Here is a 72,089-nt window from a genome sequence, read left to right on the forward strand (position 1 = left end):
GTTTCCTTTAATATAATGTTTTTGGAACAGCTTTGGCGATAACCTTTAGGGCTACTTAAGCTGCCATATTGCCTTTAAAGTAATAGAATAAGCATCATCTTAAAGGATGGTTTCATCTGATACTTTCCAAGTCCTGGCCTAAAGACTGAGCCAAGGTGATCAGTAGTCTCAGAGGAAATGCAGTAGGAATTGGTGGCCATTCAGATGACTATAAGATTATAATGAGGCCAATCTGGGATAGCGCCTGTGGCCGAGAGGAACGTCTGGAGAGGTGATTTTTTTTTTAACATAGTGGAGGAGAACATGATTCAGGTGGGGTTCAGGTTTGAGAGAGTATATGTAATTGTAATGAATTGGGAGTAGTAAAGAGTAGAGATGAGCGTTGTTCTACTCGAACTGTTCGCCAATCTCAAATTCGAGCTGTTTTGGGCGGTGTTCGAGCCGGTCGGCGAACACGAACAATTTGAGAAAAATTCGGCTGTTCGAGGTTATGTTCGATAACTGTTCGTGCACCAAAATCATAACTGGATTTTTTCTCAGTAATGATGAAAATTAATGTTAATACGCAGTTTGAGTGTACAGCGGGGCGGGGGGAGGGGCAGGGGATGGATCTCTGCAGGAACAATGAAGATCTCCATTTTTTTTTCTCTTTCCCGCATTTGCAGTGGGGAGGTGCAATCTGTCAGCCTATCAGCAGCGCACACACGGAGCGAAGTGCTTTTTTTCACACAAGCAAGGGCATGTGTGATTGGCAGTGTATGTCACATGTCCTTGCCCTATAAGACCAAGCCATTTTCCCCGTCGCCACCATTTTCTCACTGCTGCAGCTGCGTGTTAGACGGCACCGCTGTTGCTGTGTGCGCTATACCTTGTTAATTTCAAGCCAATTTTCGCACAAATATACAGATAGCTTGGGAGTAGGGAATAGTTGTGATTGCAGTCCTTTTAAGGACTAGGTTACAGCATTTCCTACGACTTTTATCAGGCAGGTCTGTGCTCTTAAATAGATAGATTGTGGGAGTAAAGACTAATTGTAATTGGAGTCCTTTTCAGGACTAGGTTACATCAGTTCCTATCAGTTTTTGCCAGGCAGGTCTGTGCCAGTGCTGTGCAAGTTTTTTTCACAGCATTTGGCTGAATCTAGCAAAGCTAATCCTTTTTGGCCTATTGCAGAGTGTGTTAGTCAGTGGAGTAGCCTATCTGTGTTGCAAGATATACCACCTGTGTATAGAATACCAATTTTTTTACTGCACCTAGTGAAGTAAAATCTTTTGGGCATAGTATCATTCTATTAGTCCATCTATACTGACCTCCATCAGGTTGCAAACTGAATATAATTTTTTTCTGCATCTAGCTCTGAAAAAATATTTGGGCTTCTAGCAGTGTGTGGGACTTGGTCTATTAGTCCATTTATACTGACCTCCATCAGGTTGCAAATTAAAAATAATTTTTTTCTTCATTTAGCTCTGAAAAAATATTTGGGCTTCTAGCAGTGTGTGGGACTTGTTCTATTAGTCCTTCTATACTGACCTCCAGCAGGTTGCAAATTGAATATAATTTTTTTCTGCATCTAGCTCTGAAAAAATATTTGGGCTTCTAGCGGTGTGTGGGACTTGGTCTATTAGTCCATCTATACTGACCTCCATCAGGTTGCAAATTAAAAATAATTTTTTTCTGCATCTAGCTCTGAAAAAATATTTGGGCTTCTAGCAGTGTGTGGGACTTGGTCTATTAGTCCATCTATACTGACCTCCATCAGGTTGCAAATTAAAAATAATTTTTTTCTTCATTTATCTCTGAAAAAATATTTGGGCTTCTAGCAGCGTGTTGGACTTGTTCTATTAGTCCATCTATACTGACCTCCATCAGGTTGCAAATTAAAAATAATTTTTTTCTGCATCTAGCTCTGAAAAAATATTTGGGCTTCTAGCAGTGTGTGGGACTTGGTCTATTAGTCCATCTATACTGACCTCCATCAGGTTGCAAATTAAAAATAATTTTTTTCTGCATCTAGCTCTGAAAAAATATTTGGGCTTCTAGCAGTGTGTGGGACTTGGTCTATTAGTCCATCTATACTGACCTCCATCAGGTTGCAAATTGAATAAAAATTTTTTCTGCATCTAGCTCTGAAAAAATATTTGGGCTTCTAGCAGCGTGTTGGACTTGTTCTATTAGTCCATCTATACTGACCTCCATCAGGTTGCAAATTAAAAATAATTTTTTTCTGCATCTAGCTCTGAAAAAATATTTGGGCTTCTAGCAGTGTGTGGGACTTGGTCTATTAGTCCATCTATACTGACCTCCATCAGGTTGCAAATTAAAAATAATTTTTTTCTTCATTTATCTCTGAAAAAATATTTGGGCTTCTAGCAGCGTGTTGGACTTGTTCTATTAGTCCATCTATACTGACCTCCATCAGGTTGCAAATTAAAAATAATTTTTTTCTGCATCTAGCTCTGAAAAAATATTTGGGCTTCTAGCAGTGTGTGGGACTTGGTCTATTAGTCCATCTATACTGACCTCCATCAGGTTGCAAATTAAAAATAATTTTTTTCTGCATCTAGCTCTGAAAAAATATTTGGGCTTCTAGCAGTGTGTGGGACTTGGTCTATTAGTCCATCTATACTGACCTCCATCAGGTTGCAAATTGAATAAAAATTTTTTCTGCATCTAGCTCTGAAAAAATATTTGGGCTTCTAGCGGTGTGTGGGACTTGGTCTATTAGTCCATCTATACTGACCTCCATCAGGTTGCAAATTAAAAATAATTTTTTTCTGCATCTAGCTCTGAAAAAATATTTGGGCTTCTAGCAGTGTGTGGGACTTGGTCTATTAGTCCATCTATACTGACCTCCATCAGGTTGCAAATTAAAAATAATTTTTTTCTTCATTTAGCTCTGAAAAAATATTTGGGCTTCTAGCAGTGTGTGGGACTTGTTCTATTAGTCCTTCTATACTGACGTCCAGCAGGTTGCAAATTGAATATAATTTTTTTCTGCATCTAGCTCTGAAAAAATATTTGGGCTTCTAGCGGTGTGTGGGACTTGGTCTATTAGTCCATCTATACTGACCTCCATCAGGTTGCAAATTAAAAATATTTTTTTTCTGCATCTAGCTCTGAAAAAATATTTGGGCTTCTAGCAGTGTGTGGGACTTGGTCTATTAGTCCATCTATACTGACCTCCATCAGGTTGCAAATTAAAAATAATTTTTTTCTGCATCTAGCTCTGAAAAAATATTTGGGCTTCTAGCAGTGTGTGGGACTTGGTCTATTAGTCCATCTATACTGACCTCCATCAGGTTGCAAATTAAAAATAATTTCTTTCTTCATTTAGTTCTGAAAAAATATTTGGGCTTCTAGCAGTGTGTGGGACTTGTTCTATTAGTCCTTCTATACTGACCTCCAGCAGGTTGCAAATTGAATATAATTTTTTTCTGCATCTAGCTCTGAAAAAATATTTGGGCTTCTAGCGGTGTGTGGGACTTGGTCTATTAGTCCATCTATACTGACCTCCATCAGGTTGCAAATTAAAAATAATTTTTTTCTGCATCTAGCTCTGAAAAAATATTTGGGCTTCTAGCGGTGTGTGGGACTTGGTCTATTAGTCCATCTATACTGACCTCCATCAGGTTGCAAATTAAAAATAATTTTTTTCTGCATCTAGCTCTGAAAAAATATTTGGGCTTCTAGCAGTGTGTGGGACTTGGTCTATTAGTCCATCTATACTGACCTCCATCAGGTTGCAAATTGAATAAAAAATTTTTCTGCATCTAGCTCTGAAAAAATATTTGGGCTTCTAGCGGTGTGTGGGACTTGGTCTATTAGTCCATCTATACTGACCTCCATCAGGTTGCAAATTAAAAATAATTTTTTTCTGCATCTAACCCAGCCAATAGTTTTGGCCTAATACCACAGTTTGGCCACTCAGCTCTGCTCGGTTACCATCCATTGTTTTTTTGTGCAAACAACTCCAGAGTTGTGAATTAGTTAACCACCAAAATGAGTGGAAAAAGGCCTGCTGCTGGTGGAAAGGGGAATAGGCGTGTTGGGAAGGGGAAAAAAGGTTGTGTCCGTGGGGTAGGTGCAGAAGAAAGACCATCTTCCAGCCAAACTAAAATGTCTACTTCTTTTAGCGGACAATGTGATAAGATCCCTTTCTTACGGCCACGCCAATCGCTACAAATTCCAGATGAGGCACAAAAACAGCAGGTGCTTCAAGGGATATCAAGTGCTCCTTTAAGTGGGCTCTCCTCCACATCAACTTCAACATCACAAATACTCCAGTCCTCAAAGGTGTCACCCAAATCGCACTTGCTTCCTCACAGCTCCCAAATCTCCAGCTGCCCGTCTGAGTATGAGGTAGAACAGATGGTTGAGTCTGCAGAGCTGTTTACTCATACTATAGCCTGGGAATCAGAGGTCGACTCCAGCGCTTCTGTGAATCCAGACGAGGAAATGATCTGCACTGATGCCCAGAATCTTTATGAGTCGGATCCAGGACCAGACGCAGAAGGTTCTGACCATAATGTAGACCCTCATTCCCAAACTGTAACTCCTGTTGGTGGAGACAATGAGGAAGACGATGATAAGACTCAAATACCTGATTGGAGCGACAACTTTAGTTTTTTGTCAGGGCAGGAACAGGTTGGCTCTGAGGACGACGGGTGTGATAACGCACAGGGTGATGATGATGAGGTCGGAGATCCCACTTACTGTCAACCCACAGTCAGCCAAGAGATGAGGTCAGCAGAGGAGGTGGAGGAAGATGCTAGTGACGACGAGGTCAGGTTGCGCCTTCCTGGACAGAGACGTAGTACTGGAAGCACGTCAACAACTGCATCCTCAAACACAACTCTGCCTCTCACCACAAGTCGTGGTGGCTCTTCAGGTCGCATGGGTGCTAAGCCTTGCATAGCCTGGGCATTTTTTCAGATCGATAAAGATGACCCAACTCGTGTTATCTGTAACATTTGTCAGCAAAAGCTAAGTAGAGGCCAAAAAATACATAGTTTGAGTACTTCATGCATGAACCGGCACATGGACATGAAGCATAAGTTGCAGTGGGAAGCTCAGTGTGCTACAATGCGGTCTAGCCGGCCGGGCCAACCACCGTCTGCCATATCTTGTGCATCCGCGGCCTCTTCATCCTCTGTGACTGGGGGGACAGCAGTCACACCTGTTTTGGGGCGCAGACCTGCCACCTCTTTACCCGCAACAGCCAGCGTGATTGGCAGGTCATCATTTTCTTTGGAGGTGGTAACACCAGCTGGTCTTGAGCGCTGTCCGACATCGATAGCACCACCTTTGGATCAAGGCAACCTAACATGTCCGCCTGCATCTTCCTCACAGACCGGCAGTTTGCCGGGGACACCCTTATCAACCCCGTCTAAGCACAATAGCCAGCCCTCGGTCCCTCAGATGTGGACAAGTAAAAGACCATTTCCTCCTAGCCATGAGAAAGCTAAGAGGTTGAATTTCACCATCTGCAAGCTCTTGGCTACAGAAATGCTGCCTTTCCGCCTGGTGGACACAGAGGATTTTCGAGACCTTATGTCCGTCGCAGTGCCCCAGTACCAGATGCCCAGTCGGCACTACTTCTCAAAGAAAGGTGTGCCTGCGCTCCACCAGCATGTCGCACACAACATCACCGCTTCTTTGAGAAACTCTGTGTGTGACAGGGTGCATTTCACCACAGACACTTGGACGAGTAGGCATGGACAGGGGCGTTACATGTCGCTGACTGGGCACTGGGTAACTATGGTGACAGCAGGACAAGGGGCTGCTGTCCAAGTCTTGCCGTCCCCACGAGTTGTGCGTCAATCCTCTTTATGTCATTTTTCCTCCACTGCTTCTGCCTCCTCAACCTCCTCTCGGTCTTCCACCTGCACCCAAAGCCTGTCTGGTCATGCCACAAGCTTTCTAACTGCGCAGAAGGGATCCTGCACACCTCCTTACTATGCTGGCAGTAGGGCTCAACGTCATCAGGCGGTTTTTACATTGAAATGTCTGGGAAATGTGAGTCACACAGCTGAGGAGTTGTGGTCAGCTCTGGAGAACCAATTTCATGAATGGTTGTCTCCACTGGACCTGAAACCAGGGAAGGCCGTGTGCGACAATGCTGCAAACCTGGGTGCGGCCCTTCGCCGGGGCAATGTCACACACGTGCCTTGTATGGCTCACGTGTTGAACCTGGTTGTCCAGCAATTTTTAGCCCACTATCCCAGACTAGATGGCCTTCTGCAGAGGGCACGGTCGCTGTGTGCTCACTTCCGCCGTTCGCATCCCGCAGCTCAGCGACTTACATCTCTACAGAAGTCGTTGGGCCTGCCACTTCACCGGCTAAAATGCGATGTGCCTACCCGGTGGAATTCAACTCTGCACATGTTGCAGCGACTGTGGCAGCACCGACAAGCCTTGGTGCAATACGTTCTGACGTATAGCCTGGGCCAACGAGATTCAGAGGTGGGGCAAATCACGCTGGAGGAGTGGTCTCAGATCAGGGACCTATGCACCCTTCTGCACAGTTTTGAAATGGCGACGAAGATGTTTAGTGCTGACGATGCCATTATCAGCATGACTATTCCGGTGATTTACATGCTGGAGCACATGTTAAACAGAATTCGGAGTCAGGTGGTGGCACAAGAGGAGGTGGAGGAAGTAGAGGAGGAGGAGCTAACATCTGCAAGGTCCAGACGGTCGGCAGCACCAGGGCGGCAGGCATGTGAGGGTGGGGGAGATGATTTTACCAGGGCGCATGGTAGCAGCCAAACTAGTGAGGAAGGTGCAGGAGCCCAGGAAGAAGTGGAGGACGAACTGATGGAAGACTCATCAGATGAGGGAGACCTTGATCACATTTCTGTTGTGCGAGGTTGGGGGGAGAGGACAGAGGAAGGAAGCATGATTGTTACCTCGCCACCAACACAACAGGGACTTGGTGCTCCTGGATGCGCAACACACATGAGTGCCTTCTTGCTGCACTACCTGCAACATGACCCTCGAATTGTGAGAATTAGAAATAATCCTGACTACTGGGTTGCCACACTGTTAGATCCCCGGTACAAAAGTAAATTTGCAGAAATTATTCCTGCCATCGAAAGGGATGCACGCATGCAGGAGTATCAGCAGAGACTGTTGCAGAATCTTACATGTGCTTTTCCACAAAATACCAGTGGTGCACGTAGTGAATCTCACAGTTCCAACTTGCCAACCGTGGGACCGTCAAGTGTTCAGCACTCAAACCGTAACAGAACCACAGTATCTGCTGGTAACATCAATTTTGCGGAATCATTTCACCACTTTTTTAGCCCATCCTTTGCAAGGCCACAGGAGACAAGAAGTCTGACACATAGTCAACGCCTAGAGACGATGGTACAGGAGTATCTCCAAGTAAACATTGAAGCCACGACTGTGTCACTGGACCCTTGCTCTTTTTGGGCTTCCAATCTGGATAAATGGCCGGAGCTAGCCACTTACGCCTTGGAGATCTTGTCATGCCCCGCAGCCAGCGTTCTGTCTGAACGTGTGTTCAGCGCTGCTGGTGGTGTGCTGACAGATAAGCGCACGCGGCTCTCCACTGATAATGTAGACAGACTCACGTTCATAAAGATGAACAAATCATGGATCCGAAACGACTTTTCTACCCCTGTGTCATCCTGGGGAGAGTAAAAGCTTGATGATTGGTTAAAATCACCCTACCAACCGTTTTAAGCTTTCAAATTACTAATCATGTTTATCTGTATCTTGACTGGAAAATAATTTGGGCTTTGTAGCAGTGTGCAGCACTGATCCTATTAGGCCATCTATAATAAGCTTCACCAGATTTAAAATTAAAAATAATTTTTAGCTGCATCTAGCCCGGAAAATAATTTTGGGGCTCCGAGATGCGCAAGACACATAAGTGCCTTCTTGCTGCACTACCTGCAGCATGACCCTCATATTGTCAGAATTCAAAGTAATCATGACTACTGGGTTGCCACACTCTTAGATCCCCCAAACTTTTCGATCAACCTTTTCATTTTAATAAAGACCAAAAAAATGGTCATTTTTGAAATTATAAGCATTAGCAGGTTGTTAGAAACTGAAATCAAACAGTTTTCAACTCAAAACTTTATTCTAGGTGATGTTACATTTTCACATAGGACCCCTTGTTCGAAAGGAGCTTCTGAACTCTCTCGTCCATTGAATTTGTCAGGTTTTGGACGGTTTCTGCTTCAATTGTTTTGCATGAGGACAGAATACCCTCCCAGAGCTGTTGCTTAGATGTGAACTGCCTCCCGCCATCATAGACACTCCTTTTAATGATGCTCCAAAGGTTCTGAATGGGGTAGAGGTCAGGGGAGCATGGGGGTCACACCATAAGTTTGTCCCCTTTTATGCCCATATCAGCCAGAGATGCAGATGTTTTATGTGCAGCATGAGATGGTGCATTATCATGCAGAAAAATGATCTTGCTGTGAAATACACGGTTCTTCTTCTTGAACCATGGCAGGAAGTGCTGTTTGAGAAAATCCACATACATTATGGAGTTCATCTTTAGCGCCTTCAGGGATCCTAAAGGGGCCGACAATCTCTCTCCCCATGATTCCAGCCCAAAACATTACTCCACCTCCTCCTTGTTGGCGCTGTAGCCGTGTTTGCGTGGGGTGTCCATCAACCAGCCATCCTCCACTCCATTCATCTGGACCATCGAGCGCTGCACGGCACTCATCCGTGAACAAAACAGTTTTGAAATCAGTCTTCATGTAATGTTTGGCCCACTGGAGCCGTTTCTGCTTGTGTGAAGTGGATAGAGGAGGTCGACAGGATGGCGTATGCACAGCTGCAAACCTCTGAAGGACCCTGCATCTTGTTGTTCGGGGGACGTTGGAGGCACAAGCAGCTTCAAAAACTTGTCTGCTGCTATGACAAGGCTTTTTTGCCGCTGCTCTTTCAACCTGACCTAATTGCCTGTAGGAAAGAGTCCTCAATTTGCCCTTATCAGCACGCACACGTGTGTACTGTGAATCAGCTACATACTTCTTGATTGCCAAGACACTTCATCCTGATCATCGCACAATGTTGATTGTAGTCATGCCTTGACCTAAACACTCCACAATTTGTTGCTTCTCAGCAGCCGACACATCCTTTTTCTTTCCCATTTTGGCAGAAAATGTAGGCTGCTTAATAATGTGAGAGAGCCTTCTTAAGTAGTCTTGCCTTTCATTGGACACACCTGCCAAACTAATTAGCACAGGTGTCTGCAATTGCTTACAGTGATATAAAGAGCCCTGACACACATCACCATCAATGAGTTTAACTGACAAACAAACAAATTCTTCCCTTATCACTCCTAAACACTTTTTGCATAATAATTTGGAACGCGGTGTACATGTGCTTTTCCACAAAACACCAGTGGTTCACGTAGTGAATCTTACAGTTCTAACTTGCCAACCGTGGTCTGTATGGAATTGTTCAATAAAGGGCCCAAAATTAAGATAACATAGATGGGAGAGGTCTCTATGAATAGGAATTCCTAAGTATTTGATACCCTGTGAGGGCCAGGCAAAGGGAAAGTTGGACTGGATGGAATCCTATATGGATTTAGGGAGGGAGACATCGAGGGCCTCAGACTTCGCTGCATTGATTTTAAAATTTTACCATGTAACAAAGTGATCTATTTCAGCCATAACAGCAGGGATGGATATATGTGATTGAGTGATATATACTAGGACATCATCAGCAAATAGAGAGCACTTGTACTCGGTGCCTCCCACCTCAATCCACCTAATATTGGGGTTATGGCGAATTGATGAGAGCAGGTGCTCCGTCACTAGGATGTATAAGAGAGGGGACAGAGGACATCCCTGCCTTGTCCCATTGGTGATTGTGAAAGGTGATGAAAATGTTCTGACGCACCCCCTGGGCCTTGGGACACCCGGAGCCGGACCCTTTTTGGTGGATGCTGGTGGTTGTAGTCTTCGTGGCGGCGATCCGGTTCCGTGGCTCAGGGCGGTCAAACCAGTGGCGGAACTATTTATGTGGTTTTGATGTTTAAATGTCCGACTACGCCACCCGTGGATTGCGGTCAGAGTGAACCGCCGCTACAGGGCAGACCGCTAAGGCTGGTGTTGTGGGTGCAGCAGAGCGTAGCATAACTCCCCACGGGAGGAGTATAGCCTCAGGGCAGTGTATGCGGAGGATGGGGGTGATGGTGCAGGGCAGCAGCAGTAACGACACGGAGTCAGTGATGCAGTTCAGGGCCTTTACTCACAGTTCTTATTATCCAGACCACGTCTGCAGGTAACGGCTGCCCACGTCGTACTGTGCTCACCAGGTGAGGGGCTCAGACAACTCCCAAATAACTTTGGAGCGCTTCACAGGACCCCCTTTGTGTGTCCTTTGTCTGGCCTTTCTTACCAACACTTCTGTCCGGCTGCCTCGGGCCTCCTCTTGGTAAACTTGGCGCCAGTTTCCCTGACCCTATGTGGTGCCTTCCTAGCGGGTGGAGCAAGGGGCTGCGCCACATAAAATGTCAGAGCCTCCGGTTTCTAGCTGAGGGTCGTTTCCTGCCTCCACTAGTTCGGGGACCGGTCTCCCCCTTTGGCCTGACCCCTCCACGCAGGTGGATTCGGGCGTGCGGTGGCGACTCGCCCGTCCGCACCCCTGGGATCCCTTCATTCCTCGTTCCTGGAGCCTTCTCCGCTCCTCTTCCTTCCTTCTCCCTCTTGCAGGCCTGGGCCTCTGTTACTAGGCCCGCCTCCGGAGCAGAGCTCATGCAGAGCCCCTGCTCCCTGCCACTTCTGCTCAGACTTCTCTGCACTGAACTAAGATGGTGCCCACCTTTTATACTCCCTTCTCAATGCACCCAGGAACTGCTTCCTCCCTGCTCCTGCACTGCAGGGTTCCCCTTCCTCAGTGTTCCCTCCCCCCACTCCAGCCAGGGACAGGGACTGTCGTGCCCATCTCAGGGGCATATTGGTCGCCCTGCCCCACGGCAATGTGGTGTAATGCATGCAGGTGTCGGGTCCTGATCCACACTCCATCCTTATCTGAGAGTGAGATATCACACCTCTGGGTGAGGTGCAATACGTCTGTAGCAACCGAGCCCTCGGTGCTACAGTTCCATTTATCTTCAGCCTAGGTGACGTATTGTGATACAGGGCCGTGATTTTGGCTATAAAAGGGTCCCCTAGACCCCTACCCCAAGCTTTTTAAGAGAATCATATATGGCGTGCCAGGAGACTCTATGGAATGCTTTCTCAGCATCCAACGAGAGTATCTACTTACAAATTTTTAACTGCATCTAGCCCAGGAAATACTTTGTGCCTAGTAGCAGTGTCTGCTAGTCAGCGGATTATCCCGGCTGTTAAGCAAGCTACACCACCTGTAGTTTGGACACTTAATTTTTTCAAAGGAAATGCTTCGGGACCACGGGATACTTAGTGAAGAGCATCAGGAGGCACCCCAAGGCATAGGGGCTGGGACTGGCACTAGGATGCCTTGCGGTGGACAGCCGAGCTCGATCCTTATAAAAGCTTTTTAACTGCAGCAGCTTTAGTGGACGCTACTGGAGCTGGAATTACGCGGCTGCTGGCATGAGACTTGCCCTCCAATAGATCCTTGTAAATGGATTTAAAGTGTATTCATTCAAATTAGAGGGACAATTTAAATTAAAAAGCTTAGAGCTGCCTCCACCACAGGGGGGCTCTCTCGACCCACCAGCGGACAGGCACCAGTATTGGGAGAGGGGGGCTGGCCGTCAGGGTTCACCGCGGCTCTGGCACAAACCCGGCGACACGGAGGTGGCACGGGCAGGAGCGGACTGGCCGTCTCGGCTTCTCACTTTTTGGAATTTAGAAGGGCATGACATGCCTATATCTGTGTCTCCCCCTCCTTTCACTCCTCCACCTCTTTTCTTTTCGCATGACTATATGTACTTGTCACTTTTCCATGTGTTAGTTGTGTCTTCTGAGCAGTTTGTCAGCTTTTGGACACCTTTGAAGGTGTTTTCTATGTGTTTCTATGTGTTTTTGTTTGCCTGCCATTGGTTTTAACGGTGTTCGAAGGTGTTCGACGAACAGTTCGACGAACAGTTCGGCGAACACACGGGTGTTCGACGAACCGAACCGAACTCGAACACTACGGGGGTGGCTCAACACTAGTAAAGAGGACATGTAATTTTAATGAATGGTGGGTGGATGACACAACATGTAATTGTAATGTATTTGGGGGTGGGGTGGCAGAAAGGAAATGTAATCGTATTCATCTAGGGTTTTGGAGAGGGGACAAGGAATAGTAATGAAGTGGGGAGGAGGAAATGTAATTGCAATGAATTAGGTGTATGGAAAGGAGAGAGGACATATAATTGTATTGAATTGGGTTTAAGAGAGAGGACATGGAGTAGTAATGAACTGGGGGACATTGCAATTAATCAGGTGTTTAAAGGTAGAGAGGACCTTGACTAGTAATGACTTTGGGGAGGAGGATATGTAATTGCAATTAATTGGGTGTTTGGACGGTAGAGAGGACATGTAATTGTAATGAATTGGGGGAGAGGCACATTGATTTAGGCTATGTGCCCACGTAGCAGATTTGATGCAGAGCGTTTTTGCCTCTCTCTGGCAGAAAAAAACACATGCAGGTTTACATGCGTTTTTTCTGCCAGAGAGAAGCGTTTTTTTTTCAGCATTTTTACATGCGTTTTCGCATGCGTTTTTTCAAGCACTTTTCCAAGCGATTTTGAGCATCACTTGGAAAAGTGCTTGACAAGTTGGCCACACAATATAAATCCATGCAACCGGCATGGATTTATAGTAGTGTGACCAACTTAGATGCTTTAAATGCTGCATCTATAGTAAAAAAAAAAAAGAATTTAAAAGTTAAAAATAAAAAAAACCTGTATACTCACCTGTCCAGTCTCCTCCCAGCGGCGATCCTCTCTCCTCGGCATCCCGCCATGTACTGGCAGGACCTGCGGTGATGTCATTTAGTCAGCTGATGGTCACGTGACCATCACCTGACCGCTGACGTCAGCGGTTGCGTGACCATCAGCTGACTAAATGACGTCACCGCAGGTCCTGCAAGTACACCGCAGGACGCGGAGGAGAGAGGACACGGCCGGGAGGAGACCGGAGAGGTGAGTATACAGGTTTTTTTTATTTTTAACTTTTTTATTTCTTTTTTTCACCGCGTGGTAGCCAGGATGAAGAGGAGTTATAGTCTCCTCTTCATCCCGGGTACCACACACACAGCGATTACGCTGCAAATTTGCGGCCATTGAATTTAATTGAAACGCAGCAAATCCACATATACCTGCGGGTTTGCTGCGTTTCAATGTTCCTCAATGGCCATGAATTTGCGGCGTAATCGCGGTAGAAATGGTCATGCTGCGTTTTGCAACGCAATGCGAATTCGGCGCGCTAATTAGCGCATCATGTGCACAGCACATCCGAATTCACATTGCTTTGCATGGCAGACGGTTTTGCAAGCGTTTTCGCGGCCGTAAAAATGCCGCAAAAACGAATGCTACGTGGGCACATAGCCTAATTTATGTTTTTATTTAGCTGGGAAAAAGTGGGTGATGGGGGTCTCAGAGCTTGCTTATTAATTTATATTTTGAATGGTGGATTGCACAGTGGTTAATTATATATTAAGGAAGAACTCCCAGAATTTTTGTATTCATTACATTTCTGTTTATTTGCATGTAGTGTACTGTGAGTGTATTAATATACTCACCTACTGCTGCTCTTTCAGTTGTCCAGCACCGATCTTTTTTATTCTGAGTGTCGTCACCCATATGCAGACTCTCCTATTTATGCTGCGCTCTGCATGACCGGGAAGTGACTTTTCAGTATTTGGCCATTATTTTACATCAGTATTTGGAAACCAAAACCAGGAGTGAAACACATCTTTCTATTTTACTGTTCCTCTGATTGTTCCACTCCTGATTTTTGCTTGCAAATGTTGATGGAAAATGCTGACCAAATACTGAACATGTGAACGCGGCTATACAATATAAGTCTATTGAGCATCAGAACCAGGCCCCGTAGGCTTTTATTGTAAAAAAGACTCCATGCTCTATGCGTGAGCTGGGAGTGAGCCGGCTAGTCGCAATTGTGGTGATGTTACTGAGAAGCGGAGCGGAATGACACTGGACACCGGAGAGAACAGCGGTGGCTGAATACATTAATACACTCACACAACACTACATGCCCATAATAAAAAGCGTAATGGGAGTGCTATATTAATGGTGTGGCACATACAGTGGTGTGAAAAAGTGTTGTCCCCTCCCTGATTTCTTATTATTTTGCATGTTTGTCACACTTAAATGTTTCAGATCACAAATCAAATTTAAATATTAGACAAAAATAACACAAGTCAACACAAAATGCAGTTTTTAAATGAAGGTCATTAGTATTAAGAAAAAAGAAATCCAAACCTAAAAGGCCCTGTGTGAAAAAGTGATTGCCCCCTAAACCTAATAACTGGTTGGGCCACCCTTAGCAGCAACAACTGCAATCAAGCGTTTGCGATCATAATGGGTTGAACTAGATGGACTTATTCTTCCTTAAACCTTAAAAATTATGTTACTATGTTATAATACACTTGGACTGCTTCTTCCACTGACATGCCCCCAGTGCACTTCCAGCCTAAATTGCATCTGGATCCTATTCCAGATTGCCAGAAGTGCCTACATTGCCATTCAACTCCATCCATCGGTCCGAATTTTTCCCCGAAAATAAGACCTATCCATCGTGTTTCCCCAAAAATAGTACTTACACTGAAAATAAGCTCTAGCATGATTTTACACGATTTTTGGAGTATGCTTGAAATATAAGCTCTAATCCAAAAATAAGCCCTAGCTACAGTCATGGCCTGCATTAGGGGGAGTCAAAGTGGACAATCGCCCAGAGTGCCCACTCTCTTGGGGTTTTTATTTATTTTATTTTACTCACTTATATAGCGCCATTAATTCCACAGCAGTTTACAGACATTATGGGCACTGCCCCATTGGGGATCACAATCTAAGTCCCATATCAGTATGTGTTTGGAGTGTGGGAGGAAACCGGAAAACCTGGAGGAAACCCACGCAAACACGGGGAGAACATACAAACTCCTTGCAGATGTTGTCTTTGGTGGGATTTGAACCCAGGACCCCAGCGCTGCAAGGCTGCAGTGCTAACCACTGATCCACCGTGCTGCCTTAAGACTCCTTAAGGATGTTTGGTGACTTCAAAATAAGCAACCACATAGTAGTTATACCTATATGTAAACCTATCAGTATGGACAGTATAATTCAGCAGGGAAAAGTGAATATCTAGATTAAAATATAACTTTTAATGGTATATAATAAAAAAGACCTAAGACATAAGGCCAAGAAACTCACACACAATAAAATACCAAATGGTAAAGTGCCAAATGTGAACCAGTGCTCAATAAAAAAGGTTTGATCTCACCAATTCTTCAGACTCTGTAGTTCCAGTTCTTATCGGCAGGAGTAAGACCAGAAAGGTCATCTAGCTTTCAAGCAGGGGATAGGAGGTTTCTCTCTATATTTATATGGAGTACCCTGTCGTGCCCCTGTATTGCTCCTGCCCTCACAAGGTCAGTCCCCAAGTGTTGCCTAGGTATTACCCAAGAATAAGCATATGGCCTCCCAACAAGTATGTGATCTCCCTACTCGTTTACCCCTCCATAAGGAAGGATCATCAGGGGAGTTTTTAGAAGTCGTGGGATATTATAAAGTAATGGATACAGCTCCAGCAGTGGCACAGAGCTGATTAATAGGTCTGGTTAGTTGTACCAGTACCCATGTAGGGATCAGTGGTCTGTTTGAGCACCTCATGCTATGTCAATTTAAATCCAAGTGTGCCCACCCTGCATAGGACCGGCGTCCTATGCTATTTCCGGTCCCTGGACCGCATAGTACTCACACTAGGGTGTATGCGTCCTGGCGCCACATCACTTCCAATCCCAGACTTCATTTCCGGTACCTGGCCACACAAGGGAGCGCACGCGTCCTAGCTTGTTATATTTTAATCTAGATATTCATTCTCCCTGTTTGGTGACTTCACAGATTTGTGACCATGGGTTCACCAACGGTCTTTTAACTGCAGGAATCAAGAGGAGCTGAACAGGAGACAGGCTGGTATGCAAAGCCAAAGTTAGGGAGAGGGAGAGAAAATTGGGCAATTTCTCAGGTCCCACACTCTTTTAGGGGCCCCAGTGTTAAGACTCCATTAGGACTTTTGGTGACTTTCACAGTCATTTGACCATGATGTCATCAAAGGTCTCTAAACTGCAGGAGTCTAAAAGAGACAAGCTGGTATGTATGTGCAGTGAGTATGAGTGTGTGTGCTTATATATACATGTGTATGTATGTGCAATGTGTGTACATATACATGTGTATGTACATTGTTGCCAGAGGTGCACGGCACTTGTAAAATTCCCAATTTATTAAGCAGTGTGCGCCTTTTAATAAATTAGGTGCATCTTACTCTAGCGGCCCCGTTTACTAAGACTGGCCTGCATAATGCTAGTCTTAATGGATCACGCCATTGTTCTCGTTTGCACATTGCCCGATGTAAACAGGAGATGTGCTGCTAATAACATTATATGTACATGGACAGAATGATCTATTAGTGATCGTTCCAACCCCATCGTTCTTCGGCAGTGTGTATAAAGATATAGTTGTATGATGAAAAAGAAAATAGAATCTCATGAAATTCATGATGCATTCAGGGTTTGGAGAGTTATGATGCTGTTCCAGAATATGAAGACATGATTATTTTTGAATGTGTTGATTTTTTGTTAAAAAATAAATGTGGATTTTTGTTCATGGAAAAAAATAAGACATCCCTTGAAAATAAGCCCTAACCAGTTTTTCGGAGCAAATATCATATAAGATCCTCTCTTATTTTTGGATAAACACTGTATCTATCTATCAGGTTCCCTTTAACCTCAGTATTATTGTAATGGTGCAGGCACAGAGGCAGCATTTATGTCATCGGCAGCAGGTGTCAGATTTATATTATAGATGACACTCCGGTGAAATGACCAAAATTGGAGATAAAACACAAAAAACAAGGTCAGATATGGTGTTTTTTTTTCTTTGTTTCTTAAAGTCCTGCCATTCAATATCTACTTGATACTGCAACAATACCATGTTAACACTGCATAATAGTGGTTCCAGGGGACCTGGGTAGTTCCTTATTTTCCCCTGTTTAACAGGCCCACTGTATGTATGAATATAAACGTGAGCTTATTTATATATGTATGAGTATGTATCTTTCTATGCTTGGAGGTGAGTGAATGCGTGTGTACTTTACTTGAATATCAGTATATATAATTATAAGACATTTCAGTATGTGTGTGTAAACACGCTGGTTTCATGATATGCAAACAGATCTTCCCAAAGAATTAAAGAAAAAACATAACCCCTTGAGGTCAAATTACTTTCTGTGTTCTTGTTGCTAGCAGAACTTAATGACTTATTATGCTATATTTATGAACTATGCCTGACTCATTTTTAACATTAGACACACCCATGGTCCCATCATACAGACAGTAACTTTCCCATCATCAGCGCCACAGTGCTTTATCCCAGCTATAACAGTAGATCCAGAATCAAAAGAAACCGGATTCATACAGACAGAAAACAACTAATAATAATGGTCAGATGTTATTCAGCACAATGCAGTTCATGCACTGTGTTATATATTGTTTACTCACTATAAATATAATTATGTCATTGAAAGTCTACATATCACTTTTTCTGGCAGGCGAATCCACAGAGACAATCAGAAAGTAACCACCTGGGGTTCAAACATGATAAATAAGAACACAACGTTTTCTAGATAGGTTCTTATTGGATACACTTATCAAGTAATTCTGTGAAGTAAATGTGTGTATCTGCATGGAACGCTGCTTTCAGAGGAGATTATCCCAGTAATAGCACCACATGGTGGTCTTCCCTGTCTTCATACAAGCTCTGTACATTTGGTTCTGCTGTGTGCCAGAGACTATACGAAGGCACATGGGGTCCCTGCGGCATGTCCTACTGAGTTGTAGGCACTCGGAGTGCCACCATATAATAATATCATGTCTAGTGGAATATTTCCAAATTCAAACAGAAGTAAATTCTCTTTAATCCTCTAAATCAGGGGTGGGGAATCTCAGGCCCTCGATGACCTTTTATCCGGCCCCCGGGCAGATTCCTGGGGACAGCAGTGATTGGGCTGGTAGCTGTATTTTGATGGCCATGGGCCCATTCATTTCTTCTTGCTCTGTGAGCACAATCATGCAATGTTCACTACTGAACGCTGAGCGGCGTGCAATGATAGATTTCATCCTGACACCAGTGCCAGCATCAGGACGCACTTTGTGGGCGGAGTTAGCACTTTATTTGTACAGCCCCCCCCCAAGGATGATATAAATATGCAAATGGCCCTTGGCCCAAATATGGTTCCCACCCCTTCTAAATGAATTAAGGGCATACAGAAGTACAGTAAGGATTTATAAAAGTATATGGGTACTGAGTTGTACAACTCAAAGGTTGTATGGAGGAGTAATAAGCTTGGACATGAGCTATAAATCCTAGTTTTAGATCTCCTCCGCATAGACACAGTGTTTGTACAGCAGTCCATATAGATGCATGGTTCACAAGTACAGTGCCAAATTTCCTCAGTGCACGGCTAAACAGACTGGGTGCTAAATGCGCAAAGATAGTGTCTGCTATGGAGCATACCACAGTATTTTTCCTCTCAGACAGAGAAAAGATTGTACACATCAGTATGAAATGCCCAATGCATTACTGAGACTCCTATTGTGTTTCTGAAGAAAATTGATCATTAATAAATTTGTGCTTTTCAGTCTTAAAAGATTTAAAAGCTCTGTTATCCATGAAGCATTATGGAAACCCAGTGGATCCCATTCTAATCAATAGGATGATTCATCCACAATTTTTGTCTGTCATTTGATGCATCTATTCCCTGCATGAACTCTGTTTTTCTGTTCCTTATTTGCTTGAGTGATGTCAAGCCCCTTTTTCAGACCATGACCACTTCTGCAGACAACACCAAGCTACAGACACCTCCCTCATACTTAAAATAAAAATAATGATAACCAAAATTAAAGGCACATTATCCTACTGTCTGACAAACTAAGGATTAGAACTTCTGTTAAGGATCAGAACGAATGTTAATATATGAACATAGCGCTAAAACTAACATCAGTCCATGAATACAGCAACAAAACCAACATAAATACACAAACACAAGACCAGGAATATCATCAGTACATGTGATGCGCCCCCAGGGCCGTGGGGTACTCGGTGCCGGGCCTATAGATGCTGGGGGAGGGATATGTCACAGTGGCGGCGGCCCGGTCCGTGTCCCAGGGCGGTCAACAAAAAGGGGAGAAATATTTATATGGGATTTGTAGTTCTTAGGAAGTGTTCGTGACGACACCTGTGGTTTCTGGTAATAGGTACCAGCGCTGCTTCAGACCACTGGGGCGGTTGATAGGGCAGCTGGGTTGGAACGGCTCCCCACAGGTGGAGCGGGCCCCAGGGCAGTGTAGTAGGGATGGTGGTGATGCTGGGGCTTGTAGTGCAGGAGAGATGGCACAGCGGAAATAACTGACGGAGGCAGTGGAGTGCAGTCATCCGAGTTTACTCACAGTTCTGTTTAAGTTCCTCAGGTACACTGTACGGGTGTCAGCCTCCCGCGTCGCACTGCGTCTACCAGACAAGGGGTTCAGCACTTTCTCAAGTATATCGGGAGAGCTTGACGGAACCCCGCTCTTGTATGTTCCTTTCTAGACCGACTTCCCGTGCTGGGTCTTCTCCCTCCTGCCCTGCGCTTCCCCACACACAGTCCCAATCGGGTGCTCTGAAGTCCCTCTGGGCAACCTGGAGTTCCCAGACCTACTTGATGCCCTTCACGGTGACTAGGGTGAGACTGTGGCAACTGCACCATGGAAGTGCAGAAGCCTCCGGTTTTCCAGCCGAGACCTGGAGTAACACGGCTGGTCCAGGGACTGGTTCCCTTCCTGCGGCCTGATCCCTCTGACGCTTGGCAGATTTGGGCGTACGGGTGCTGTCCTGCACTCACCGTACCCCCTGGGATCCCTTATGTTACCGGAGCCTTTCTCCTCTGCTCCCCTCCTGGGCCTCTCTTACTAGGCCCCATTCATGGAGCAGAGCTCCTGAAGAGACTCTGCTCCCCTCCTTTCTCTCACTGAATCCACACTGAATAACCCTCTACTCTAAGATGGCTTCCCTTTATATACACCTATAAAAGTGCTCCCCTGTTCTGCGTCCTCCACCCACACCCACTACTGGTTCCCTCTCTCTTTGGTTCCCCCCACTCCAGCCAGGGATGGGGCAGCAGAAGGAGTGCATAATGCCCTTCCAGCTGGCCTGGAGTAGTGTAGTGTTGAATGCGGGTGTTGGGGTCCCGGGCAGCACTCCCTCCTTACTTGAGAGAAGGAGACGCCACACCTCTGGGTGAGGTGCAGTACCTCTGTGGCGACTGAACCCTCAGGGGCGCCACACATGAACACAGCAACAGAACCATCATCAGTACATGAATAAAGCACAATATCAAACATCAGTACATGAAGACAGTGCCAGAATCACCATCAGTACTTGAATACAGCACCAGAACCAACATCAGCACATGAACACAGTGCAAGGAACCAATATCAGTACACAAATACAACACCAGAACTAACATCCGAACATTAATACAGCACCAGAAAAATCATCAGTACATGACTACAACATCAGAAACTCCATCAATACATGAATATAGCACCAAACCCACCATTAGTACACTAAGCACTAGAACTAATAATAATAATAATCTTTTTATTTATAGAGCGCCAACATATTCCGCAGCGCTTTACAATTCAGACAATTTACACACATTATCGGCACTGTCCTCATTGGGGCTCACAATCTACATTCCCTATCATTATGTCTGGAGTGTGGGAGGAAACCGGAGAACCCGGAAGAAACCCATGCAAACACGGGGAGAACATGCAAACTCCTTGCAGATATTGTCCTTGGTGGTATTTGAACCCAGGACCCTAGTGCTGCAAGGTAGCAGTGCTAACCACTGAGCCACTGTTCCCACCTGACTAAAATTAGCATATGAATACAGTACCATCATTATAAAAATCATTATATGAATATAGTATCAGAACCACAGAACCATTCCCTGTACATGAATACAATACCAAATTCATCATTAGTACATAAAGTACCAGGATCACAGAACCGACAGTGTTACATAAATACAGCAGCAGAACCACCATCAGTAGATGAATACAGTACCAGAACCATTGGTACATGAATACAGCAAGAGAACCGTTAGTACATGACTACCACTACCAGGACAACTATCAGTACATGAATACAGCAACGGACCTAACATAAGTACACGAATACAGCACCAGAACCATCATCAATACATCAATATTGCATCAAAACTATCATCAGTATATGAAAACAGTGTCAGAACCACAGGACCATTATCAGTACATAAATACAGCACCAAAGCCATCACCAGTTCATTGAACCATTGTTCAATGAACACATGCGGATTCACCTGCGTGCAGCACTTTGGACGCAGCAGCTCTGCCAATACCGACCATGTGCACATACCCTTGGAGTTGGTGGTTTGGCTTACTGACTCCAGAGCCTTGGTACAATGTGTAGGATGGTTCAATGCAGTGTGTATCAATGTATGTTGTGTAGTATATTGCATGCAGTGTGTGTCACTGTATGATGTGTAGTATATTGCAGTGCAGTGTGTGTCACTGTATGATGTGTAGTATATTGCAGTGCAGTGTGTGTCACTGTATGATGTGTAGTATAGTGCAGTGCTGTGTGTGTCACTGTATGATGTGTAGTATATTGCAGTGCAGTGTGTGTCACTGTATGATGTGTAGTATATTGCAGTGCAGTGTGTGTCACTGTACGATGTGTAGTATATTGCAGTGCAGTGTGTCACTGTATGATGTGTAGTATATTGCAGTGCAGTGTGTCACTGTATGATGTGTAGTATATTGCAGTGCAGTGTGTGTCACTGTATGATGTGTATAGGGCCGTATTTGCCCTTAGGCACTTGTAGGCACGTGCCTAGGGCGCTGGAATTCGGGGAGGGCGGCGCCTGAGCGTGTTTTTTTTTTGTGTGTGTTTTTTTGGGGGGGGTTCATGCCCCGAGCTGGCCGGGTGGCTCTGCCCCCCCAATGTCCGCATCGGAGCCACACCCCCGCATCGGGCCCCCACCGTCTACAGCAGGATCTTCACTGATAATAGCATTGTCAGTGAAGCTTCTGATGTAGAGACTGGTTCAGGACCTGTAGTGACATCACGATCATGTGACCGTGATGTCACCTCAGGTCTTGCAGTCTGGAGAGCTTCAGGACCTTTGATGAGGGCCTTGCATTGAAAGAGGAGTGTGCTCCTGTCCTCCTGCACAGATGGGGAGGGGGAGCCAGAGATTGGCATCTACCAACCTGAGCTGCCAGATAAGTCTGTGTCCACCTGTGTGCTGTGCTGCTTCTGCAGTGTAAAGCAGTGTGTGTATGTGAGGTGTGTGCAGTGTGTGCGGTCTGTGAGATATCTGTATGTGTTTATATGAACATGTGTTGTCCTACATACATGCGCTATGTCTAATGTGTGTATCTACTGAGCATTAGTTGTTCAGCGCGTGTGTGTATGCCGTGTGTGTGCATGGTACGTGTGTGCCTTGTGTGTGTGCATTGTGCATGTGTACCTTGTACGTGTGTGCCGTGTGTGTGCATTGTACGTGTATGTGCCTTGTACGTGTGTGTGTGCATCGTGTACTTGTGTGCCTTGTACGTGTATCTTGTATGTGTGTGTGCATTGTATGTGTGTGTGCATTGTATGTGTGTTTGCCGTGTGTGCCTTGTACTTGTGTGTGTGCCTTGTACTTGTGTGTGTGTGTGCCTTGTACGTGTGTGTGCCGTGTACGTACGTGTTTAAATATGTATGTTTATATATTTTATTGCATTATTCTAACTTGTATATGTAGATGGCCAGATATAGACACAGCGGCATTATGTGACACACAGTGTGTGTGTAGCTTCCACACTTCTAAATCCTGACTGCACAGATGAGAGCTCATAGGTGTAAACATATCGGCAATCATCCAACGAATGAGAAAAATTCTGTTCATTCATCGGGTGATTGGATTGTTTATGGAAGAACAAACATCATTGTTCTCAGCAGCACATCGCCCGGTGTAACCTGCAGATCTGCTGCTGATAATATGATACTATATGGGGACAGATTTATCATTCTGTCTCCATCATTCTTCCTCAGCCGGTGTAAAGAGGCCGGGGAAAAACTGTAGAACGACTTCAGTGTTGTCAATCACGCTCGTTTAATGGCCTGTGCTCAGAGCATGTAAATACAACCAAAATCTTTGAGTGTGATCGTTCAATATGTGAGCATTTGTGGCCCCACTTTAAACTTTTGCCTAGGGCCCCACTTTATCTAAAACCGGCCCTGCCTCTCCCATCATTCCCCCCTCTGCGTTTGACGCAGCGGCACGATGACGTCACTTCACCGCGGGTCAGACAGTGGAGCTGAGAGACAGAAGCAGTGTGTCACTGTATGATGTGTAGTATATTGCAGTGCAGTGTGTCACTGTATGATGTGTAGTATATTGCAGTGCAGTGTGTCACTGTATGATGTGTAGTGTATTGCAGCACAGTGTGTCACTGTATGATGTGTAGTATATTGCAGTGCAGTGTGTCACTGTATGATGTGTAGTATATTGCAGTGCAGTGTGTGTCACTGTATGATGTGTAGTATATTGCAGTGCAGTGTGTCACTGTATGATGTGTAGTATATTTCAGTGCAGTGTGTGTCACTGTATGATGTGTAGTATATTGCAGTGTGTCACTGTATGATGTGTAGTATATTGCAGTGCAGTGTGTGTCACTGTACGATGTGTAGTATATTGCAGTGCAGTGTGTCACTGTATGATGTGTAGTATATTGCAGTGCAGTGTGTCACTGTATGATGTGTAGTATATTGCAGTGCAGTGTGTGTCACTGTATGATGTGTAGTATATTGCAGTGCAGTGTGTCACTGTATGATGTGTAGTATATTTCAGTGCAGTGTGTGTCACTGTATGATGTGTAGTATATTGCAGTGTGTCACTGTATGATGTGTAGTATATTGCAGTGCAGTGTGTGTCACTGTACGATGTGTAGTATATTGCAGTGCAGTGTGTCACTGTATGATGTGTAGTATATTGCAGTGCAGTGTGTCACTGTATGATGTGTAGTATATTGCAGTGCAGTGTGTGTCACTGTATGATGTGTATACGGCCGTATTTGCCCTTAGGCACTTGTAGGCACGTGCCTAGGGCGCTGGAATTCGGGGAGGGCGGCGCCTGAGCGTGTTTTTTTTTTGTGTGTGTTTTTTTGGGGGGGGTTCATGCCCCGAGCTGGCCGGGTGGCTCTGCCCCCCCAATGTCCGCATCGGAGCCACACCCCCGCATCGGGCCCCCACCGTCTACAGCAGGATCTTCACTTATAATAGCATTGTCAGTGAAGCTTCTGATGTAGAGACTGGTTCAGGACCTGTAGTGACATCACGATCATGTGACCGTGATGTCACCTCAGGTCTTGCAGTCTGGAGAGCTTCAGGACCTTTGATGAGGGCCTTGCATTGAAAGAGGAGTGTGCTCCTGTCCTCCTGCACAGATGGGGAGGGGGAGCCAGAGATTGGCATCTACCAACCTGAGCTGCCAGATAAGTCTGTGTCCACCTGTGTGCTGTGCTGCTTCTGCAGTGTAAAGCAGTGTGTGTATGTGAGGTGTGTGCAGTGTGTGCGGTCTGTGAGATATCTGTATGTGTTTATATGAACATGTGTTGTCCTACATACATGCGCTATGTCTAATGTGTGTATCTACTGAGCATTAGTTGTTCAGCGCGTGTGTGTATGCCGTGTGTGTGCATGGTACGTGTGTGCCTTGTGTGTGTGCATTGTGCATGTGTACCTTGTACGTGTGTGCCGTGTGTGTGCATTGTACGTGTATGTGCCTTGTACGTGTGTGTGTGCATCGTGTACTTGTGTGCCTTGTACGTGTATCTTGTATGTGTGTGTGCATTGTATGTGTGTGTGCATTGTATGTGTGTTTGCCGTGTGTGCCTTGTACTTGTGTGTGTGCCTTGTACTTGTGTGTGTGTGTGCCTTGTACGTGTGTGTGCCGTGTACGTACGTGTTTAAATATGTATGTTTATATATTTTATTGCATTATTCTAACTTGTATATGTAGATGGCCAGATATAGACACAGCGGCATTATGTGACACACAGTGTGTGTGTAGCTTCCACACTTCTAAATCCTGACTGCACAGATGAGAGCTCATAGGTGTAAACATATCGGCAATCATCCAACGAATGAGAAAAATTCTGTTCATTCATCGGGTGATTGGATTGTTTATGGAAGAACAAACATCATTGTTCTCAGCAGCACATCGCCCGGTGTAACCTGCAGATCTGCTGCTGATAATATGATACTATATGGGGACAGATTTATCATTCTGTCTCCATCATTCTTCCTCAGCCGGTGTAAAGAGGCCGGGGAAAAACTGTAGAACGACTTCAGTGTTGTCAATCACGCTCGTTTAATGGCCTGTGCTCAGAGCATGTAAATACAACCAAAATCTTTGAGTGTGATCGTTCAATATGTGAGCATTTGTGGCCCCACTTTAAACTTTTGCCTAGGGCCCCACTTTATCTAAAACCGGCCCTGCCTCTCCCATCATTCCCCCCTCTGCGTTTGACGCAGCGGCACGATGACGTCACTTCACCGCGGGTCAGACAGTGGAGCTGAGAGACAGAAGCAGTGTGTCACTGTATGATGTGTAGTATATTGCAGTGCAGTGTGTCACTGTATGATGTGTAGTATAGTGCAGTGCAATGTGTCACTGTATGATGTGTAGTATATTGCAGTGCAGTGTGTGTCACTGTATGATGTGTAGTATATTGCAGTGCAGTGTGTCACTGTATGATGTGTAGTATAGTGCAGTGCAATGTGTCACTGTATGATGTGTAGTGTATTGCAGTGCAGTGTGTGTCACTGTATGATGTGTAGTATATTGCAGTGCAGTGTGTGTCACTGTATGATGTGTAGTATATTGCAGTGCAGTGTGTCACTGTATGATGTGTAGTATATTGCAGTGCAGTGTGTCACTGTATGATGTGTAGTATATTGCAGTGCAGTGTGTGTCACTGTATGATGTGTAGTATATTGCAGTGCAGTGTGTCACTGTATGATGTGTAGTATATTTCAGTGCAGTGTGTGTCACTGTATGATGTGTAGTATATTGCAGTGTGTCACTGTATGATGTGTAGTATATTGCAGTGTGTCACTGTATGATGTGTAGTATATTGCAGCGCAGTGTGTCATTGTATGATGTGTAGTATATTGCAGTGCAGTGTGTTTCACTGTATGATGTGTAGTATATTGCAGTGCAGTGTGTTTCACTGTATAATGTGTAGTATATTGCAGTGCAGTGTGTCATTGTATGATGTGTAGTATATTGCAGTGCAGTGTGTGTCACTGTGTGATGTGTAGTATATTGCAGTGCAGTGTGTGTCACTGTATGATGTGTAGTATATTGCAGTGTGTCACTGTATGATGTGTAGTATATTGCAGTGTGTCACTGTATGATGTGTAGTATATTGCAGTGTGTCACTGTATGATGTGTAGTATATTGCAGTGCAGTGTGTGTCACTGTATGATGTGTAGTATATTGCAGTGCAGTGTGTGTCACTGTATGATGTGTAGTATATTGCAGTGCAGTGTGTCATTGTATGATGTGTAGTATATTGCAGTGCAGTGTGTGTCACTGTGTGATGTGTAGTATATTGCAGTGTGTCACTGTATGATGTGTAGAATAATGCAGTGTGTCACTGTATGATGTGTAGTATATTGCAGTGTGTCACTGTATGATGTGTAGTATATTGCAGTGTGTCACTGTATGATGTGTAGTATATTGCAGTGTGTCACTGTGTGATGTGTAGTATATTGCAGTGCAGTGTGTCACTGTATGATGTGTAGTATATTGCAGTGCAGTGTGTCACTGTAAGATGTGCAGTATATTGCAGTGCAGTGTGTCACTGTATGATGTGTAGTATATTGCAGTGCAGTGTGTCACTGTATGATGTGTAGTATAGTGCAGTGCAGTGTGTGTCACTGTATGATGTGTAGTATATTGCAGTGCAGTGTGTCATTGTATGATGTGTAGTATATTGCAGTGCAGTGTGTGTCACTGTATGATGTGTAGTATATTGCAGTGCAGTGTGTCACTGTATGATGTGTAGTATATTGCAGTGCAGTGTGTGTCACTGTATGATGTGTAGTATATTGCAGTGCAGTGTGTGTCACTGTATGATGTGTAGTATATTGCAGTGCAGTGTGTGTCACTGTATGATGTGTAGTATATTGCAGTGCAGTGTGTGTCACTGTATGATGTGTAGTATATTGCAGTGCAGTGTATGATGTGTAGTATATTGCAGTGCAGTGTGTCATTGTATGATGTGTAGTATATTGCAGTGCAGTGTGTCACTGTATGATGTGTAGTATATTGCAGTGCAGTGTGTCACTGTATGATGTGTAGTATATTACAGTGACACACACTGCACTGCAATATACTACACATCATACACTGCACTGCAATATACTACACATCATACAGTGACACACACTGCACTGCATGATGTGTAGTATATTGCAGTGCAGTGTGTCACTGTATGATGTGTAGTATATTGCAGTGCAGTGTGTGTCACTGTGATGTGTAGTATATTGCAGTGCAGTGTGTCACTGTATTATGTGTAGTATATTGCAGTGCAGTGTGTGTCACTGTATGATGTGCAGTATGTCAGTGTATGATGTGTAGTATATTGCAGTGCAGTGTGTGTCACTGTATGATGTGTAGTATATTGCAGTGCAGTATGTCAGTGTATGATGTGTAGTATATTGCAGTGCAGTGTGTCACTGTATGATGTGTAGTATATTGCAGTGCAGTATGTCACTGTGTGATGTGTAGTATATTGCAGTGCAGTGTGTGTCACTGTATGATGTGTAGTATATTGCAGTGCAGTATGTCAGTGTATGATGTGTAGTATATTGCAGTGCAGTGTGTGTCACTGTGTGATGTGTAGTATATTGCAGTGCAGTGTGTCACTGTATTATGTGTAGTATATTGCAGTTCAGTGTGTGTCACTGTATGATGTGTAGTATATTGCAGTGCAGTGTGTCACTGTATTATGTGTAGTATATTGCAGTGCAGTGTGTGTCACTGTATGATGTGTAGTATATTGCAGTGCAGTGTGTGTCACTGTATGATGTGTAGTATATTGCAGTGCAGTATGTCAGTGTATGATGTGTAGTATATTGCAGTGCAGTGTGTGTCACTGTATGATGTGTAGTATATTGCAGTGCAGTATGTCACTGTGTGATGTGTAGTATATTGCAGTGCAGTGTGTCACTGTATTATGTGTAGTATATTGCAGTGCAGTGTGTGTCACTGTATGATGTGTAGTATATTGCAGTGCAGTGTGTGTCACTGTATGATGTGTAGTATATTGCAAGTGCAGTGTGTGTCACTGTATGATGTGTAGTATATTGCAGTGCAGTGTGTGTCACTGTATGATGTGTAGTATATTGCAGTGCAGTGTGTCACTGTATGATGTGTAGTATATTGCAGTGCAGTGTGTCACTGTATGATGTGTAGTATATTGCAGTGCAGTGTGTCATTGTATGATGTGTAGTATATTGCAGTGCAGTGTGTCACTGTATGATGTGCAGTATATTGCAGTGCAGTGTGTCACTGTATGATGTGCAGTATATTGCAGTGCAGTGTGTCACTGTATGATGTGTAGTATATTGCAGTGCAGTGTGTCACTGTATGATGTGTAGTATATTGCAGTGCAGTGTATGATGTGTGGGATATTACACTGTAGGGCAGCACACTGTGCGTCTCTGCACTGTGCAGTAGTTGGAGCCCAGCATTATTACAGCACAGATGTTGTACATGATCACACAATGAGTCCCCGCCGCACAAACCGCTGTAAGAAGAGAGGAGGAGTCTCAGTGCCGCCCCCTGGCCGCACACCCACACACTGCAGCCCCGCCCCGCACAGCGCATTGGCCCCTATGGAGCTGTGTGCTGTCCCGCTGTCCAGCCCCGTAATAAAGTGGCGTCCACACCCTGCAGCAGGTAGCGTCTCCTGCCGTGTGCTGCCCGCGCTCCGTGCTGTGTGTAGGGTACAGGATCGCTCCGCTCTTCTCCAGAGCCCGGGCTGCTCCTCTGGACTTAGCTGACGTTATGGCCACCACGGTGCTGACTATGAGTGCCAGGCTGGGGCGCCTGGACGAGCCTGTCTTCACCCAGCTAAAGCCTGTGATTGGGAATGGGGGGCATCTGCCGAACAGAGGGGACCACTCTGCTGGGGGAGCGGCATTTACTGAAGAGATGAAGAGCTCCAGACTATTGCCTGATGACATGGTGCAGGTAGGGAACGAAGCCTGCCTGCCACCTAGGCAGGGACCTGTGCCCCTGCCCACCTGTCCTGTGCTGCCTGTGCCCCTGCCCACCTGTCCTGTGCTGCCTGTGCCCCTGCCCACCTGTCCTGTGTATAGCAGTGCCTGTACTGACTGCCGCCTTCCTGGCTGTGCTACCTGTGTTTATGCATTACCTGTACTTAATGTGCATCCTGCCTACCTGTGCCACCTGTCCTGTGTGTATGGAGTGCATGTGCTCCATATACTGCCTGTGCCACCTGTCCTGTGTATAGCAGTGCCTGTACTGACTGCCGCCTGCCTGGCTGTGCTACCTGTCCTGTGTTTATAAAGTGCTTGTGCGGCCTGCATACCTGTCTTATGTGTGTGTGTATATATATATATATATATATATATATATATATATATATATATATATATATATATATATATATATATATATATATATATATATATATATATATATATATATATCTCTATCTCTATCTATCTATCTATCTTACCTGTACTTAATGTGCATCCTGCCTGTCTTGTGTATATGCAATCCCTGTGTCTCCTGCCTACCTGTCCTTTTGTATATGCATTACCTGTGCTGTGTACAGCAGTTCCTGGCTGTGCTGCTTGTACTCCTCACCTGTCCTAGTATACACCATACCTGTACATCATATACTTAATATCTGAGCTCCATGTGCTGCCTGTGCTTACCTGTCCTGTTTTTGCGCAATACATGTACTCCGTGATCTGCCTGAGGTGCCTGTCTGTGTAGATGCCATACCTGTACTCCATGTACTCAGCCTGTACTGCCTGCTCTGCATAGATCTATTATCTGTACTGCCTGCATGTTCGTGCTTCTTGTTTTGCCCACCTGCAGTACCTGTGTGGTCTGTGGCACCAGGTGCTCTGGGGGCTGTGCCCACCCTTAGAAATGTGGCTCTTATTCTATGTGGACATTCTGCATTTCATGTCTTTTATCCTGTGTGCCTGTACAAGCTGTGACCATGGCTTATAGTAAATGATCCTATCCAGCAGTGATGAGCAGTGGGCTGTGCACCAGGGTGACTGGCACCATGTGGGCACATTAATATCGATTAGCACCAAACTGTTCCTTAGCTGAATCTCTCGTCAGATATTATACTATATGCCTTTTTTATGATGCATGAAATAAAAAGCTTCAACTAAGGAACAATTCTGGTGCTTGGAGATGTTTGCTTGGTGCAGAGTCTCCCACATAAAACCAGGAGTGGTGCAGGGAATGTCGCCATGTGGGCTCTTGCTGTATGGATAGTAGGGCAGAACAACTGGCTGCCTCTCGCCCCCACACACTACACATCATGAATATGACATATTGGGACCGATCCACATACAAACAGCTGGGCAAGCTAAAATCAGACCGGACTAACCACAGGCTGAGCGGACGGCTCTTCATGGGCTCTATTTAGTAGATTATGACATGGCCTTATTTTATCAGATCAGTGAATGTGAAGTGCTCATAGATTTTTGGCTTGGGACAGTTTACCCTTTTTTCAGATTACTACGTTATCATTGTGTATTACGCTCCACTTTGTAGCCTATTCTGTATTATCACTCTAAAAGGAGCCTGACCTGTTGGTGTAGTGAAACCTTTCAGCGACCACTCAACATTGTATTGTTGTTGTTGTTGTTTTCTAGGAGGGGATGGTCTTCTCACAGAAGATGGCTAGTATGGTGGAAATGAATTATGGTCTGGATAAGGTGGTGGGCTTCTCAAAGAGGTGGTCTTTTGGCAAGGATGTCTTAAAATCTGTAATGATCTACAAGTGTGTTTCTGTTAATATATTACTTGCGGGCACTGGCTCCATACAAGATTGTAAAGCTCCACTCTGCAGGTCCATTGTACATGATTAGGTGGCCCTGTGGGAAGTGACTTGGACTTCTGTTTGCACAAGCTAATTTCGAGTGAATTCTTACACTTGTTTTCCGTTTGTCAGCTGATTCATATTGGGGAATGCTAAGGGGATTAGGAATGACTAGAGATTTTACAGTGCAAGGGGGAATGTAGCATTTGTCCATTGAAGAGTAGATGATAAATGTTTTGCTGATGACTGTACTGGTAATATCAGCCTACAATGTAGCACTTGGAATTGTAAGATCTGCTTGATATGGATCTGGGGAAGGATTATACATGACAGTGCTGCATCTGCACAAATTGCATGTTCACATTACAAGATTATTAATTTCCAATGGCAATCTGAGCAGGACGTTTAGGACCTTAAGTGTTGGCGTGAATATGAGCAAGGATCATGTCTTCTGTTCTGGTGTGTATATGTCTGTGTATGTAATATATATGCACATGGGAATTTAATGTATTTATTTCTCTTTTTAACAGACTAGATGTGAAATGGAAAAGTACCTTGTGCCCAATCAAACCCCAGCACACATCATGCAGGACCAAAAGAAATACCGAAGAGAGAGTGCGTCGGGCATTGACCAGTTTTTCAGTAATGATGGTGACGGACTGCCTTACAGCATCAACATGAACGTCTTCCTTCCAGACATCACTCACCTGCGAACAAACCTATACAAGTCTCAAAGGCCTACAGTCACCCAGATCAAGACCGAGCCTGTTACAGTGTTCAACCAGCAGACGGAGGCTACCGCCTCGCAGCCTCTCCCAGAGTTTACCAGCATCTTCAGTTCTCACCAGAATGCAGATCTTAATAACATTTACATCAAGCAGGAGCTGCCTTCTCCAGAAATCCAGATTCCGGTCAACCCCCAGCATGGTCAGTTATATCAGCTCCTAAGTTCATCAGATATGGACTTGAACTCCACAAGCCAGAGCGGGGTAATGGACCCTATTAGTAATGCTTCATTGTCAACAGAATTATCAGGATTCAATCCGCTCCCCTCCCCCGTGTCACAGACCACAATGAAGCAATTTCAGGGCATTCACCAGTGTTCATATAATATGCATGGTCAGTTCATGCCACAGCAGGAGGCCACGTACTTTCCCCCATCACCACCCAGCTCAGAACCTGGCAGCCCTGACCGACAAGCTGAACTCCTTCAGAGTTTAAACCCCCCACCTTCATATGCAGCCACCATTGCTTCCAAGATGGTCATTCACAATCCCAGCATACCTGCAACAGTATCGATGGTGCCTGCGCCTGTCCAGTCAGTCCGCTACAACCGCAGAAACAACCCCGACTTGGAGAAAAGAAGAATTCACTATTGTGATTATCCTGGTAAGACCGAGTGTACATATTCGCACATCACTGGGGAATGATGACACTTCTTCTCACTGTCATCTACAATGTAACAGATTTTGTTTTACAGGAATTATTTACTTTATTGAAATAAATGTGAATATAGATCTATATCTGAACCTCGAATCTTGGTGTTGCACAATAGGCTCTCAAACATCAGAGAGCCCTAACCTAGAAAAAGCCAGGAAGAACAAGTCTCCATTTATTTATTTTTCAGACAATTGATCCGCAAGAAAAAAGGAGAATTGAAAATGCACATTCCTTGTAATGGGCTTTGTGATCTAGTCGTAAAAATAACTGCACTTATACCAAAAACTGTGGAACTGGCCTCAAGCAGAGGAATTGTTGGGGGGGTAGGGTGGGAGTTGCTCGTAATTGTGGAGACCTTTAGTACAAGTCTGAGGCATTCATCCAGGTATTACAGCCTGTTATATCTGTGGGATCTACACTGTAATGTTCTAGACAGAATGTTACACTTCCCGGAACTCTTGAGATGCGATGCTTTCCATGTGACCCTCTGCTGGTATAGAAGTGTATAATGATCGTTAATAGGGAGGTGCTGGATGTTTTAGAGGCCGTGAGATATAACCATGAATCTTTATTGCTATGGTTGTATTAGTGACCTGTTCCACTACCTATACTTGTACAATCATGTCTATCGAGCTAACATGTAATGCAAATTATAAGCGTGCTAACAAACTGTCTTCTCTGTAATGTATGGGTTCACTAATGGTCTAGCCTGTCGAGAAATGGCGTACAATGAAAGCCAAGGTTCTGTGCACCCACAAAGCGCTATACGTCTCGCGGTGTAGTGTTTAGGGCTGGTAATACGTTGTTGTGTACCATTGTATATTGCTACTGATGCACCACATTCTATTCTCCCCTATAAGTTCTTAAGGGAGAACATCTCCATAACACAACACCATACTACTATAATGAATAGGAAGCCGCCATCTGTAAGTTGGACCTTCACTTCCGTTATCTCTAGTTATTCTGGAAATGTTTCGTGATCCTTTTCTGCAATCACCTAAAAGGATCACTGGGGTGACGCAAGCGATCATATGTGGCGAGCATCTCAATCAGTCCTGAGTGGGCGGTAATTAAATCCACCTATTTATCGCTACATAAACAATTTTAAGAGGCTGGAATGGTATAGTATATTTTACAAATTGATGAGTGGAGTTGCTCTTAAAGGCATTATCCAGAATTATAACTTTCTAGAGATGACTTCAAGTGTGCTGCAATACTGGACACGGGCATTGCCCAAGTGTGGCGCTGTTTCTGAAAAGTAATCTAATCCTGGATAACCACCTTCAAGCCTGGTGCCTCCTAGTGATCCACCTGTGAGCTGCAGCTGTCATTATAATATACCTCGCCCACATGGGAGTGCCCTCGGGTAACTCGGCAGCAGAAATCCATTTCACAGCTTCCGCTTTATTGAAGATTACAAATGTCATTTTTGTTGGTTTATAAATGGCATCTCTGCTAATTTCCGTCTTCCATTATAAGTTTAGGACACAAGTACTGGCATGTGGCAAGAAATGGTGAATATACTGTCATTGCTGATACATAGGGAATTGGGTTTGGACACAGCATTTTCACCAGGAATATATGGATAATAGAGGTCACTGAGGGAATGTAGCAATTCAGTGTTTCTTTTTGGCAATGGCTAAGTAAAACTTTGCTGCACTTTCTGGAATCTCCCCAGGTATTTTTAGAATGTAAGAATGCAGATAAATGTGTGGCTAGGAATATCTCTGATAAAATAAGTCGGCCCAATACGAATAAATATACATGAGAGCTGACAAGGTACATCTGTTGCATTAATGAAGTTTTTTTTTTTTTTTTCTTATTTGCGGCACTAAAGGAATGTTTCCTAATGTGTGTGTTACATTTCTATATAATAACTGGAGCTCATATTTCTGCATCGTGGCTACCAGTAAGCTGGAAAGGGGAATCTACTTGGAAGTCTGGATTCTGACTATTTTATTTTTTTATATAAATACAAATTCTCTCACAATTATATTAACTCTGCTCTTCTTTGTCTTTTCTTTTCTATTGCAGGGTGCACAAAAGTGTATACAAAGTCTTCCCATTTAAAAGCTCACCTGAGAACACATACTGGTATGTGCAGACATTGTTCATTTTAATGGTTGAGTAAATATTATTCATAGAAACCTTCCTTTTTTGAAGTTTGTGTGTTTTTTAGTCTGTTTTTCACTGTCACTTGATCATGGCAAATTTTTGTCAGGTGCTTTGTTCACGTCTTCTTTTCACTACATAAAATGATCATATTTTCTACAGGATTCCCATTTATAGAAAAATAATTTTTGATTTAGTATTAGACCCCGTTTACACGTTCAGTATTTGTAAGCCAAAACCAGGAGTGGGTGATGAATGCAGAATTGGTGACTTGTTTCTATTATACCTTTTCTCTGATTGTTCCTCACCTGGTTTTGACTTACAAATACTGATATAAAATACTGAACGTGTGAAAGTGGCCTTAAAAGGGATTTCGCACAAGCAGAATGTTTTATGTCCACGGGAAAAACCTAGTGGTGTGTGTTTTTTGTCTTTTTTTTTTTTTAGAGATATATATCTCTCTAATACTGGTTACTAAATATGTATGGGGTTAAGATGACAAAATGCTGTACTTTATTATCTGTCAGTCCTATTTCCAGTAAACAGATCCGTGATGCACATGTGTAATCACTACTTTATCCATTCGAGTTGGGGACTCTATCCCTTTTCTCGTGGGTGGAGGAGGAGGGGTCTTAAGCTGGCCATATGCATTAATGGTTGTCGGCCAGGCGATGCTACCACTGATCATTCAGATGACAGCGATCTCAGTGACAGGAAATCTAATTCAACCGAGTGCTCCTTTGTTCACTGTAAGAAAGCTGCCAGTTATGTCAGCCGGCAGCTTATCTCCAGGAGATCAATACGATTGGCAGTCTGAAATTGGAAATTCATGATTTGACATCTCTCCCGGCCATCAGTCACCATATACATTAGACCGTCAGCCGAACCCTTTGGATTGGGAACATTAGTCTGATCACTTGGAATTCTGCCGCTATCACCTATCCTGTGAGTCTGTTGCTTATCGCCCACCCAATTACAATTTATACTAGTTTGGTGATGAGTATTGCAGACTTTTTTTTTTGTCACCTACAGTTTTCACTGCTCTTGATTTTGGAAAAGAGTACAAAATCAACTCTATTCCTAGGGCAGTGAATACTCTGATATTTAACAAAAAGTCTGATCACCAAACTGCTATAAGTTGTAACCGAATAAATGGTAGGGTGATCTATAAAATACATAAAAATTTAGAGGTGAGCAAAAAGTTTCATAGGACCATGGACCAGTGGTGGACTGTGACTCTCCGCTACCTCCCTCTTCTTATTACTAAACCTGATGCGATGTCTACTTTGTGGCATGATGCACGCATGACATCACATCAGGCCTACTAATCAAGAGGCGCCGGGGTTGCCAGCAAAAAATAGGTTTATAGAGCTCTAGTCTGGTGGCCAAGGACTATTGACCTTGCCACTCAACCTGGGTCCTGTAAATCTTTTTGCTTGTCTCTACTTATAAAGTATGTATTTATTAAAATTTTTGTACACGCTTACACCATTTCTGGATAATTATTTTAAACGGTCTTCTCTTGGAGCACGTTCGGGAGGCCGTCATTGTTGGATGGTAGAACTCTTCCTCATTCACTTGACTACAGCTATTAATATAAGAACTAATTCAGTTAGGTAAAACTAATTTCCAAATTGCCATGGACACTGGCTTTTGTTTTTAGCTGTTTTTTTCTTTTTCATTGATTTGTTTTTTTTTTTGTGTGTAAAGAAGGTATCTGAAAGCTGGAGGTTTCTATGGAAATCCTAGCTTTGATAATTGAAGCAGTTATCTCTAACAGCCACTGTAAAAAAATAAAAGAAGTAGAACAAAGGTCTGTTTGGCAGACTGTTACCATGCTAAACAAAACTGTTCTAAGCAATATGTGTTTTCATAATCCCAGCTTAAACATATTGCTATACAGTGTCCCACACAGATATTGAGTCATTGCTTTATCTTCTAACCTTGGCGCAGCAGAGATCATGGCTAATTTATGGGATTAGCCAAGACCCATTCTTCTGTCTTTCCACATTTCTGGCAAGAACTTATTTGCTTGATGGAATCTCTTTTTCAAGCTTCTCACTACAGAAATGTCAGCAGTACTATTGTGTGCGTAATTTTTTTTTTTTTTTTTTTTTAAAGATATTTCTGTATTTGTAATTTCTTCATTGTGTGTCTACCTTGAGTTGACTCAAGCATCTGAGCATGACCTTTCTTTCTAGTGTCAAGCGAAGCTGTGAAAAAAGCAATTGATATGCTATGCTAACATTGAATTATTTATGGATCTTGTACACTTCCTAACGTCTCTTCTAATTAACTTTAACAAAGTTTAGGTTTCATTAATCAAGCAGTGTTTGTATGGAGGACACAATGGTTCCAAGCACTAATTCCTCCTGGTTTGTTTTTCTGTACTTTACAAATGCAGACCGCCTATTTCAGGCTACGAGCACTCTACATTTGACAATGTCTTTACTTTTTTTTTTCTTTAACAACAAGAAACCCTTTTTTTTTATCTTTTTAATCTTTAAAACACTATTATTAAACTTAAGTTGCCTTCAAAGCAAATCTTAAATTAATAAGATAGTACCATGCAATGCAATTTAACAAAGCTTTGTTTAATATGTCTTAAATGGCCTTGGGGTATTTAGCGGTCCTGTTTATCTGGCCAAACTTGTTCCATAGTAATCGCTGACTATTCAAACTGCATTTTCCTCCTAATCTTCGTTTCATGACAATGGCTTTAAATCACCTGTGAATGATAACCTCCCTTTACAATCTGTCATTTTAAATAAAATAAAAAGCCCAGAGCAAAGTTTGTCTGGTGGAAGGAGTCAAAACACTTTCAGAATTTCTTTTGTATCAAAAACCCCTCCGTCTTTTCTTATTATTTATTCAAGCTTGCTGGTCCTTTCAATCACTCTGAATACCTCCTAATAGATTTTGTTTCAGAACAAACACAGACAAGCTCTAATACTCTCGTTTGCTGGGAGATTCCGTCTTCTGTGGAGTCTTTGGTCTTAGCTGAAGACTAAGCTGGGCAGTTTCTTGGCAGATCCTAGCTTCTCAGGAACATTTTGTGCATTGCAAAATAAGTTTGCAACATAGCAGCTTAAAATGACATAATTATTGAAGCTCTTCACACTGGCTGTTTCGGTAAAAAAAATAAAAATTACGCACTTTCTGAGGTGAGATGAATAAATGGCTAAAACCGCACAAATGCAACAAAAACACCTACGCCTATTAGGACTGGTCTCAAAACATTTAAAAAAAAAAAAAATAATCGGAGCATTAATTTCGACTTTAATTTAATTTCTGGTGTAAATTTATAGGAAATCTGTTGGTCCACAAGAGGTCCCCACCCGCTAAACTTCACCAATGTTTCTTGTCGCTTTTGAAAAGTGAGACCAGAGCAGACAGTAGCACATTTTTGCTCAAAATGTTAGTGAAATTGAACCTTTAGTCACAGAGCACATAGCAATTATACAAGAAAGGGGTGGAAGCGCCCCCTTTAACACTAAATTATTTGTTGTCCACTAATTGGACACATTTTTTATTGGGGACCGCTTCTGGAAACATTTATTTCTTTGGAGAGTTCTTGGAGGTGTGTGGTTTGTGTGCTCCCAAACTTTTCTTACTTAAATGTAAGAAGAAAAAAATAAAATAAAATGAAGCCTGAACATAGGGACATTAAAGTAGTTTTACAATAGAAATAAAAAATAAAAAGAGTCTCTCAAGCTTTTTTTTTTTTTTTTTTTTTTTTTTTTTCTTCTCCCCTCTTAGTGGACTCGCTCCAAAATCCTGTGCGTTCAATTTAATTCAGTTCATCCAGGTAATTGCAATTAAAGTGCAAATCAATCTTCAGCCGCAATAATTACTTAAATTAGTTCTGTGTACTAAGAGTTGCTATTTTGGGAGTTTCTAGAGCATTTGTACTTCATTGAAGTCCTCCTATTTAGGGTGTGTAAAGAACACTAAGTGCTGCTAAATATTACTTTTTCACCCTATCTAGTAAGTGGTGTAGTCCTGTTTTAGCAATGCCGTAACTTGGGGGCAAGAAGCCATGTACTTGGCCTTTTGTAGAATGTGGTTGACAGTCAAAATCAAGCAATCAGTTCATCTCTTATCTCCTGGCAGATTTTGTAAAAACTTACTTTGGTTGGGTGACTCTTGTTTTCCTCTCTGCTCTTCATTCACACGTGGAGCTATTTGGATATGTAATTAATGGTATTGGCTATTCTGTTGGAAACGTATATGCAATTTGGGTCTGCTTTAGGCTTTACTCGTATTGCGTTTTTGCCACTTGCTTGTAGCTACATTAGGATTGAATAACAGGATTCGGGTGCAACACCCGAAGGGGCGATTGACTTTTTTTTTTTTTTTTTTGAGGCAGGTGTAGTCTTTGTGATCTGTCTGGCGACAGCCACATATTGTGGTTTCCTCAAAAAGGCAAACTGCGCTTCAAAGGTGGACCCTGCCAAAATGGAAGCCAGACAGAGCACAACGTGACTTTCGCCCTTAGTAATATTCATGGCCCCATCAGGGGTTGCACCTGAATCCCGTTTATGGGGCTTCACACAGAAGGCCCGATGGAGTCACTGACTTGCGTAAAAAACGCAGCCTTCGCCCTTATTGTAATTTGACGTCTTTTTTTAACGCGTGTGACATACTGTTAGAGATTAGTGGTGTCCAAGTTTCACAGGTGATGCCGTATCGAGTTGCAGTTTATGTTTTATTGATTGAGGGTTGGCGGTAGAATTATTTATACCATGTAATGTAGAGGGGGGGGATATAGCTATAGAGACATTGACATAGTATTTTATTATATCAGATGCTATTCAGGATTTACTTTTAAAATGCCTTCTGTTTTCTCAATCTTACTGAAATGAGTTTGGACTTGACTCTCGGACTTTCCACACATTGTGGGTTTCTTCTAGCGGGTATAAAGCTAATGACATGCCACTGTCTGACTGGCATCTCAAAAGGAAAGTATTGGGGCACTTTTTTATTTTCATTTCTGCTTTTCTTTGTACAATCAGATCATGAGGATAGAGTAGGGTTACAAAACACCGTGCTTCTAGACCTTCTGGAAGCCAGGACCATCCCATATGAAGGGAATAAATTGAGTTGTCATGCCCAATCATAGTTTACTAAAATAAATGTAAGCTGTAGCTTAAAAAAAAATCTATAGCTGAACCGACCAGCGACATGTTACTGACTATTAGTATTATGAATAGATCCTAAACTCCATAACATTTCTAGAATGTGTCGTTATCACATTACTAAAGGATTAAAACTTTGTTCTTACTAGTGTCATGGCTGACTCTTCTATCGCAGCTGTGAAGGCAAACTCCGACTGACTCCACCATAATAGTGTTCATGGGTTTTATTGTGGTTTTGACAACAAGAATGGTTCTGTGGACATGCAGCCGCTTATACTGCTGGGGTCCTGGCTCTTATGGTTTATGTTTTTCTTACGCTTTAAGAATATTCTGTGTAATAGTCTATAAGCTGGAGAAATCCCATATATATATATTAGGTAAGGTAATTGCTCTGCGCCTGCCACTGCAGCGAGGAATACATGAAGTGTAGGCCTGTTTTCTGGCAGGGCTGTGCATGATATTCCTGGCTTGGAAAGAAACGACTGGAGTGTGCTATTTGGCTGGAAGTTGGTACCAGTTTCCTCCATGATGTTTTACTTGAACAGTGCTGACATTTTAACAAATGCCATAGAAGTTCTCTGAAGTGGAGGAGTAACTGCATTTTGCTGCAGAGTAAAATAGCTGTTTTGATTCAGTCGTCATGTTCCAGTAACTGAACTTAAACACATTACTCTTTGAAGAATAGTATTTTTTGACTTCACACTGGAGATGTTTCGGGGGAGGGGGAGCTTTAGAATCTATTGGAATGGAATCAAATCTCCGCTGAACATTGTGTGAATTGAGGATTAGCTCTTTGTAATCAAATAACACCTCATCCTTGTTTTTCTTTGTAGATTTCTTTTTTTCTTTCTTAAAGATGACTTGTTTTTTAGCCTTGACTGCGTTTACAGGTTGAATAATGCAGATGAGTCATCCAGGTACCGTCGTCATGCCCAATTGTATAAGTCTGATTATTGTTAAATGGTAAATTAGGGCACCTACGTGACTGTTACTGGCTTTAATTTGTGAGCGCTCATCATCTCTACTGATCCTGATCATCCACATTTATACACTTCAGATGTTAAGGGATCGGGTAATCTGGACGAGTGCTATACGATGTTTTATCGGATAGCAACCGGCCCAATGTTCTACTATGCGGAGGCTGATCAGCAGTACCCCATATCAGATCACGCGTACCCATACATGTCCATGGTTGTGTTTTAAAACATCAGGCTGCACTCTGATGTCTTCCGAGTGCAGTTAGATTTTTAAGTTCTGTCTTCTTCGCACCTGTGCTCTGATTTTTCTCATGCAAGAGAATCTGGTCACAGTAAACTGACAACTCTGCTCACGCTCAGATCTGAGTTTGAGCCGAGCGTCATAACCGTAATCGATTTTATTCTTTCAGAGTGTGAACGAGCCAAATAAGGAAAACTTGAGCTTTTTGGTAGGACCTTAGTTGGGCTGCATGTTGACCCTTGAAAGAGTAAACCTTTTTTGTAAGGGTTTATATGTACTTTAGATGCAAGGTGGGTTCTGGGTCCTGAGAACTTTACTGATCGATCAAAAAACCCCTTGGGGAGTGTGTCCTGCTCAAGAATATACAGCTCCTGCCTGCCTATGCTTTCTATTGTATCCATACTCCCCTATGTGCACACTGCTGTCTCACAAGCATGACATGCTTCTCGGGGGGGGTTTAGCCATCTGCGGGAGGCTTGTGGCATCAAACCCCATCAATCTACTTTTAGGTAAAAGGATGTTACAAAAAAACGAACACCAGAGTCTTAAGGTGCATTTCCACTGAACGATTAACGTGAACGAGCATATCTAGGATTGCTTGTTGCACAATAATGTTTCAGTGTAAACAGGCTGATGAACGAGCAACACGCTCGTCGGGTGAAATGATCTTTCGTGTAGCCTAAAAGATCATTGTTCTCGGCAGTTCATCGTCCTGTGTAAAAACAGAGTCTCCCTGCAAAGATCAATGGCTGCCTATGTGCTCGGAGTGGTTTATTACTGGTTGCTAAGTGAGCATCATTTAACGTGATCTGCCCATGTACACAGGCTATTAAACGATTGGTAAATCTTTACTGATCGGCAGTTTAGTACCGCCAGTCTGTCAATGTAAACGGACCTTTGGGTACCCTTTGAGATAATGGGTTATGTTGACCCCCTATTCAACAAGGTAACTGTTCTCTTCAAATGGTTTCTATTTTTGAATGGCTATGAAGGTTAGACGCCTTTGATCTAAAATCAGTTGTGTTTTTTTTCTCTACATGATCTAAAAAGATTAATACTTTCCAAACCAGGTCTTCATTTCTGTTTCATTTACAAACTTGGTTTACAACCTATGGGTATGAGCAATGTTCACAATCAGTTTTCTCTCATAGATATTACAATCCCATTAAAAGCTAAAAATATGATTTTACAGGCTGCAATCACTATGGCCGGAAATGAAATCGTAACACAATAATATAAACTGTTCAGATAATGACAATGTAGTCAGAACACAATATTATTAATCAACTAGCATGACTGAATTGTTTAGAAGGCAAATGCTTACAGTACAAGGCAAATTATTGCTTTCAAAAATGTCCCGAGAAGGCAAAGATATAAAATAGTCTACAAAAACATGCTTGTCCTTGCCCGTCCGAAGACCTGATCATCCTGGTCAGTAAGGTTACTGGCACTGTGATTAGTTGGCTAATCTTGACTTTTGCTACATCCAGGTAGTATCAGAGAGGATCTAACCAATCATTTTGGGTGTTGTGTGTGTTTTTTTTTTTTTTTTTTTTTTTTTTTTTTTTTTTTTAAATGCCCTTTTGGTTTTCCCCAAAGCAGTACAAGCAAGAATTAGCCTGCCAGTGTGCGCCACTTTATAAAGCTGTTAACTGTATGGCAACCTACTATGCACCGCAAGATGGAAATAGTTGAGTAATGACTGCACAGGATTTAATACACTTAGATGCAGTCAGAATAGCAGCTGAGTACATTGTCTTGAGTGATGGAATTATGGTTGTGTGAATGTTGTGGTCATCTAATCTATAATTAACGTGCTCATCTGCAAACACAAATAGGACTGAGAACTGCTGGTAGGACATTCCAAGCGGAGAGGGACTTTTGGATATTGTCATTCGTATGACAGCTACTTGAGTCTGTATTGTGGCCTACGGTGTCATGCCATGGAGGACGATGCGGCTCCTGCACTGAACAGCCACCTGTCAGCAGATTACTCTCTTATTCTAGGATGAATGCCTTATTTTAGGTATAGGCGTGTAGCTTTTCTCTCATTAGTTTTATACCTCTGGAATGATAGTATTCAATGCTGTCTCGGCCCTTTATGACTTTCTGATAGTCTTGAGATTAGCGTAATTCGCACTGTAAGGGGTTTTATAGGTGTGGGTTTTTTCCAACATGCATGTAAAGATCTGGGTCAGTATTGCCCTTACCCTTTTATTTTATTTCTCTTCTCATGGTGAAAATTTCAAGGGCTAATGTTCTACGACATCAATATTTGCCTATAAATGCTACATGTATAAAGAGCAGTTTCCAATCTGCAGACCAGATCTGCTATTAATTAGACCATCTGCACTTTCATTATTCTTTTTATAATATGACATTGCATCTCATGTAATTCTGAAAATACTTGTGCGTTTTTTTTGTTATATTTAATATCAGTATGTCTAAAGTTATTCCATAATTCTGTTTTGCAGGCGAGAAGCCATACAAATGTACATGGGAAGGTTGTGACTGGAGATTCGCTCGCTCCGATGAACTGACGCGTCACTACAGAAAACACACAGGAGCTAAACCTTTTCAGTGTGCAGTTTGCAACCGCAGCTTCTCCCGTTCTGACCACTTGGCTCTTCATATGAAAAGACATCAGAATTAATCTGGACTCTGCCAGAGGCTATTCTTTACTATGCAAAGTGTTTGTTTGTTTTTTTTTTCCCCCTACTGCCTCATCTCCTAAATATATTTCAAAGAGTAGTAACTTCCTAATAAAGTGGTTACTACATATCAAACTTCATCTCTGTTCTAATATGGACTGGTCTATGGGAAGACTGGAAAAACAATATTTTTGTCTTCTAATAAACTACAGCATGATTGCCGCCCTCTCGAATGTTTGACACAACATTTCTATTATCTCCCAATAATATATCAGTTGTCAGGTTTCATCTCAATACATGATATTTACATCTCAACACACAATGCTGTTAAGATTGTTCAGCGATGTTTTGACCAAAGCACTGTCTTTACTGTTACAGTGTTTAGTAAATGATATGAGGTCACAGATGACTGCACGCAAAGGACAAGCCATAATATAAAAAAACCTGATACTTGAGCATGCAACAGCAGGTTTTTTTTTTTTCTCTCAATCTACATGTCTCCGTAGCATATCAATGTAAACCTTCATTGACATTTAATATCTAATTTTTTTTTATTTTTTTTTTTTTATATATACAAGAAGCTATTGCCCAAATATTTCATAGCCTTAAAAAAACAAACAAAAAAAAAACCTGCACTGATATCTTGAAACTAATTTTATTTATACATATATATATGTTAAAAAAAAGGTTTAATTTTTATTTGCGTCTGTACATAGTTTGATAAGCTAACACTAAACATTGCAGGTCTTGTGGACACATGTGGACGTTACTCCGGTCTGTAAAGACCCCCCCCTAATACGTATAGATTTTCAGTTAAATACAACTGTGATTTAATAGCCATCCGGCATCTAGACGAGAATGCTCACGTTCAGTATTTTACATCAGTATTTGTAAGCCAAAACCAGGAGTGGGTGATAAATACAGAAGTGGTGATGAGTTTCTATTATACTTTTCCTGTGACTGTTCCACTCCTGGTTTTGGCTCACAAATACTGATGTAAAATACTGAATGTGTTCAGGGGGTTTCCTTATCTACATATGTATTTTAAAAAACCACAACACTAAAGCAAAAATATTCAGCATTCATTATGTAGGTCGTAAATGTGTATTTCAGCGTTTAATGGACACAGTAATTTATAGAAGTTACTATGCAGTTTACTTACCTAAATTTTGCAGTATCTTAAGTAATAAATGTAATACTAAAGTAGATTGGATGAAGGTTTTTGTGCCGTAGAAATTCTTGCGCTGACAAAGAACGGTTCAAGATTAAAAATAACCAGAAACTGAAAGGGTTTTGCTCGTAAAAATTGCTGTATTTTCTCTTCTATTTATTTTTTTTTTGGTTCATATTGGTGTTTATCTTTTTTTTTTTTTTTTTTTTTTTTGTTCTGTTTTTTTATTTTCCTTTTTTATTGTAAAATTGCTCTGTATTTTAGCTACTTTGATTAAATTAACATTATTGTAGGCCTTTAATTGTACTTTTAAAAACCTGTAAATACATTACAAATGTAAATAATTTTGTACAACACTTTGATTGTTTATACAAAAGATGTGCAAATTTTTGTTGCTTTATCGCCCCGTATTTTTATATTTGCAGTTATTAAAACAAAGGGACAAATTGTCTGTTTCCATAAAAAAATGAAAACTGTTCCTTTTTATATGCATTGTCAATAATAAACTGAAGTGCCTAAAATTTGATTTCACTATGTATTTATTCATACTAAATTCATGAGGCGGTCCCATGATTGAGTTTTTGGGGAGTTTTTTTTGATCTGTATTTTTGCTACACAAAAAAAAAAAACAGCATCTTACAGTTCCCACAAAGTAGATGAGACTTATGCCTACTATGATATTATTTTTTTTTTTAAAGCCGCGTAAAAGCAACTTCTTAGCTTCGTGTACCCACAACAGAAATTGTGTAGATTTTCCTAATAGAATTGCATTAGATGTTGAAAATCCGCAAGTAAAAACTGTAAATGCAGAAACACTCTACTATTCATGTGCGGATTACATGCGTTCTCAAAGCCCAAAATTAGGAGGTATCGAAAACCAAAGCTGCTTGTCTGGCATTTGCCACGATAATCGCGCTGTATATGTATGGCGGTTTATGGAAAGTAGTGCGATAATCGTGGCTGCTCCCAAGCAGAGTCTGCAAAATCATCAGGAGGTGTCTCCTATATATCATGGATGACACCCTGCTAGCACTGATCGCGGGTGTTTAACCCCTTTGATGCCGCTGTCAATAGCGACAGCTATCTGCTTTAATAGAGGGAGGGGCTCCCTCTTGGTTCCAATTGATAGTCATGCTCATGTTATTCCAGGCTGAATAATGGCAGCGGGATCCATCTACAGTGGCCCATAAGGTTCTGCAATGCATGGGACCTTACACAAGGTATTACACCTGTGTCTGACAGGTCTAATGCCCTGCAATGCAAAAGCATTGCAGAGTATTAGACTTTGGCCACAGCCCGACTATCAGTATTTGGTCAGTATTTTTTCTCAGCAGTGGGAGCCAAAACCAGGTGAGGAACAATCAGAGAAAAGGTATAAAGGAAACAAGTCACCAATTCTGCATTTATCACCCACTCCTGATTTTGTCTCCAACTCCTGAGAAAAAATACTGATAGTGGGGCTGTGGCCTAAGGGTGCAGACTACCGTAATTCGCGTGCGAGGATCGCCTCACAATCCTCGTACTGGACGTCGGCTCTCCTGACCTGAGATTGACAGCTGCATAGAAATACATCACGCTGTCATTTCTCAGGTCAGGAGAGGCGCCGGCCAATCTGTGCACTGTGATGCGATCACCGCACAACTTATACGGCCGTCTGTCTGCGCCCTTGGGATCAGAGCAGGGAAAGTTGATGTCCTATACTGGGATGAAGTGTTTAAAAAGTGAATTTTTGTTTACAAAAAAAAAAACTTTCTGCAAACATCCGGAACAAAAAAAGTCTAGAAATTGTCATTTAACCCATTTAGTGAACATCGTTAAAAAAAAAAAAAAAAAAAAAATTGCCTTTTAATCAAAGTTGATAAAAAATAAATAAATTAAAAAAAATCACATACGAAAAATGGTATTAGGAAAAAGTCATCTTGTCCTGCAAAATAAAGAAGCCTTTTATATAGCGCTGTTGACCCAAAAAAAAACAAAGTTACAGCTATCAGAATAACAATGGAAGAAACAAATTTATTTTGTAACGAAAAGCATGGAAAAGAAGCAAAAAACAATATAATTATGGTATCGCTGCTATCATACTGATCTGAAGAATAAAGTTGCCTGATCACTTTTACTGCAAAGTGAAGGACATGAAAAAATTTAAATCCATTTGATTTGCAAGTGTTTTGTTCTCTGCCACCAAAAAATCTAAGAACTTCAACTCATCCTGCAGAAAACAAACCCCGATGCAGCTCGTTCAGTGGAAAAATAAAGTTATTGCACCACCATATTCTGAGTGCTATAACAAATACTTTCTTTTGTAAATCTGTTTTTAGCATGCAAATTCTGAAAATATTTTATAACCCTGGCGTCACTAACTACTGACCCGAGGAAAAAAGTCATCTTATCATGTTTGCCACACGGTGAACCTCGTAAAAGAAAATTAAAGACAATTCCTAAATTGATTTTTTTATTTGCTTTTTATTCCATTTTTTGAGAAACAAAAACAAATATTTTCTGTGCACCCAAATGGCACCAATAAAACAACTCCTCTGGCAAAAAACAAGCCCCTATCCATGTTCCTAGTAGTTCAAAGGCATTGGAAAAGCGACATGGTTCCAAAAAAAACAACCCAGTAAAATCCAAGTTTGGAATGCCACATGGCCTCCTCTTGTGAACCCCGCAGTGTAGCCAAATAACACTTAACATCAAAATATAGAAGGTATTGCTGCAGAGGGGAGAATGGACTTAAAGGGGTTCTCTGGGCCTAGTCATTGATTATCCACTGGATAGTTCTTCAATATGAGATTGGTGGGTCCGGTACCAGCACATCCACCTATCAGCTGAAAACTGATCCGGCAGTGGCCAGACCTAAGTGATATACAGGCAGAACACAGCACATTACATTACTTGGCCACAGACTAGTGCTGAGCTTGATCTCCCATTGAAGTGAATGTACTGCAGTATTTAAGCAGCAGCCACCAAGCAATGCACAGGGTTGCTGTATATAGTGGTGTCTGTGCACCTATTCTACAGTATACATCTGGGAATATATACAGATGGAAATCGTAATGTCACCATGGGCAACCATTCATCAGACACAGGCTAAAAGTGTGACCTTTCAGCCTCTGTCTGGCAGATTGCACTTTTCTATACAGGGGGAATCTGCAAAGTGATGGATGGCATGCGGTATACATCTCTTTACAGTGGGTCTCTATGGTGGATGGATGCTTTGGGATCCATCCTGACAGTGCACACTGGTAGGCGCATATGATGCGTCCCCTGGGCCTGTGTTGTGCAGGGGAACCCGGAACCGGGCCTGTTGTAGAATGCTGGGGGTTGTAGTCTCCGTGTGGCAGTGACCCGGTACGTGCCCAGGGTGGTCAAACCAGTGGCAGTCTTAATGTATAGCAAATGTCCGACTACGCCACCTGTGGATTGCGGTCAGTGGGGACCGCCGCTGCGCTGCCGACCGCTGAGGCTGATGTTGTTTGCGCAGCCGAGTATGGGATAACTCCCCACGGGAGAAGTATTGCCTCAGGGCAGCTAATGTGAGAGATGATGAGAGTGATGGTGTGAGGGTCCCAGTGCTAATGGTGCTAGTGCGGCAAGGAATCACAGAGACGTGAGGTGCAGTTCAGGGTCTTTACTGATGGTACAAGGCAGACCCTCCCGGGAGTACTGGCTAGTATAAGGGGCCTGGTCAGTCTGCGAGCAAGCAGGAGTTCCCCTGGCCAGGTGGAGTTGTAGGCCTCCCCGTTTATCTGCACTCTTCCTGGCTACCTTGCTGTCAGCGGTTACAAGTAGCCCACGTCCCGGAGTATACCGTGTGGTGCTCACCCGTATGGCTGGTGACTTGGGGCCTTCTGTTAGCCTCCGCTCCTGGATGGCGGCGCTGGTCCCTTCTTTGTGACTGAGCCTCCGGGCTTCTATGGCCAGAGGACCTGGAATCCCCTGCCGGTTGGTTTCTGCTGCTGGGTATATATCAGTCCCCACAGCCTCGGACTCCTGTGTCCGGTTTTAGTAACTTCAGCCAGGGCGAGCTATATCTCTGCTCACAGCCCCTGGCCTTCTGCCTCTGCTCCTACAGAGCTCCTAGTTCTTCCTTTCCCTGTGTCTGGAACTTCACTCCAGGCTCTGACTGCTCTGCTTGTTCTGCAGGCTCTGTCTCTGTCTTCACTCACTAATCCCGCCCCAGACCCAGTTTATAAGGGCAGATTCCTCCCCTCCCAGGTCTGGGTGGGCCGTGTTGCATGCTTAGGGCTCCTGACCAGAGAAACCTCCCACTTGCTCTCAGACATAATATCTCTATTACTGTGGCAACCAGACCCCTGGGGTGTCACACATACCTCCTGAGCATATGCACCCAACAGTGTCCACAAGCGCAGTGTGGACCAGCCCAATGCCGGAGAAGTTTCAGCTGGTGATGAGTGTCCAACCCTTACCAATCTCATATTGAGATGAGTCGTCAATTGTTAGATTGTTAAAAGTGTTGTCCACAACCTATGTGATGCATGTCTCCGGAAGCACAAGCCGGGCTCTTTGTATTAGGGCTTTTTCACATGTCAGTATCTCCGGTACGAGTGGTGACAGTTTCCACACGTACCGGAAACCATTAAAATCAATGGGTCTGTGCACATGTCAGTGTGTTTTCACGGACCATATGTCCGTGTGCTCCACACGCTGACATGTCTGTGTTTTGTTTTTTTACGGATACACGGTCCGCAAAACGTACCACACGGATGAAATCCATGTGACATGTACCGGCGCCTGGGAATCGGCACTACAGTTAGCACTGTTCCCAAGCGCTGGGTGCTGAACACTGCACTCATCATGGTTCCCTGCCGGCGCTGCGATCAGCACCAGCAGGGGATAATGATGAGGGTAGTGATAGTCTGCTTCCGCAGTGTCCCTGTGTAAAAATAAGGATAAAATAATAAAATCCTTATACTCACCTAAGTGTCCCTTGCTGTAATCCATGCGACCGCTGACGCTGAGGACCCGGGGAGAATGAGCCGCTCCCGAGCTGTGCTCAGTGATTGACAGGACGCGGCTCATTCTCCTCGGCGTCAGCAGTCGCATGGATTACAGCGGGGGACACTTAGGTGAGTATAAGGATTTATTACTTTATTCTTATTTTTACACAGGGACACTGGGGGAGCAAACTACCACTACCCTCATCATTGTCCCTGCTAGTGCTGATCACAGCTCCGGCAGGGAACCATGACAAGTGCAGTGTTCAGTAGCCGATGCTTGGAAACAGCACTAACTATAGCGCTGATTCCCAGGCGCCGGTACGTGTGATCCTGATGCGGCACACAGATGCATCACGTAAAACACACACGGGACACGGATATCTTCGGTACTGATTTTTCAGGTACCTGAAATATCCGGACGTGTAAAACCGGCCTTAGGCAGTAAAATAGCAAATTTGCAACATCCATTGCACACTAATTTTTGGAAAACGCCGGTGAGGTCAAAATAGTCACTACACCCCTAGATGATTCCCCTGAGTGTAATTTGCAAAATGGGGCAACTTTTTAGAGATGTCTGATGTTTTGGAAGCTTAGGGGCTCTGAAAATGGTGCACACGAACAACTCCAGTAAACTGCTCCATAATGTCAAATGGCGCTCAGTCTCTTCTGAGTCCTAGTGTATGACCACATATAGGGCATTGCCATACTTGGGAGAAATAATATTTTACAGGGTAGATTTTTTTTCTTATTAGCTATGGTAAAGAGTAAATATTTTGATCTAAATCTACTTATTATAAGAAAAAATTGTGCTTCAAAAAGTCAAAAAGCGCGTCTTCCCTTCTGAGCCATGATGTGTGTCCAAACAGTAGCTTCTGACCACAAATCGGGTATCAGCATACTCGGTAGAAATTGCTTTACAAATTGTGGGGTCCACTTTATCCTACAACCCTTCTGAAGGGAAAAAAAATTGGGGCTAAACATTTTTGAGGAAATAACGTAACTTTTCACTTTTGTGAAGCACATGTGAGTCTGAAAAGGTTACTATAACCAGAGATATATTCCTAAAGGGGTGCAGTTTTCAAAATGGGAGTCACTTGTGGGGGGTTACACTGCAAATATGACATGGCATCTACAATCTATTCCATCTAAAAAGTGTGCTCCAAAAGACAAATAGCGCTTCTACCCCTCTGAGCCCTGCCATTCCCAGCCACCCCAGCCACAGGTAGGTCTTCATAGTAATACTAACATGACAGACAGACAGAGCAATCAGTGAGCCTCAACTGCCATGATGCACCTTTGGTACCTTATGATAGCGTGGCAGGGGCCCAATGAGTGAAAGGATGGACATCTGGGCTTTAACGAATTAAATGCTTCAATCAAGCAGCATCTAAGGGGTTTGTTAAACAGTGTTTGCTAATATTAATGGGGTTTCCAATTGTTAGGCCACGGCTCCACTATCAGTATTTGGTCAGTATTTTTTCTCAGGAGTGGGAGCCAAAACCAGGAGTGGGTGATAAATGCAGAATTGGTGCACTTGTTTCTTTTATACCTTTTCTCCGATTGTTCCTAACCTGGTTTTGGCTCCCAATCAATACTGTGCTTTCATATCAGTTTCTGAAAAAAAGCAACCAAAAACCTGCAGTGCAGGGGCGGACATACAGCCGGTGCATCTACACCAGGGCCCGGATGTGCAGGGGGGCCCTTGTCGGGCAGCTAATACTGAGGCAATCTTGCCTGCTTCTCGGAGCCCGAGGCTCCGGGGGGCCCATGGCCACTTTGTCCTCTCATGTGTGGCAGGCAGGGAGTGATCCTTGCAGCTCCACTGCAGACAGGAGAAAATGGCAGTGGAGCGGAACTGCAGGGATCCATCCTCTGCTTCCTGCCCGCTTGGCGCTTTCTCTCTGAGGCACCCACGCTTGATGAGACCAGCACACCGTGCGCCTGTGTCAGCGAGAAAGTTACCAGGGATGAAAATGCTGCGGGAATCAGACAGAGAGGTGTGGTTTTTTAACCAATACTTGGGGGAGAGCAATGATGGAGGTGGTGGGGGAGAGCAATGATGGGGGTAAGGTGCATCGGACACTTTATAATGAATTGTAAGGTGGGAGAAGACGCTGTCAGGGACTTGTAATGAATTGGGAGGTGTCGGCGGATGCTCAGTACCTGATAATGTCTTCTCCAACCCCCAAATTCATTATTATGCTATCAAGGACTTATAATGAATGGGAGGGGACACAGGACAGGGACTAAGGCTATTTACACACGTTCAGGATTTGCAGAAGAAAATTCAGCTGCATGTCCTAATGTATTGGCAGGAAGAACGCTGCGTAAAATACAGTTTTTGTCATGTTTTTGACATGCTTTTGTTGCGTATTTTCCCCCACTCATTAGTACGGGTGAAATATGCTGCAAGAATTTACATTATGCAGATTTTAATCTGCTGCAAATTTGCAAGGAAAAATAAACAACGCGTGCATGCATGAGACTTCAGGGATCTCATTCACTTTGCTTGTACTGTAAAAACTTGCATATTTTCCGTGTGCACTTAGCCTTACAGTTAACTGGGGAGAGTCAAAGAGACTGAATAATTTATATTTATTGGGCGGCGGAGATTATAGTTAATGGGGGGCACAGTGCAGCTTACCACTTTATATTTTGATTGAGTATATTAATGGTGGGGTACATATCTGTATTTAGGGGCGCAGTGCGGGGGAGACACATGTATATATACAACATATGTAACCTTGTTATTTTCAAGGCTGTGGTGATCAACGTGACAAGACTAGTCGTGGCTGGGAGATGTTGACATGAAGGTCTGACCAGATGGAGAAGAAACAGCAGAAAATGACTGTAATCAGTCAGCGGTAAGTTCCTGGATGTAAATATTATTCTGTATCTGCACTGTGTGACTTGGAGTGATAATGTTATTTATAAAATCCCTTAGGCTGCATTCTCACATTTGTGTGAAATGTCAGTGTGTGGCTAGATTTTTTTATCAGACTCGTAGAGTTTTATAGGTCCATTCATACATCCGTGAAAAATTACGGATTTGAGAATGAGATCCTTGAGGGTCAGAGAATGTCCTGTTCTGATCCGATTTTGAGGATCAGAATAGGACATGCTCAATGTGTCTGTAAAAGCGGGCAGCACACCGACACTGCACACAGATACAGGAACGTAGCCTTATTATGTATAACACAGTCACTTAGTATATAGTGTACTCACTTATTATGTATAGCGCCATCCTTAGTTATATAGTTTCCTCTTTTATTATGTATAACAGCCTCCCTTATTACCTACCATCCTCTCTAGTTATATATGGTGCCGCCTCTTATTATATAGCTTCCTCTGCTGTTATGTACAGTGCTGTCCCTTACATAGTGTATTATTGTTATTTTTGTCTGTCACAGTGCCCTCTTTTATTACATAGTCATCTCTTGTTAGATATATAATGACTGCTGGTGGAGCAGCCGATGACCAGAAGACCAGTACATCAGCTCCTCCATCAGAAAAGAAGCTTTCCCATGCTCCATCAGCCGTCATAGCATTATATATCTAACAAGAGAGGATGGTATATAATAAAGAACAGGGCGCTATGAATAATCCAATATGTAAGGGATGGTGCTGTACATAATAAGAGCGGGCACTGTGTAATAAGGGACGGCAATATACATAATAAAGGAGACTATGTAAGAGGTATACTGTATATGTGTGTGTGGCTATATATACATCTGTAGCTTTGTGGCCATAAAAGGAGGGGGGCCCATACACATTTCTTGCACAGCGGCCCCAAGCTGTCAGGGTCCGCCCCTGCTGCAGTGTAATTGGTTGCTATAGACAACATCATTGATTAAAGCATTGTCCACTACTTTTATATTGATTGCTCTTCCTTAAGGATATGTCATCAATATCAAAATGGCAGGGGTGAAACATCCGCCACCCAAACTGATCAGCTGTTCCCAATGCCGGCGACGGCTGGATGTGATCAGTTGGGGAGCTGCACAACACAGCTTCATCAGTCGTACAGTGGCTGCAGCTGGCCACTGCACCTCCGCTCCCTTTTAAATGAATAGGAATGGATCTGCAGTTCCCCGCTGTGAAGACTATACAGTTCAAAGAGCTGTGCTGTGCAGCTCTGCAACTGATCACATCCAACCACTGCTGGCCCCAAAACAGCAGTTGTCATACACCCATAGATTTGATATTGATGACCTATGCTAAGTAAAGGTGATCAATGTAAAAGTACTGGACAATCTCTTTAAAGATGGCTATACACAAGATTCTAGGTGAACATCCCGAGTTCCTCCAGATTGTCCAATCATCTAATGTGCATAGATTTAGTGGCATTAACCCCTTCCTGGCATTCGACATACCAGTATGTCCTACTTTTAAGTGGTTTCCCGCAAACGGACATATTGGTACGTCCTGGCAATTATGTGAGCACAGGAGCTGTGCCCGCATGATCACTGGCAGGAGCTCGGCTTAATCGACAGCCGAGCTCCTGTTGTTCACGCTGGTCTTGATGAGAGGTGTGCTGGAGTCAGATGCTCCTGATTCATAAAGAATCTGGAACGTTTGAAGAGTGGCGTGCACAATCATGCCCAACACCAGAAATCTTATTCCAGCCATGAATTAGCTGAGCTGTGGCTTCCCGCCCCCCCGCTGCATCGCCGTTTTGTAGGAGCTGGGAGAAGCTGGGAGAAACTGGTATGAAAATGGCAAAACTTGTAAAAAAATTGTTGCGCCTAAATTTTGTGACTTTTAGAAACTTTTACGCCAGAATTCTGGGGTGAAAACTTTGATAAAGCAGTCCCATAGTGTTTGTGTTCATCGATGATGATGACATTGATGGAAAACAATACTTGTGACGTGATATATGCATGGATGGAATATAATACTCTGTCCCTAAGACATGTTGTTCCTATTGATCCATGGATAAAACATGAGCTGTCAATGTAAGAAGTTGAGTATTTTGCTAGAAAACAGACTAAGGCCCCCTTCACCTATCAGTGTCTCCAGTACGTGTGGTGACAGTTTTCACACGTACTGAAGATACTTACACACATACACCCATTATAATCTGTGGGGCTGCGCACATGTCCGTGTGACCCACACGTGGACATGTCAGTTTTTTTCCGGCAGCACGGACATCAATAGAGTGCAGAATAGAAATGACAGATGTTTAGGTGTTAGATGTGCAAAGATAGAGATAGATATGGTGTAGATAGAAAGATATCCATGAGATATATAATTAGTGCTGTGCATGTGTAGTTTACTGTACTTGTAATTAGCTAATAAATAAATAAATGAAAAAAATGACATGCGGTCCCACCTATTTTTAATAACTAGCAAAGGTAAAGCAGACAGCTGCGGGCATATATTATCAGGCTGGGAAGGTCCATGGATATTGGGCACTTCCCAGCCTAAAAATACATGCTCGTAGCCGCCCCAGAATTGGTGCAATCGGTGGTAATGGTAGTTGGGGTTGATGACAGATGTGATTTGTCAAAAATCACAGCTGCTATTAAGCCCTGGGGTTAGTAATGGAGAGGTGTCCATCAGACACCCTTATAACTAACCCAGTAACAATAAAAAAAAACCACACAAACAGAAAAATACTTTATTTGAATAAAGACTCCCCCACACTCTCCCTCGTTCACTACTTTATTGAAAAAAAAAATCCCCTGCCGTTCCGAAGTAATCCAATGTATCTCGACGTAGTCCAGTAATGGATACCTGAAAAACATAAAAAGAGAGAACTGAACACAAGGGACAGTCCCTCGTTCACCAATTTATTAGCAGAAATGCTCCCATGAAGCTCCGATACAGTCCACGTTCCCCCGAATCCAGCTCCGGCGTCTGTGAATAACTGTAAAGTTCCTGCTATTCCCAGGTTCTGAAGACAACACTCATCAGAGCCGCCAGGTCTCGCTGAGCGCAGTGCGTACACACAGACACGGATAGCACCGGTACTGGTTTTTCCAGTACTGGAAATATTAGGACGTGTGAAAGAGGCCTAAAAAGTAGAAAGATGAGGCATTGGGTACACAGGCAGAATAAATATATGAAGGTGCTTGTGCCATTAATTGGAGATGACATGCATGGATGGACATTATCGAAGTATTGCTCCATTCACAACATTTTCTTAAACTGTCAGAAGATGCTGTAAATTATTTTTGTTTTCTGTTGTGTCTTGATAATTTTTGAGATAAAATATATCTGCCTAGAGCCATTATAAGCTATGAGAAATATTAGGTCTGTAGATTGTCAGACCCTAGATAATAGCATGGTTATTTAGGTTTTATTAAACTGAATTAAGTTTGGCTTGGGAAACAAGAGTTATCCATATGTTCTAGTAAACCAGAATACTTCCACTCACTGACAGCAACCAAAGACCTTGATATTTTAATAATGGAAAGGAATTAAAAATATTACAGAACTTTTCTTTACACAGTAATTAAGCTTTATTGTATTAAACTGGAAAATCCTTATATCTAAATCACCCAATCTGTTAACTTATCCGTCATCCAGCCGTATTGGTAATATTCTCTCGGAGGACAAATCTTCCACCATGTTTTTACATAGGTAGTGCGTGTTTTCACAGAGTAAGGCCGCCTCATGTAGACATCAGCTATTTTTTTCTCGTATATGGAAAAAAAACAGACTAATTTCCATCAGTGTTGTTCAGATTTGTTTTTACCATCCATGTTTCATCAGTTTTTCTCATATGCAAAAAAAAAAAAAAATTCCAAGCTTCTCCTACCCATTAAACACTAAACCCCCGCAGGACACAGATGAAAGACGGATGGCATAGATGTACTCACAGTTTTTTTCACAGATCCATTGGCAAATTCGATCCGTGACTCTGATAAAAATGGACAGGCCTACATAAAAAGCATGGGCATTTGAATAGACCCATAGACTATAATGAGTATTTGTTCTGTCAATGAAACATTCAGATAGAACACATTCGTGAAAAATTGATGTCTGACTGGGGCCTAATGAACACGCTGTGTATTTTTTGTTCTCAGTTCAATTGGGATATTTACCTATTGGATATCAAATACCCTACTTACATTGCTAGTGAACTGTTAGCATATCAAAATCTATCCCTAAGGTGGGTTTGCTCCAATTCATGGCCTTAAATGACCTCCAATCAGCTGCATGTTTGCCGATTGGCGAAAATTTAATAGACTGTTTATATAAAAAAAAGTGCAAGCTGTCACGACTATTCAATATAACCAAGAAAATACAGCTGCACTCTGAAACACTATAATATGTAAACATTGAATATATGAATTTGGAACTGCATTACTGCTATAGCAAATATGTTAAAAAATGAAGGTACTATAAATTGGCCAATTCTTGAGAGCCCATCAGCTGTGGCAAGGCGTACTCCTTTGATGGGACCCTAACTTTACATGTGACGCGCCCCCTGGGCCGTGGGGTACTCGGTAGCCGGCCCGGTCGATGCTGGGGGATGTCACAGTGGCAGTGACCCGGTCCGTGACCCAGGGCGGTCAATAAAAAGGGTAAGGTAGAAAGGGAATAAAGTTTTTATAGATAATGTTCGTGACGCCACCTGTGATATGCGGCTATATGGAGCCGCCGCTGTGGTGCAGATCCTCTGGAGCTGATGGTGACGCAGCAGAGTTGATTCAGCTCTCCACAGGCAGAGCTTAGCTCCAGGGCAGGATATAGTGATACTATAGGGTAGATGTGGTTGGTGTGGTGTAATGCAGGTGATGGCGCAGATAATGACCAGTCCACAACTTAATGGTGGTTTCCTCTTATCTTTACTTGCGGTTGTGAAGCAGATCGGGGCACAGGTACTAGCTGGTAGTAGAGGTCCGGGGCAGCCTGGAAGTAAGTTGGGGATCCACCTCGCCAGGTAAAGTTGGAGGCCTTCCCTTTGTGCTAATCTCTTTGGCCCTGCTGCTTATAGCTGTGCTGTGGCCCTCGTCCCTGAGTAAAACGTCTTTGTGGTCACCCGTATGGCAGGCAGGCAGGCCTTATGTGCTGCTGAGCCTCCGGGCATCTGATAGTGCCAGGAGACCTGCAGTCTCCTGCCCCCTGGTTTCTGCTGCTGGGCCTTCAGTGCCCCACAACCTCGGACTCCGGTGTCCGGTTCTTCTGCGCTCCTCTCTGGGGTGAACTGCCGTGTAGCTCCACTCCCCAGGTCTTTCATCGTCGCTGTCCTGTCTTCAACTCCTCTCAATAACTCTAACTAACCCCGTCTCCAGATTCCAGTTGCTAAGGGGAGGAGCTCCCCTTGCTGGTCTGGAGTCAGGAAAGTGTTGCATGCTATGTAATGCAGCGGCTTGCTGCATTGCTAGAATGTCCAGGGGGTGTGCTCTATCTGACCATTTACCTCCCCCTCAGGTGACTGATCATGTGACTGTGACATCATCACAGATCCTGTGTGCACAAAAGGATATATAAACCCTGGTAGTTTTGAAACAGTGAGAGAAAGAGTGGCCTGGTGAGGCCTGGAAGGCAGCAGCTGGATCCCCTGTGTTTGAGATACCAGTAGCCTTGGAAGGTACGTGGCCCGGAGGCCCCATCTGGGAAGTCTTAAAGCCACAGCTGTGGCAGAACCGAGCTGACTGAAGCAGCTACGACCCGGCAAAGGTAAAAACGATGCTTGATGTGGACATTGATATTGTTACCTTGCTGAAGGCTGTATCTGGAGCCAAGCGGGCATGTCTGTCACTAGAAAGGCTCTGAGATAATATGTGTAGCATGTCGATGAGCCACTGAGATGGACTATGTGATGAGTGGTTTATGAGATGTAATAAACTGCTGTACTGTGAATTACCGGAAAAACGTTGCATGTGTGCTTTGATTGACCCGGTGAAGCGAGTGCCCCAGCGTGATGAATAGCGCTACATTGCAGCTAGTATACCTGACTAGGGGACCCCTGCTTGCTTCCAGGCATGGCATCACCTCTTGTGAGGGAGGCAATGCCACTGTGGCAACCGGACCCGTGGGTGCCACACATGCTTCTCATGGGCTGAAAGCCTACAATTTTAAGGGCAGGCAGGATCAAGCTTTAATTAAAAACGCCTTACGCTAATGGGAGTGTGTCACCCCAGGCCTGGATGCCACAAATATTAAAGGCTGTGTCTGAGAGCAGGAGGGAGGTTCCCTGGTTAGGGACAATTAGCATGCAGCACCTCCTGTCCCAGGCCAGTAGGGGGAGCAGGCTGCCCTATAAAAGCTGGAACTGGGGCAGGGTTAGAGAGACCAGAACCCACTTCTGAAGTGACCAGAAGGGTTCCTTAGAGGAAGGGACAGGTCAGCAGCAGCTGAGGAGTCCGTGAGCCAGAGGAGGAACTGCAGGCCAGGGACAGAGGCGACGAGAGCCGGTCCTGGAAAAGAATTAATCTAACCGGACATTGGGGTCCGAGGCTGTAAAGACTCTAAGTCCAGCAGCAGAGAACCAATCTGCGAGGGATTTCATGTCCTTTGGCCTAAGAAGCCCGGAGGCTCCGTCACAACACAAGGGACCAGCAAAGCCAAGAGAGGCCAGAGGTAAAAGGAGCCCAAGTTGCAAGCCATTCGGGTGAGAATACATGGCACGCTCAGGGACGTGGGCTATTTTACCACTAAAGGGGGAAATAGTCAGAAAGAGCTTAGAGAGCACGGTAGGCCTACACCCTCACCCTGACCAGAGGGGCTTCCCGAGTGTTCTCAGACATCCAGGCCCCCTTCTAGCCGGTACTGTTGTTGGGTCATTACCATCTGTTACAATAAAGACCCTGAACTGTTTAAGCGGACTCTGCATTCTGACCATCGCGGCCGGAACTATCACCCCCAACATCTACCTACACTGCCCTGGGGCTACACTCCTCCCGTGGGGAGTTCTACCATTCCTGTGCTGCTCACCAACACCAGCCCTAGCGGTCTGTCCTGCAGCGGCGGTTATCCCTGACCGCAATCCACGGGTGGCGTAGTCGGACTTTCACATTCACAAATCTATAAACAGACTGACACAACATTGGTCTGACCACCCTGAGCCACGGGACCGGGTTGCCACTACTACCCCCATCAGCACCATACACCAGAAGACCCGGTTTCGAGTACCCCACGGCCCAGGGGGCGAGTCAGGAGGAGTGCTCAGTCAGAAGAAAAGTACTACAAATATCCAAAAACTGACCAGAACCTCCAAACAGAATAAGACAAGTGTGAACAGGTGCAAGCCTTCACGACAATTCAATATAACCAAGAAAATACAGCCCCACATGCTAATTTCATATATTCAATATGAGCATATTAAGGCATTAGACAGTTTAGACAGACCAACCGCCCTTAGGATGATCACAGAACCATCGTCCTGTGCGCATAGGCTGTCATTGCCCATAGTTTCGCACAGGACAAAGTAGTGCCAAGAATGATGTGATTTATAGCCAGCTAAAAGATCTTTTCAGCCAGTGAATGCGCATTGTTCTCAAAATCAGGTGATTGGCATCCTGGTTACAATGCACAATTATCGGGAAACCTAAGAACGCTCATTTACAAAAATCATGTTGTGTTAATGCACCTTAAGTTGTGACAAAATCTTAAGTTATGTTCACATGTGGCATTTTTGCAACATTTTTTGGGTGCATTTTTATCGGGGGGGAAAAGAAGTTGTGTCTTACAGTACCAGCAAAAGCTGTGAGATTTCACTCTCATGCACATGCAGCTTTTTTTCCTGTCTGAATCTAAGCACTGCAGCGTTTTTGAAAATCTGCAGCATATGTGTTCTTTCTGAGATTTTGCAGTGTTTTTTTAACCATTGAAAGTTATAAAAACCAGCAAAATTGCTGCAAAAAACATAATACAATATTTGGAAAACGCAGCAAAAAAATGCAGCAAAATGCCATTGATCTGATGCGTTTTATATGCAGCATTTTTATTTCCAAGAGTGAAGGTTTTGGCTGCAAAAATAAGCGCTGAAAAAAACGCCACGTTTCCATACCCTTAGTTTGTGGCATTAACAAGGTCATAACTTATCCTGTAGATCGCTGTGATCCGCACAGATTTTGAGAAGGGGCACAGCTAATTAACCATTTGTAGTGGTGAATGCACATAGTCGCTGGCACTCTATTTAAACATGGCACTTGCGACCTCTGTTCTTGTGATTAGTGAGGATTCCAGTGTTCAATCCCCAAATGATCCCACACCCATAACTTAAATAACAGTGAATAGGTGATAAGTTGCAATTTTGGTACAACCTCTAAGATGTTTCTTTCTATAGGTTTATAGATCTTGCAATGCTGCCATATGAATGGAATAATGTTTAAATCAGTGACTTAAAGATATCACTGCTGAATTATAATTACAATCCTTTGTAGTACGTATGTAAAAATATACTATGTACATACTGTATATATATATATATATATATATATATATATATATATATATATATATACTAGCTATAGAACCCGTTCTACTCCAGGGTGGCGAGCATTTTTATTGGTACATTTTTAATTTTATTAATGGTGCCCGAGTCAGCACGTGCGCATACCGCGCTATCCTGAGCCATTTTTTTAAAGACACTGTGTCTGTGAATTCGCTTATACAGTGTCTTCAATAAAATGGTGCCGGTGATCGCAGTATGCACATACGCTGATTCCGGCGCTGTTTTATTGAAGTATTGTACTACAACGTCAACATAGCAGTGCGCACACGCCGGCCATAGGGATAATGGTGATGGCCGGCACATGCACACTGCTATGTTGATGTTGCTGTAGAATTCAATAAAATGGTGCAGGAGTCAATGCGTGCGCATCCCGTGATATCCAGCTCCATTTTGTCGAAGACATTGTGTCTGCAAGTTCAAATATACAGTGTCTTCAATAAAATGTCACCATAGTGCGGTATGCACACGTGCTGACTCCAGCACCACACTGCACAGAAGTCACCCATCCCTGCTTCGGACAGAAGGATGCATCCTGCATTATACACTGCTCAAAAAAATAAAGGGAACACTTAAACAGCAGAATATAACTCCAAGTCAGTAACACTTCTGTGAAATCAAACTGTCCACTTAGGAAGCAACACTGATTGACAATCAATTTCACATGCTGTTGTGCAAATGGAATAGACAATAGATGGAAATTATTGGCAATTATCAAGACACACTCAATAAAGGAGTGGTTCTGCAGGTGGGGACCACAGACCACATCTCAGTACAAATGCTTTCTGGCTGATGTTTTGGTCACTTTTGAATGTTGGTTGTGCTTTCACACTCGTGGTAGCATGAGACCGACTCTACAACCCACAGAAGTTGCTCAGGTAGTGCAGCTCATCAGGATGGCACATCAATGCGAGCTGTGGCAAGAAGGTTTGCTGTGTCTGTCAGCGTAGTGTCCAGAGGCTGGAGGCGCTACCAGGAGACAGGCCAGGACACCAGGAGACGTGGAGGGGGCCGTAGGAGGGCAACAACCCAGCAGCAGGACTGCTACCTCCGCCTTTGTGCAAAGAGTAACAGGAGGAGCACTGCCAGAACCCTGCAAAATGACCTCCAGCAGGTCACAAATGTGCATGTGTCTGCACAAACGGTTAGAAACCGACTCCATGGGGGTGGTATGAGGGCCCGACGTCCACAGATGGGGGTTGTGCTTAGAGCCCAACACCGTGCAGGATGCTTGGCATTTGCCACAGAACACCAGGATTGGCAAAGTCGCCACTGGCGCCTTGTGCTCTTCACAGATGACAGCAGGTTGACACTGAGTACATGTGACAGACATGAAAGAGTCTGGAGACGCCGTGGAGAGTGATCTGCTGCCTGCAACATCCTTCAGCATGACCAGTTTGGCAGTGGGTCAGTAATGGTGTGGGGTGGCATTTCTTTGGAGGGCCGCACAGCCCTCCATGTGCTCGTCAGAGGTAGCCTGACTGCCATTAGGTACCGAGATGAGATCATCAGACCCCCTGTGAGACCATATGCTGGTGCAGTTGGCCCTGGGTTCCTCCTAATGCAGGACAATGCCAGACCTCATGTGGCTGGAGTGTGTCAGCAGTTCCAGCAAGATGAAGGCATTGAAGCTATGGACTGGCCCGCCCGTTCCCCAGACCTGAATCCGATTGAGCACATCTGGGACATCATGTCTCACTCCATCCACCAACGTCACGTTGCACTACAGACTGTCCAGGAGTTGGCGGATGCTTTAGTCCAGGTCTGGGAGGAGATCCCACAGGAGACCATCCGCAACCTCATCAGGAGCATGCCCAGGTGCTGTAGGGAGGTCATACAGGCACGTGGAGGTCCCACACAATACTGAGCCTCATTTTGACTTGTTTTAAGGACATTACATCAAAGTTGGATCAGCCTGTAGTGTGTTTTTCCACTTTAATTTTGGGGGTGACTCCAAATCCGGGCCTCCATTGGTTAATAAATTTGATTTCCATTGATGATTTTTGTGTGATTTTGTTGTCAGCACATTCAACTTTGTACAGAACAAAGTATTGAATGAGAATATTTCATTCATTCAGATCTAGGATGTGTTATTTGAGTGTTCCCTTTATTTTTTTGAACAGTGTATATGAGATGTACTGATAATACAAGGATGTACTCATTTATGCTAAGCACTGTAGATATAATGTACTGATAATACAGGGGTGTACTCACTTATGCTGAGCGCAGTGAGTATATACAGTGAGTATATACAGGTGCATGTCACAAAATTAGAATATCATCAAAAAGTTAATTTATTTCAGTTCTTCAATCCCAAAAGTGGAACTCCTATATTATATAGAGTCATTACAAACAGAGTGATTTATTTCAAGTGTTTATTTCTGTTAATGTTAATGATTATATCTTACAGCCAATGAAAACACAAAAGTCATTATCTCAGTAAATTAGAATAATTAACAAATAACACCTGCAGAGGCTTCCTAAGAGTTTAATAATGTCCCTTAGTCTGTTTCAGTAGGCTCCACAATCATGGGGAAGACTGCTGACTTGACAGATGTCCAGAAGGCAGTCATTGATACACTCCACAAGGTCCCAGAGTTCCAATTTTCATTTGGAATTCAAGGTCCCAGAGTCTGGAGGAAGAGTGGAGAGGCCACAATCCAAGCTGCTTGAGGTCTAGTGTGAAGTTTCCACAATCAGTGATGGTTTGGGGAGCCATGTCATCTGCTGGTGTAGGTCCACTGTGTTTTATCAAGACTAAAGTCAGCGCAGCCGTCTACCAGGAAATTTTAGAGCACTTCATGCTTCTGTGGCACCCCAGGGGTCTGGTTGCCACAGTAATAGAAATATTATGTCTGAGAGCAAGTGGGAGGTTTCTCTGGTCAGGAGCCCTAAGCATGCAACACGGCCCACCCAGTCCTGGGAGGGGAGGAATCTGCCCTTATAAACTGGGTCTGGGGCGGGATTAGGACAGACAGAGCCTGCAGAACAAGCAGAGCAGTCAGAGTCAGAGTGAAGTCCCAGACCGAGACGCAGTCAGGTCTGGAGGACAGCAGACAGAGGGAAAGCAAGAACTAGGAGCTCTGTAGGAGCAGGAGCGAGTGCCAGAGGCTGGAAGCTAGAAAGCTCGCCTTGGCTGAAGACACTAAACCCGGACACGGAGTCCGAGGCTGTGGGGACATCCAGGTCCAGCAGCAGAATCCAACCGGCAGGGGATTCCATGTCCTCTGGCCTTAGAAGCCCGGAGGCACGGTCACAAGCAAGGGACCAGCACCGCCATCGTGAAGCGGAGGCTAACGGAAGGCCCCAAGTCACCGGCCATACGGGTGAGCACCACACGGTATACTCAGGGACGTGGGCTACTTCTACCCGCATAGAGCAAGGTAGCCAGGAAAGAGTGCAGATAGTCGGGGAGGCCTACAACTCCACCTGGCCAGGGGAGATCCTACTTGCTTACAGACTGACCAGGCCCCTACTGCTAACCAGTACTCCCGGGAGGGTCTGCGTTATACCATCAGTAAAGACCCTGAACTGCACCACACGTCTCTGTGTTTCATCGCCGCACCAGCACCATTAGTACTGGGACGCTCACACCATCACTCCCATCATCCACACTAGCTGCCCTGAGGCAATACTTCTCCCGTGGGGAGTTATTCCATACTCGGCTGCGCAACTTACATCAGCCTCAGCTGTCTGCAGCGCAGCGGCGGTCCCCACTGACCGCAATCCACGGGTGGCGTAGTCGGACATTGTTATTACCTAAGACTGCCACTGGTTTGACCGCCCTGGGCACGGACCCGGTCACCGCCACACTGAGACTACAACCCCCAGTGATCCGGCTCCGGGTATCCCCTGCACCGCACAGGCCCAGGGGGCGCGTCACTTCCCTCTGCCGACAAGCTTTTTGGAAATGGAAATTTCATTCTCCAGCTGGACTTGGCACCTGTCCACACTGCCAAAAGTACCAATACCTGGTTTAAAAACAACAGTATCACTGTGCTTGATTGGCCAGCAAACTCGCCCGACCTTAACCCCATAGATTCTATTGTCAAGAGAAAGATGAGAGACACCATCCAACAATACAGACGAGCTGAAGGCTGCTATCAAAGCAACCTGGGCTTCCATAACACCTCAGCAGTGCCACAGGCTGATGGCGTCCATGCCACGCCGCATGCCCCGACCAAGTATTGAGTGCATTTACTGAACATACATTTCAGTAGGCCAACATTTCGGATTTTAAAAACATTTTTCAAGCCAATCAAGCACAGTGAACTGTTGTTTTTACAGCAATCTCCAGCACCATACACACTCCTCTTATCTGTAACGGCTCGATGCGTTCTTCTGTCTGGAGCCAGATTGCGCAGGCTTGTCGCGCTTGCACAGTCTATAAAGGCTTCAGACAGAGGGACGCATCTCCGGTTATATTATAGATGTACTGATAATGCAGGGGGGTGTACTCACTTACGCAGAGCGCTGTATAATTAATGTACTGATAATACGGGGGTGTACTCACTTACGAATTTGTCTCTCTCTCGTCCTGGACATAATGTCGTTATTGTGCCACACTGAGCATGCCCAGTCTATAGAGGCTACGGAGAGAAGGACACATCCCTGGTTATAATATATATATATATATAGTATGTGCCCATATTCATGTGTATATGAGACTTTACAATGCATCGATAGTTATGGTCGGATCATAATGCGTTCCAGGGATATGATATGAATTAGCTATTTGTGTGTGACTCACTTGTGCGTGCTTCAGCACTCAGTAATTGCCATATGACTGAGCAGTAATCTATTTAAGGATGTCCCATGAATTCTGCATGTCATATTTCTTGAGTCACAGACCTCTGTCTTTAGCTTCATGTTATATTTGATATGCCAATCAATTAACCATTAAATAGTGAAATAATGATTGTCTCTGTTAAGCTCAGCCATTTTTAAAGCTCCTACTGTTACATAATTTAGATTTAGAACATGTAAATGAGGAATAACCTTACAGGAAGCAATATGTGTATGACGCACCCCCTGGGCCAGTGCTGTTTGGGGAATACCCGGAGCCGGATCAGATGGGGTTGTAGTCTCCGAGTGGCGGCGACCCGGTCCGTGCCCAGGGTGTCAAACTCCATGTGTGGCAGTCTTTACAGATGTTGTTAGTGTTCTTAGTGTCGACTACGCCACCCGTTGATTTGCGGTCAATACGGCCGCCGCTGCAGCAGGGTCCGCTGAGGCTGGTGGTATGTGTGCAGCTGTGATAGTATAACCCCCAACGGGAGGGGTATAGCCTCAGGGGGTCAGGTGTAGAGGATGGTGGTAGTGGAGGTGCAGTGTGGATGGTAAGAAGACTCAGAGTCGGGCTGTGCAGTTCAGGGTTTTTACTTACTGCTGTTCTGTTGGTCACTCTGGCCTTGAGTGACCGCCCGAGCCATGCTGCGTCCACCAGGTCCTGGACTCGGCCAACCCCCAAGCAATTCTGGAGCGTGGTCCTGAGCTCCCTTTCTGACTGTCCTCTCTACTGGCCTTTCTCACCAGGGGTCCACTCATGTCCGGCTCCCTCGGGTCTCCTATTAGGTGCACCTCTTCGGGGTTCCCTGACCCTATACCTGGTGTGCCTTCCTTGTGGACTTGGTGAGGGGCTGCTCCACATGCAATGTCGCAGCCTCCGGTTCTTAGCTGAGGGTTGTTTCTTTCCTCCACTAATTTGGGATCCGGTTCCCTTGCGTGCCAACCCTTCACCCTTCTGGTCTAATTCTGGGTTCTTGGGGTTCCTTCTTCTCCCCCTCTGGGTCCTTCTCTTCTCCTCTCTCTCTGCAGGCGCTCCTGGACCTCTCTAAGGACTGACTAACCCTCTACAGAAGACTGACCCTGATCTAAGATGGTTCCCACCTTATATACTCCCTCTATGTGTGAGCTCAGGTGACCAGCACCCAATGAGCTCCTAGCATTACCCAGACTGCTCCCCCTATCTGCCCCTACACTACTGGGATGTTCCACCCCCCTCCCACTCCAGCCAGGGACAGACACTGTCGTACCTGCACATATACCTAGTGGGAGTACCATCGGTCTGTCCCTCGGAAATGGGATGTATGTAGTGTATGCAGCTAACTGAGCTCAGTTCCACACTCCATCCTTACCCGGGAGTGGAATATCACACCTCTGGCTTGAGGTGCAATACCCCTGTAGCAGCCGAATCCTCAGGGTGCTACATTCCCCCCTGGTAAATCACAGCACGTCCTCGGGCTGTAAGAAAACAAAACATCCACAAACATACAAAATTTTCATAACAACATAAACATATAAAACATTATATATATATCATCAGCATAAACTTTTTCTTGTAAACTTTCTTGTTCCTCCGGCCACGGTGCAACTTGTGACCGGGTAAAGTGCGACTGTCTCTGGTAGAAAAACACGGCTTTCCTATAAAACCAGTAGGGGGCGCCTTAAAAAGCGCAACTATATACAAGGGGAATATGGCCGCTCTCAGTCCTCGGCCAGGTATTAGGAAAGGAATGACCGCTCTCAGTCCTCGGTCAGTGGGAATAGGGACACACGGGTTTCAGTTCAATTTGCTGGTCCCAACGGGGACTATATTTTAACTAGCAGCAGTAACAGTTCTTATACCCTGACGGGTAACTATTTACAGTCTCTTTACCGTACTTTAATGACGGCGTCCTCCTGCTCCTTCTTCAGACCCGTCCGGGTCCTCTTGCTCCTCCTCACACCGCAGCTCCTCCTCCGTCAGGCGATGCACATGGAGGGCGTAGGGTCCTTTGGCACACTTGTGCCGGGTGAACGTGACCTCGTCCCCTACGTACAGGTCACGACCTCTGTGTCCCTCCGGCAGATGACTTTCTACGTCTCTGCGGGTTACAAAGACGTCGCCGGGGGTATGATGGTCTCTGATGAAACCCCAACCGTGCTGCAGTTGGAATTTAATTACAGTCCCAGTGGCACGGGGACCGTGGGCTGCACGGGGGTTCCTCCTGGTCCGGCTCTTCTGCTCTGCGCTCTGTTCCTGCAGCCGCTGCTCTCGGACCCGCCTCTCTCTCTTCTCCCGGTCGAAGACCTCTAACTGCTGCCGGCAGCACTCCGCACGTTCAGCTGCGGCTGCCCGCGTTTCTTGAGTGAACCCCATGAGGTCTCCTCCGGTGGGGTCCCACTCGAACTGCGCTTCTTCCAGCGGGAGCGGGGTCCTTTTAACGGGCTTCGGAGCCGGAATCAGGGGCTCGCACAGGGGCCTTGCTTTTTGGAGTTCCAGCTGATAGTACTCCGGTGGCCATATAAAGGGCTGCCCATCCGGGCAAGTGTGCTGGGCAAACAAGTCTTCACCCAGGTGCGGTACTCTAGATGTTGAGGGCGCGGTGGTGGAAGCGGCGCCCGGGTTCGCCAGGCCTTGCGACCAGGCCTGGGGTACCCTGAACGTAAAGGGCACCGTGAAGACGGCGGCGCCCGGGGTTACTTGGCCCAGCGACCAGGCCGGTGGCTCCGCGGAGGTAGGGGGCGCTGTTGGAATTGCGGCGCCCGGAGGTACTAGACCTTGCGACCAGGCCGGTGGTATTTCCTGCTTCGCCGCGCTCAGGGTTGAGGCGCGTGACGTCACAGGGGTCGCGGCCGCGGCTTCTGCTTGAGGCCTAGTCTGGCACGGTGACGATGCAGCGACGGGCACGGCAGGGGGAATTTCGGGCTCTGCGACGGGGAGCTGGGACAGGTACACGGTTTCTCGGCTCGGGGTAGAGACGTCCCCTTTACCTGCCTCCGTCCGTTCAGCTCCCTTCTCGGCGCCGTCTCCTGCCTTCATTCCTCCTGCGCCATCCTCAGAGGCGGTCTGTCTCCTCGTCTCGGGTGGCGTGCTCCGCTGACGGGTTCCGGTCTGCTGGGCCATCTCACGGCTCCACTCCGTCAGCGTGTCTTGCTGCACCTGGGCCATCCTCCGTGCGAGGCCCTCCAGCGCGGTCTGTGCACACTCCCGGTCTCGGGGGAGCTGTGCTAGGATCTCCACTAAGCCTAGTGGGGTTGTTGCTTGCAGCAGGCTCCTGACCACTGGGTCGGTGCTGCCTGTCTCTCCCTCCATCTCCGGGTACGCTTTCTCTGGACTCCTCTCCAGACTTCTTGTCTCCGGGTGCGCTCTCTCTGGACTCCTCCAGGCTGCACCCATCTTCGTTCTTTTGTTCTGTCTCCGCCCACATTGAGGGTGGTCCCGGGGCAACTTAGTGATTGTCAGTTCCAGGGGCAGTTCTCTCACGCTGATGGACACTTCCAGCATCACAGTCTCTGTTGGTGGGCGCGGTTTCCGCTTTTGGCGCCATTCTTCGACCTGGCCCACGATGGGAGGTGGCCTTTTGCCACCCTCTGGCACGCCCATAATGGCGTCCGCTCTTCCAAGGCGGGAAATCTTTGGAAATGGCGGGAATCGTCTCCCAGTGGCGGGAAACTCCATGGATGGCGGGAAAAAGCTGCAAATGGCGGACAACCGGCGGGAAACGACCTGTGATGGGGTCCGTTGGCGGGGACCCTCCGGAACCGGCGGGAGACTTCTTTTTGAGGTAACGGTGAACTTTTCTTCAGGCACGCAGTACCCGGTGGTTGCGGGCACGTAATCCTGCCGACTACGCCAAAGTTGACGCACCCCCTGGGCCAGTGCTGTTTGGGGAATACCCGGAGCCGGATCAGATGGGGGTTGTAGTCTCCGAGTGGCGGCGACCCGGTCCGTGCCCAGGGTGTCAAACTCCGTGTGTGGCAGTCTTTACAGATGTTGTTAGTGTTCTTAGTGTCGACTACGCCACCCGTTGATTTGCGGTCAATACGGCCGCCGCTGCAGCAGGGTCCGCTGAGGCTGGTGGTATGTGTGCAGCTGTGATAGTATAACCCCCAACGGGACGGGTATAGCCTCAGGGGGTCAGGTGTAGAGGATGGTGGTAGTGGAGGTGCAGTGTGGATGGTAAGAAGACTCAGAGTCGGGCTGTGCAGTTCAGGGTTTTTACTTACTGCTGTTCTGTTGGTCACTCTGGCCTTGAGTGACCGCCCGAGCCGTGCTGCGTCCACCAGGTCCTGGACTCGGCCAACCCCCAAGCAATTCTGGAGCGTGGTCCTGAGCTCCCTTTCTGACTGTCCTCTCTACTGGCCTTTCTCACCAGGGGTCCACTCATGTCCGGCTCCCTCGGGTCTCCTATTGGGTGCACCTCTTCGGGGTTCCCTGACCCTATACCTGGTGTGCCTTCCTTGTGGACTTGGTGAGGGGCTGCTCCACATGCAATGTCGCAGCCTCCGGTTCTTAGCTGAGGGTTGTTTCTTTCCTCCACTAATTTGGGATCCGGTTCCCTTGCGTGCCAACCCTTCACCCTTCTGGTCTAATTCTGGGTTCTTGGGGTTCCTTCTTCTCCCCGTCTGGGTCCTTCTCTTCTCCTCTCTCTCTGCAGGCGCTCCTGGACCTCTCTAAGGACTGACTAACCCTCTACAGAAGACTGACCCTGATCTAAGATGGTTCCCACCTTATATACTCCCTCTATGTGTGAGCTCAGGTGACCAGCACCCAATGAGCTCCTAGCATTACCCAGACTGCTCCTCCTATCTGCCCCTACACTACTGGGATGTTCCACCCCCCTCCCACTCCAGCCAGGGACAGACACTGTCGTACCTGCACATATACCTAGTGGGAGTACCATCGGTCTGTCCCTCGGAAATGGGATGTATGTAGTGTATGCAGCTAACTGAGCTCAGTTCCACACTCCATCCTTACCCGGGAGTGGAATATCACACCTCTGGCTTGAGGTGCAATACCCCTGTAGCAGCCGAATCCTCAGGGTGCTACATGTATACTAGAGAATTACATATATAGCAATTCCCTTATATAGACCAACAATTGGAACCACTTCAGCCTCTTATGCCGCAGCTCCTAACCATATATTGTCAGGTGACTTATTTTGTATGAAATGCACCAAAAAATCAGTGAAAAAAAATGGTACGTACGTATGAGTAGTAGTGGTATGAGCAGCCATGCACAAAGTTGTCCGACACAGATATTACTAAATCTAGGAAAGGAGCCAGTAACAAATAGTTATACAAGATTACAAGTTTGGGAGAGAAAATTAGTCAAGACAAAACAGATCAAAAGCTGAGGTCATAGGTCACAAAGAAGGAACTCTCTAAGAGGAGCTAGAATAGTACCAAACTGGTATTACTAGTACGGTTTTCATTGCTTGAGTGTTCCATCCATTACTCCAGCTATCCACATCCTTCCTATTAATACGGTTGGGACAGTGTTTGGGCCGGTAACGCACAGCAGTTTTTCCTACCAGGTGTAACATCAGCAAAAATGACAGCAGCTTCTCTTAGATGCAAATGGTGTTCTGTATATCAGTAATATATCAAGTTCCTTATTTTTTATTGTTTCAAATTTATTTGTTTCAATTTCAAACAATTTAGATTTTTTCACTTGCATTGAGTAAAGCGCCATGGAACCTAATGGCGCTATATAAATATTTAATAATAATAATAATAATAATAATATCTATGGTGGAAAAAACAATCAACATCTAATGCAATATGGCACATGCAGTGCATACAAAAATAATACATAGCATTACACCGAGACATAGCAAC

The 72,089-nt window shown here is 44.5% G+C and overlaps 1 protein-coding gene across 1 annotated transcript; it reads left to right on the plus strand.

Moving 5' to 3' along the window:
* The first annotated feature begins 29,188 nt into the window (after positions 1 to 29,188).
* KLF5 (KLF transcription factor 5) lies at positions 29,189 to 45,640 on the plus strand. The gene is made up of 4 exons (XM_073663969.1): positions 29,189 to 29,546; positions 31,920 to 32,778; positions 34,864 to 34,923; positions 43,772 to 45,640. The coding sequence occupies exons 1-4, from the start codon at positions 29,361 to 29,363 to the stop codon at positions 43,948 to 43,950; spliced, it is 1,284 nt and encodes a 427-aa protein (XP_073520070.1). The 5' UTR covers positions 29,189 to 29,360; the 3' UTR covers positions 43,951 to 45,640.
* The last annotated feature ends 26,449 nt before the right edge of the window (positions 45,641 to 72,089 follow it).

Source organism: Phyllobates terribilis, unplaced genomic scaffold, assembly GCF_046119375.1.
Source record: "Phyllobates terribilis strain yellow unplaced genomic scaffold, ASM4611937v1 Scaffold_2__4_contigs__length_985480577, whole genome shotgun sequence".
NCBI lineage: Eukaryota > Metazoa > Chordata > Amphibia > Anura > Dendrobatidae > Phyllobates > Phyllobates terribilis.

Coding starts and splice junctions, on each gene's coding strand:
- KLF5 (XM_073663969.1), top strand. CDS start 29,361: ATGGCCACCACGGTGCTGACTATGAGTGCCAGGCTGGGGCGCCTGGAC. Junction 29,547..31,919: donor TGCCTGATGACATGGTGCAG/GTAGGGAACGAA, acceptor TCTTTTTAACAG/ACTAGATGTGAAATGGAAAA. Junction 32,779..34,863: donor TCACTATTGTGATTATCCTG/GTAAGACCGAGT, acceptor TTTCTATTGCAG/GGTGCACAAAAGTGTATACA.